Genomic DNA, 72,089 nt, shown 5'->3' on the forward strand with positions numbered 1-72,089 from the left:
TTAAAGAAACTTACACAACTACAATTTCAAACCCAGGTATAGTGTCCAGTATGTATTTTGCCAGAATTGCTCGACCCCCCCCCCACCACCCACCGATACACAACAACTGTGTGTGTTCAATTGTGTTGCAAGCAGACACATGCATAAATATACACACACACACGCAATCTCAGGCAGACAATGACACAGAGAGGCTGCGAGACAAGGACAGATCCGGTAGTTAAAGCGTAATGAACACGTCCCCGAGGCGCGCGCCTGGCATTCCCCTGAATGATGGACTGACAGTAATACCGGGGCAGATGGGTGCCCTCCACGCCCCGCTCAACACCACACACACATGTACACACCCTCCCCCTGGTCTATCCTGTCCCTCTCTCCTGCAGAGATATACCCCCTGTAGGTCTGATGTGGTGGTGGTGGGGGGGTGGGGGGGGTGCAGGGAGGGGACCAGGGGTGCTGTGTATGTGTGTGTGTGTGTGTGTGTGTGTGTGTGTGTGTGTGCACCTAGAGGTGGGGGGCATGAGTATGAGGCCCCCTTCATGATTTAGGCTCCCATGCAAATTTAATCAATTCGAGTACCTCTCGCAAGCCAGGGCTCATTAGCGGCAATTTAAAAAAAGGGGGCTCTGTGATCCCCACCTCACTGCATGAGCCAGACATTCAACTCAGGCACACACACACACACACACACAGACACACACAAACATGCTAAGATACACACATATATCCAAATACTCACGCACAAACACACAAAAGCACACACACGTCAGGGGTACTGTCAAGGCTGTAAAGATTTTCCTTCAGACGTCTTCCCCCTGGCATGGAGAAAGACCCTGCCTGCACGCCAGCCGAACCCCCCCCCCTTCCCCCGTTCTCTGTCCCTCCTCTCTATCCACTACTTCAAAAGCCCCATGACACCCAGCTTCAAGTTAAAGGAGAGAGGGATCCGAAGATAAAGACTACCTCTCATCCCCCAACCCCTTGCATTCTGAGACACCCTCCTAACGCTCAAACCCCAGGCTACCTCTCTCTTCTCCCCACCCCTCGCTCTCCAGCGCTCCGTAATTGGGGGATCGATTAGTATTGTCCTTAACCATCCTTAACCTTGGCTCTGTATGGCTGGCTTTGGAGCAGGGCAGAACTGTGTTGGTGAATAAGGAAGGTGGAGGCGCGGCACTTGTGGTTTGCAAGGATCAAGTGGCAAGTTAAAACCATGTGGGAAGGTGGAAGTGGTTTGTATTCTGCATCATATAGTGAGAAAGAAAATGTGGCCTCAAAACGACCTGCAGTTTCTTAAAGAAATGAGGTTAAAAGTGTGGTTGACCAGTATTGCAAAAAATATTTTTTTGTTTTTTATTTGCCCAGATTTTATTTGTCTCTTAGATTTCTGCTGCCACCCATTTTAAAAATTTAACAGAGGCATCACTTTCTGGAAACAGTGTCCCTGTCACTCTGAATAATGCACATAAACAAAGTATCAGCAGTTTTCATAAAGATATTTCTTCAGTAGAAGCCTTGTTTCCACCAAGTACTGCGGTTTACTTTAGTTCATTACACATTGGAATGTTTTTGTGTTTTCATTTTTTAAGTTGTGGATGGCACTAACAGAACTGTACCATTACGTCCTGTTTTTCATAACCCCTCTGTTGAGGTACCAAGCACGTGATCCTATACTAAAAGGTGGAGCTAGATACACTGCAGTCTGTTGATTGGTCACTAGAGAATTGTCACTCTTGCTCTACAAAGACTCAGTGCACGTACGCACTATTTTTAAATATCCAAACGATTGCAACAGAGACTCTCAACACTGCAGCCTGTTCTTTTTTGGTCTGAAAATGTCACTTTGCAGTCCCGTTCTGTGGATGATCAGCAAGGTGCAGACATTCCTCTGCTTCATCGGTGAAGAGGAAATACAGTGAGAGCTAGACGGACCAGTGACATGGCTAGTAATGTGTTGTAACAACCTTGCCTACTTTAAGAGTACTGTTTGCAAGGGAAACGCAAAACAGATCTAGAGTTTAGGTACATGTCCATACTGCTTATCATCTGGTTCTAAGGGTACCCGACCCAAAGTGTTGTGTAAAGCAGCTAATGAGGTCTGGAGTGCTCATTGTCTTAGAAAAGAAGAGTTATTTTTTGTTTTTTAAACACTGCAAGCAGCAAAAAATACGTTTTGTTCACTGTAATGAGCCTAAATCTCAAGGATGCATATCTGTAAACCTGGGCAAATAAAATCAAATCTATGTGAAGGTCGATAACAAGTGAGAAGTGCGGCAAGTGAGAAAAAGTGTTTTTTGTAAACTCGGTGAAATTTAAATTAAACAAAATATCAGTGTCAAATAGAAAACTCCTAAACTGGTGTCTGAAGGTGCGGCATGAAAAACACATTAAGATCAAGAAGGAAAAAAAGATCAGAAATATACCTCTTAATTAAAAAAGTGTTTTTTCTGTAATGTGTGTTATAACTAAACTTGTAAAACAAAGATTCATTGTATTGCACCCCTTCTTAACCAGGCTACACTTTTACTCTCAAACAGTTGCTATATATTGGGGTCAATGTCATACCCTGCAGCTGTGTGACCACAAAACACTCAATCTCCCCCCATTCCCAAAATGACTATGTGTTAGCAAACCTCCAGGGTCATTAACTTAAGAGATGGCGTTGTGGGGGACAGGATGGCCTGTGCGAGTCGTCAAATGAATTACGAGGCTTTTGACAATAGAGAAATGCCTGTCTATATCTTTAAAATCAGAAGGTCGCCCACTGCCCACCCCTGAGCCCTGCCACTGCATCCCAGTGTAAGAGTCCCGTTGCTGGGGGGAATGAAAGGAGAGGTTGAGGAGGAACAGTGGCTCGTCTGTGCTTGGGTCGCACACTCAGATAGGGGTCCCGGAACTGCGCACACAGTGTTTTGACCCCTGGGCTCTCCTCAACGACCTCCACCCCCTCCGCTTATGGACGCTGGGCCCTGAGGGTCCCAATACAGGCACGCTCTCTCAGCGGTTTGACGCAGTAGCAGAGGGCAGGGAGGGTGGGAGGAAGGCGTGAGGAAGGAGGGAAGGAGAGTTGGCCAAGGACGTCAATCACTCTTTGACTTGGTACAACACAATTCTGACATGAATGGAAACACTGAAATGCCACTGAAAGACATCAAGCATGCTTTTGTGGTGCACAGTGAAGTCCACGCAGCCATGAACATACAATATATATATGTTTATGGCACGTACATATATTTGTACATTTAAAAACACCTTCATTGATATTTATACTGAAATGAGGGAACTACTGTTGGCTCTGTATTGAGTTTTAAATGAGAACACCCAGAACAAGCAGACACCCACCATCACTCTTCCCCTGTATTGGCCCATCATGGTGTTGGCTAACCTTTGCTCTGGTCAGCAGTGTTTGGGCCAAGGCCTCTGTTCCCTCTCCTGCAGCCCATCCACCTCTCACTGTGCCTGATGACATTTCTTCCTAGCTCCCTCTCTTCCCTCTTCCCCTCCAGTGGCTCCCAGGAGAGGCTGATGGATGGGCCCTGTTTATGAAGCTGCTGCCACCACAGTGATCAATCAAACCTGGGTCACTGTGAACTGCTGCTGGGCGCCAGGTCTTCAGTCTACTTCACACTGTCGGCTGGAGGAACCACACATACAGTTTATTAGTACGTGCACATACATGAGCACGTAGAGCCTGATGGAGAGAGACAGCAGTGGAAAGAACTAGAAGAGGTTGAATTTTGTGAGGAAAATTTTAGTGCCTCACCTGGTGCTTCAGCACATGGAGTGCTTGACTCAACCAACTTCAATTGTCAGGACAGGGACTTGGCAAGGACTGATGGCAGGAGGATCAACACAGTTGGCCTTAGTGGCAGTGAAACCACGGATCTTTTCACAATGAGACATCTGAACTAATCCGCACCCCACATATCAGCACACACTTCACAGAAAAGTCTAATTAGGTGAAGATGATGTGCCTCTATGAGGTGGATAGTCTCGTGAGAGCAGAAGGATGTGAGGAAGACATAGAAAATGACAGCGCTCATTGGCTTTTATTGTGGAAGACATTTTGACATGGCACAGCAGGAAATGCACAGGTGTAATTAATTAAATTAGCGAAGGCTGGATTCCATCTAACTGCTGAGTCCTGGTATTTGTGTACGCTGGCTCACCGTCACAGTTGCTCTTTTTTTACACAGAGATCGCACTATAGGGCTGCTGCTAATTCCCTCTTTTGTGCCTTCTTTGCATTTTTACATGTGCCGCTCCAGTGTGTGATTTTTAAATAACATGCTGGCATCATGACATCAAAAGAGGTATGACAGGTGTGACGTTTAAAGGCTGTGTCACACCGTGCAGACGGTTGGAAGGAAGGAGGTCAAAACAATCTTGAGGTAACATTGTTTATCTTTCACCTTTGAACTCTTAACAGAAAAGTTTCCTGATGGATTGTGTTGTTGTTCACTGGCACACAGTAAATAGTCTTTGTTTTATCAATATTGGGTTGTGTTGTTAATGAGCATCATGGTGGTCTTCCAGTTTCCCGTTTTTAATTACTATTACAGACGACTGCTGTGTGCTGGTATGGAGGGGTATTTCCTCTCACGCAGGTGCAGAACATGCATGCATATTGGCCATCAGTTTGGTGTGTTTCTGTGCAACTTTTTGGCCAAAACATAGCGATGTGAAGGCAATGCAGCTGGGGGCTTTCGCTGCCATTAGTTCCCTGATGTTGGTTTGGTGTATCATTGCTTTAACACAACAATGTCAACCTATGGTGTGACATATAACATACCAACAGCAGCATTTTAGAAACAATAAAAATGGCATAAACATGTCAATAACAATATTTCTTTGTTATATGGCAGCTGATCTCAACCTCTGCTCTGCTCAGAGGGTAAGAAGGTCAGTGCTTTCCTTTTTGCAGACATTTATGGCCGCTGTTCCTCTTTTTCACTTTAACCACTAACTGCTATCAGCTGTTTTTAAATCACCTGTGGTGGGTCACACACATAACACATCCTCAAAACGTCACAGCCATCCTGGCAATAGTGCAGTTCTGCCAGCTGTCCTGTTATACAAACATTGTTTTTGCACTGTAAGTACCTCCTGTGGTGGATTAAAGGGAAGACAACTCTGTCATTCCATGACTGTACCTTATAAACAGAGCGATGCGGCAGAACAGCACGATATTTGTGCCTTGAATAGGCAGTGTAAGAGGGGCTACTGTCACAGCCTGCTGGGACAACTGATTGTAAAAGAGCCACCTTAAGTGTTACTAGGAACACTTTTGCTTTTCCTATCATGACAAGTAAAAATATCTGATGTAAAAATCCAATATAAAAAAGACGCAGAAATATTGGCATTAATTTGGTTAATAAATATTGAGATATCTGATGACCAGCTGCGACAGATTCAAGGCACATCAAGATAACCCTGTGAATGGGAATCTGCACTGTATGAACAGGTGTAGCTGTAACAATAGTTGCATTTGTCTCTCAAGGGAGCCTTTTAACTGAGGTATTTTTGCATAAGCACAGCTGCAGCTAATAAAATTAATAATGGGTAATTTTGATTAAAGTGAGCTAATGAGCAAGCATTGGCAATAGTATTATTATTATCAATGCATGTTAACTGACACCTAAATCATACTTAATTTTATTAGCTGCAGCTGTGTCTCGCCTGCTGTGACATGCCAAAAGGATCTGAAGGTGGTGCAGCATCATAAGTCAAGGGCTGCAACAAAGGTGTGTCCTTCAGAAGCCTTGAAGACTTCAGTTCCAGCCTTACCAATGCCAAAACTTATAGTGTAATTAGGGGCCTCTTGTCAAATACTTTAAAAGTTTATTACCAGGAAGTTATCCTCAAATGACCATAGGTGGTTAGCACATGCCCCTGTGCTAAAAACAGTGGAGTTCAATTATTTACATTTTTGAATGGCCCTTTATTGGTTCACATCATGTCCTTTTCTAGTGACTGATAACTGCATGAATGCAAATGCCTAAAAAAGTAGCAAGGACATGTGACTTTCGGACTCTCTGAGTTGATGAGGACAACCTGAATGCAACTGACTTGCTTGAAATGAGCTGTAGGATGCTGAACGATGAAGTTCTGTCCTTCAAATTTTATAGAAAATGTGGTTTTTTTAGCTATTTTTGCAGAAGCCTTTGAAAGTGAACATCATTGTCTTTTATGGCAGGTTTGAAATGTGAATGAGAGTCCAGCTCCCCTCTTCACAACCTATTTGATTGTTTGTGACACACACAGTCAAAACACATCTTACAGAAAACATCACAGCCACAATTAAACTCTGAAGTCTTAAATGTCAAAATGTTGTGTCAGTGAGAGTCTGCTCAGTCTACTCTCTATAGATGTTCCAGTGTATTCAGTACCAACAGTTTTTGTCCTCCAAATAGTGTGATAAAGAGCACTAATGCCACCTACTGGTACACGATCAATTAACAATCTACTGCCACAAATGAGCAGATTCAACTTCTTCAGTTTATACTTAGCACAAGACCTTTATTTCACAAATCATGTCGTATTTTAATCATATTTCTTAAGTATCTCCATTTGCAATACATAAATAAAAAGTAAACCTTTAAAAATGGATCAACTACATTGTCCCAAAACAAGATCAACCACAAGTGTCTAATGAAAAAAATCACCAAAAAAGTGTGTGTTCTTCTGATTTTTATTTGAAAGAAACTAAAAATTGTGTATAAATATGTACAAAATTGCACAGCTGCAGCAACATTTGAGGAAAAGAAAATCGGCCCATGTCTGTGTGTCTATGGCGTGCTCTAGAAGTCCATTATTTCACTGGAATGATGATTCACTCTCAGCGTTTCCTCTTGGCCTCAAACTTGTAGATAGCTGCAGAACTGGTTGTCTCCTTTTTCACCTTTACTTTCTTGTTCTTATCCTGGTGTACAGTGTAAAAAAAGATCTTAATGTTAAACGTCATTTGCAAATAAAACCAAATTTTGAATTTCTGTATTTTGAGTTGTGATTAAGAACGTCTTCTTCTCACCTGCAGGTCCTTGCGTGTCTGAATCTTCTGGGCGATCACAAACATTTTCTTCTCCCTGTCAATCCTCTGGGAAAGGATCTTGTACTGGTGGTTCCTCTGCTTGGCCAACATCTGCAGTTTAAGTGAGTAGACAACAACCATCAGTGGGTCACAACTGCACCTTCAAGTCAGCACAATATCAATGAAGCATTCTGGTTACTTGAGATGCTTACACAGCAAATGAGGCTGATTTACACACATTACAAACACAGACCTCTATTCTGTCAGGCTCCACACCTCCCTGGATGCTCTTAGTCTCCAGACTCGTGAGAGTTGGTCTGTTGTACACTCGGTCCACCAGCTCAGGAGCTGTGCTCAGGTGGGTTGCCAGGTCAAATGACTCCACTGAGCAGACACAGGAAAACTTCCATTAAAACTGTTCAACTTCTTAGGTGACCTAGTAACCATTTAAACCCAGAAAGACAAGTATGTCACATCATAATTGACTACTGTACATTTATATTTACCTTCATTCTTGGAATCCACAAAAAACGTGTGCTTGTTTTTCTGTTTGCTGCCTGCGTCCAGGAGATGGAGCTCTCCCTTAAGCCTTTCAATTTTCTGAAAGCAAATGACGAACACACTTAGTTTTACAGGGGGTTATGTGATGGCTTTAACACATCTTTAATTTTGTTTTGAGTGCATAATAGATCTGCAAGGATTGACATAATTAATTGCCAACTATTTAATTAATCACAAAATAATTTGAATTTTTAAAAACTGAGTCAAAATCCTCAGATTCCATTGTCTTTAATGTGAATATTTTCTCGTTTCTTGACTCCTTTATGACAGTAAACATAATATATTTGAGTTGTGGACAAAAGTGGGGATGTCCTCTTGTGCTTTGGGAGACACTAATAGACTCTTTTTTAAAAACATTTTCTGAAATTGTATGAATTTAACAACTAATCAAAAAAAAAATTGACAGATTATTCAACCATGAAAATAATTGTTAGTTGCCAGCCTAATAATTAACTAGTTTTGTTGTTGTTGTTGTGTTCTTTTATTTCAGATTTAAAAGATGTCCTAAATCAAGTCAGTAGGACACAAAATATATCAATACATGATATATAACTTACTTTAGCCTCTGCAACCCTTTTCATCTCCACGTATTTGATATCCTGTGTTCTCATCACTTTCTTCTGCTCCTCTGTCATCTCCACCTCCTCATTTGCTTTCTTTGCTACGTGAACTCCATCCTGTCAGCATGCCGGGAAATGAGCCATACACATTAAATAGTACAGCCATAGAGATTAGATGAATTAATTTAACAAGAAGGTATCTCATTTTCTCTGTTGTTGCTCTGATGATGTAGACATCCTACCTGCAGCTGGGAGTTGATCATGTTGTAGTAAAACTCATCTGGGTTCTTATCCAGAGCTTTCTTTCGCAGAGCAGCAAGAGTGTTTTGTTTCTTGTGATAGTCACTATAAAGCAAGTGACAAAGTAAGACTTTAGGTGACTTGTTAGTCATCAATGTTTGACATTTAAAGGTTTACAATTTTGGATCCAAATCCTGGACATATACAACATTTCTCTTAAGCTTGACTCAACTCACTCTGCACGGAGTTTGTAGTCTTTCTTCTTCTCCAGCAATCCCAAATGTTTCCTGAAACCAGGCTAGTCAAACAAAACGACACCGTTATGACATATACATAACATATACAGATTCAATATTGGTATTTATTACTGTGTGTGTGTGTGTGTGTATCACAGTAGCATATAGTTTTGATAACCACATGTAAACTTCTCAGAGGTTTCACTCTACTAAGGCACTTAATAACATAGCAGCAGGCTAGTATGCTAACAAGCTAGCCAGCAAAATACTGAAATGCTCACCTGAGATCTCTCGTGGTGGTTTCTCTGTCGGGATTTCAACGCTTTCCTGAACGACGACATCGTGACAAATGTCTTCGGGCGTAATAGAGCAAAATAGTTTTGTAAAAGTAGGTATTTGTAGGGCCTTTCTACGCTGTACAGTAGAAAATGCCTGCTGCTCCAGGACTACTGCTTCCCTGGTGGCTGAACACGTGGGTTCCTGCCGTGTTTTTTTTCATTTCCGTGCCGCAGATTCGCAACTCAAACCACATTGAAAACATCACACAAGTTATGCATCATGGCGAGCTAACATGAAAATAACAATTAATTATTCTTTGTCTTTTTTTCAAAAGAAACCGAGATAATATTACGTGTCTTCTCGAGTAACGAAGTGCTATGAATTTAATGCCACATATTGTAGAAGCGCACAACAAACAGTAGGTGGTGCTGTTGCACACAATTAAAAATGTTACATGACGATGTGACGACCGTGTTGCACATTGCCATTGATGCTACTTTATACACACACACACACACTACACATTTCACAAGGAAAATGTGTAATTGCAAGTGGCATAGTGCTAGGCAGATAATGATAAGAATGAGCCCATGGATTGCATTAAATCAAAATCTTATCCTGGCAGACTTTGTGATATCAGCAAATATCGTATTGTCGTCCAAAAAAAATCAATATAATATCGTATCATGAAGAAACCCTAGTTTCAATATTATTTTTGCTGTTGTTAAACTTGGTCTGAATCAATAAGTCAGAACATTTTCTGTCTTTTGTGAAAACAAGCTAGAAAATCAAAGTTTATTCTTTGAATTCAAGGCAGCGCAGTATGACTTTAATTAACAAATGGTCATTTTGTGGGTGAAGTATTCCCTAAAGTAAGGTTTTCAAGCAGGGTTTTTTCTTGTTTTATGATACTTTTATTTTACTTAGAGGATCTGGATACTTCTTCCGCCACTGGCATTATGTGAATGGATAATTTAGAAATGAATAGATGAATGGAAACACAATAACATTTGAACAACCATCCAGTTTCCTTAATAATGTTATCGAATAACCTCATGTCGTTAAAATTCAAAGTCCTGTTTAATTTGGATTCAAATATTTAGGACCACAAGGTTGCATTAAAGGGCTTACTGGCGAAGGAAACATGAGTTAATCATATTTATCAAAGTAAAAGACCAATGTAATTGGTATATGCCATTAAGAAGTTGTATGAACGCCAGACTTGGCACAGGATGCACTCAGAACAAGCAAGGGTCATCATCGGGCTGATGACTTAATGTGTTTTGGCTGCACTGTTGAAACACCAAATTATTTTGGTCATAATAATGAGGGCCTGCATTTGCCAGAGCGCACAGTTAACACTAATTGGTAACAAGTTTATGTTTTTCCAACATGGACATTTATTGCATGTTTCCGTTGGGGTTCCAGACCCCTGTTTTGATTTACGTCCAGACCAATAGACCTAACAGAGATTACATATAACCTCTGTAATATTAAAACATTCTAACACACTTATTCTCTCCATTTTGAGGGAAAAAAGTGCTTCAGGGACTTGGACAATGAGGGGGTCATCACTCTACTCTGGAGGAAAAGACTTCCCACTTCCTGACATGATATTTTGGGTAATGGATAGACAAAGACAAAGCCTTAATGGCACCAGCTCCTTAATCTCACACAGACTCCCAACTCTTTGTGGATGTGAGAAGAAGCCATAGGACAGAGAGCGATATTCCACTAAACATCCATTTTCCCCCATGGCAGCTCACTATCCCCTCACCAACCGCGAGGAATTTGTTTTATATGTGTGAGATTTGCCCGGCATGCAGAATGTTTTGCGGGTTATTAGACCCATGAATGGGATCAGTGTTTCCACATTATGTCACTGGCTTGTTTATCAGTCTGATGGCTAATGACCCCGATTCCTGTGAAGGTTTCAGCCCAAGGCCCGAGTGGTCCGCTTACGTGTTTAACTAAGCAAACACAGGCAGCAGCCGGGATTTACGGGTAAAATGTCTGCATTCTGACTTCCTTGGCTCCTTGCTGTTTAATTCATGGCAGTATTTATCATTACAAGTGAAATGCCTGGTGAGCCACGACAGGGGTAAATACTACTTTGGAAATCAGGGTCTTGTAACGAGCTGATGCAAGAGCAGGAGGACAAGAGGTTGTGGGTTTCTTCAGGGTCAGCAATGAAGGAATGCCCTTGTGGGGCAGATGCAGATCCATTTGGTTTTCTAATATGACCCTGTAAAAATAACACTGCTGACATATTGTAAGACTGCTGCACTCGGGCTGAGCTCAGGGCTTTGGTATGTCTCCCCTGACCATGGTTGGTCCTCATCTGCAGTGAGCCGCCAGGCCAGCCCAGTTAAAAAATGCATGAGCCACAAGTTCCTACCTCCCGTGTGATTATTTAGATGCATCTCCTCAAATTAACACCACACAGCAAAACAACATGAGACAGATTCAAAAGTCAGCCTGTTCATTAAGTCGTTGGTAGTGGAGGAACTTTACTAAGTACAATTACTTAAGCACAATCATGAGGTACTTTAGTCATCTCCATTTTCTGCTCCTTTATACTTTTACTCCAATAAAGTTCAGAACTTTTTACTCCACTATTATTTGACAGCTACAGTTACTAATTACATTTATGATTTAGGATTTGGTATCATATTTAAGCTTACATATAAGCTTACAAAAATACAATGGATTTTCATTTCAAATACTACACCAGGGATTCCCAATCTTTTTGGCTTGTTACCCCACAAACAGCATCCTGGGCCCCTTATCACATTTGAAATGTGTGCATGTTGTTGTATTCAACAAAAAAGCAAAGATTAGAGAAGAGTTAAAAACAAAAAAAACTCAATACAAATATGTGTATCATAACTTTGTTTATTCTTCTCTGCAAACCGATTAATCCTTTTATGGAGGAGTCAAGACCCCAGGATTGGGAACCATTGCACTAAACTAAATTGTATGTAAAGTAGTTAAAACTCGCTCCACCTTGACCAACTACAACTTTTAAGTCCTACTTGTGTCTTGATGCATCAGTATTAATAGTTTGTAAAAGGAGTACTTTTACTTTTGATACTTAATTTGTAACAGAGGTGTGCATTTGAGTCACAGGACTTGGATTTGAGTCAGACTTGAGTCACAAATTTGATGACTTTGGTTAGAATTGACACATTCAAAAAGGCCTGCAGCTTGACCTGGACGTTAATACCAATAACTTATAACTTTACTTGGACTTGAAACGTTTAACTTTAAAATACTTGATACGTCCCCCAAACCCAAAGATTAAAAAGTGGGCCACAAATCAATTCATGTCCTTTCACATCCTGAATCAACTTACATTGATGCCAATCATTTCCAGCAAGACCATTAATTGACCAGATCTGCTTTTTTTTGTCAACAACAACATCCAGCTTGTTTAAATAAATAAGTAAAAAAAAATTTTAAAAAAAAAAGAACTAGTTATTTTATGAAGCAAAACATAACATGAATTGGCATAACATTTGTTTAGGACTAGAAAGCCCAAAGTTTAGGGCTTAGGACTTAAATCTTGACTCAGGACTTGACTCGGGCAGTTGAGTGCAAAGACTTGACACTTATTTGTGACTTTCAAAATGCTACCTTGTCCCACCTCTGCTTTGTAAGTAAATCTGAACTTCTTCCACCACTGGTAATTGTACATACCAACCTTACCTCCAAATATACCCCTCCACTTCTCAATGCCTGAGCCATACAGTAGGTGCTCTCCTGGGTGGGATTCTCACCATAACCACAAACTCTTGTAAAACAAAACTGGTCTACAATTAAGTGCCAATACGGTGCTTATTTTCCCTGCTTGAGTTTTGAAGTGTATATTGAAGAATGACCTGTTTTATATTCTAGACAATCACAGCAGTGAAGTGGCGAGAAGTGGATGGGTTTCAGATGAGGCAAAGTGTACTTCAAGTGTTCTGTTAAAAAGCTATTATTGCCAGTATTATTGAAAGGATCCTTCATTTGATGGTCTTTTGATAGTTTGTTTTGGGCTTTTCTTTAAAAGGCAGTGCATGATGTCTCTCTGTATCATCCTCATATGCTGAAGCTAGACACATTATGAATCACTGTCTGTATACTCCCTATGATTATGTGACATTTTGTGCAGCATGCCAAAATTTCCCCTCTCCATCATATATATATATATATATATATATATATATATATATATATATATACAGACAAACACTGTTACAAGTCATATCTACTCATTATTTAAACAGGACTTTCAACAATTGAATTGCCTCATTAGTCTGCTGCTCAGAGTCTCGATGCTCATCAGAGGAAATTTCACTCAGGTGTTCCAAAACCACACACCCCATGGAAAGAGCTAGAGATTTACAATATAATTTGAATTTCATTTATTAACGTGAGAGTAACCTGAGACATCATTATCACTGTGCTGCTTCAAAAAGGTAAAGTTTGTTTTAAATTTAAATTGTATTGCATTCTTCATCTGTTGAAAATATCTTCAGCTACCCTTAACCTTTTTATAAAGAAATAAGTGGTGAGGGATTCATCAGGCAATTTGTCCTATGAGAAATTGACAGACGTCTGTCCTCTAATTTGTTGCATGCAGTCGCAGGACCACGCCTCAGAGTGTAAAATAAGAATTTATAATTAAGGGGTTGTGAGGGAAACAGGGGTCACACCACTCTTTCACTTGTCACAAGACCTTGGAAAACAAGAGTCACATGTTGACACAGTTGTGTAGAAAGGTCCTCTGTTTTTAATGAGATTTTTCATGCATGAAACTTTGCAGCTGTGTTTGCATTTCCAAAAACATACACATAACAAAAAATAAGTATCTTATTGCATTTAACTTAGTGTGCTTGTGAATGCTTTACATAGTTTAAACAGACATTTATGTTAATCTTCAAGAATAAAAAGGTAGAGTCCAATAATAGATTATACAACATGAAGTCAGTATTATATTTGTTCATTACTCTTAGGCTTTATACTAACCCTATCTAACATGGCTGCGTGCTTCAGTGATAAGCACGCTCCCCTCGTTGTGCACAGTTTCATAAAAGAACTACTTTCTTTCTAGTGAATTAATTACATCCGCCAACTGTAATGTTTTGTCTCCAACTCAACTATACAATTGCAAGACAGTGATGGCAGAATTTTTATTTTTCAATGATTTATTGCCTTTTTATAGATTTTGCATGCAAGTGTGTATTGAAAAGTCTGAAATGGATGAGGACTCCTCCAGCTTCTTCTTTATCGTTCTCGAACCAATATGGTGTCTGAATTTTTTCTAGGTGGAGGGTTTCTTTTCCTTCTTCTCAGGTTTTTCCTCAGTGTGATCAATCTCTTCCAACAGCTCAACATCTGGTTCATCATGAAGGTAGTCCTCCTGCTCCTTGGTTTCATCTTTCGGCTCTTCTTTGAGCTTGGCCAATTCAGCTCAGAGGCCCTGACTGACCTCCTCCTCAGTCTGGAACTTAATGACCAGCTCCTCGTTGGTTGAGGCCCTTCACTCTTTGAAAAACTGCTTCTCTTTCTCAGAGGCATTTTTCTTTAGGGTCTGGATCTCTTCCTCCAATTGTTGAACCAGGGCATCCTTCACTTTCAGCTGCTCAAGTTCTTGCTGAAGAGCTTTGTTTTTTTTCCTTTTCAATCTCGACCTATGATGAGAAAGTTTCTTGGCTGATTATGTGAGCCACTTTGAGCTCCCTCCCTTCATCCTGCAGGGTGCTGTTTTTCACTTAAAGGAGCTGATTTTTCTCAACTTGTTTCTGGAGAGACTCTGTTGGGATTGTCTGTCTGTCTAGTTCTGCGGTAAGCAGCTACATCAGTTCCTCCACCAGCTTTTCAAGAGCCTCCTTCTCCTTCTGCTGCCCTCTCGTCATGTACTTCTGCTCTTCTTTGAGCTTGGTGAGTTCAGCACGGAGGCCCAGACAAACCTCCTCCTCTGTCTGTAGCTTATGACCAGCTCATGGTTGGTTGAAGCCTGATTTTCTCTCAGGACCTCCAACTCTTTGAAAAACCAGTTCTCTTTCTCAGAGGTACTTTTTTTCTAGGTCCTCAGACCGCTATTCAGCTTGGGACTGAATCTCCTTACCCAACTGTTTCTGAAGGCCGTCTCTCTTTTCTTTTTCAGCTTTGAGCTCAGCTTCATACCTCAGGTTGATCTGTAAAACTTACAGCTGTTCGAATTCTTGTGAAGAGCTTCATTTTTGTCTTTTTCTGCCTGTAGCTCTGCTGAGAACTTGTAAGCCTCATGTAAGCCACTCTGAGGTCTTTGAATTCTTTTTGAAGCACTTTCCTCTGGTTTGTTTTGATGATGTTTCGAACCTCAGTGGCAAGTCTCATGGTGTTCATGGTCTCTGTGTCACTGAGCCTCTCCAGCCTCTCCAGGTCATTGCCGGCGTCCTTTTCTTTGTTGATGAAGACTTCTTTGAGGTTCTTCTGACGGGCTAGCTGTTGTTTAGTGTTTTCCAGTTCTTTGCTAAGCTGCAGCCTCAAGTTATACTCCCAGCAGTGTTTGGCATGTTCTTGCTCTAAGAAACCACTCAGCTTCCTTTCTTGGTCCTGTAGGGTCGGGCCCCAAGGCCCTCTGTTGTTTCTTGCCTGCTCCATTTTTAGCTAGTAGATTCTCAGAGTATCTTGTACTGATGCAGTCTGTCACTAATGAACAGTTCTGTCTCTGGTTGGTTTGCCTCAGTTGGATATCTACTCTCTCTCTCACAATGGTGTGTTTCTATTGAAGGGTAGTTTGGTCTCAGGATTCCCTCTGTGTGTGAAGGGGGGTAGAGCTTCTCTGTACCTTGTTTTGGTAGTCGTGCCAGCCGAGTGTGTGTGTGTTCTCCCTTCATGTCCTACTGGTTATCTAATCACTGCCACTCTGCACTGCACTCATACAGTGGTTACCACCAGTGGTGTAGACCAGGTATATGGGGCATACCCACCTCTTTTTCTGGTCCTGTACACTATACCCCCCTATCAGCGTAAAAGTCAATGGAACATATCAGAAAGTATACCTGTGTTTCTTGGTCAACCTACCCATTTAATAGTCCACCCACCTAATCAACTACCACCACACCTATGGTTACCACTGGTAACACTGTCCCAATCCACATTGCGTAGGGACTGCAGTGACCATAACCCCATCCTCTGGTTTCCCCCAGACTAACAGTGTAATTGCTCTTTCAACACTGTTAATGTTTTTTAGCGCTAGTGGCACTGTTAGTGTCACCGTTTTGGCTCAGCCACCTCCATGTATGTTTTTGACATCAGTGGTGACTCTGAATATCATATATAGCACCTTTAAATTTAATTGCAATTTTTTAGTTATTCACAGTTCTGAGGTACTTTATTCGAGTATTTTGATTTTCTGCTAGTTTATACTCCACTACACTCCATAGGCAAATACTGGACCTTTTACACTACTACATTTATCTGAGCACTTACCTTGCAGATTCAGATTAATATTACAAAATATATTTCACAAATAAATCTATAAATCTAAATGATCTATTATTATGAGTTAAGATAAGATTTTATTGAGCTTCTGGGATAAATCTACAAGCTACCTCAGCCTATTTTCATTCCAAACTTGTAAAATAGCGCTTCTTAGACAATGCTTTTAGTGTAAGTTCACAACGCCAAAAGGCACCTTTTGCGTGTGCATGAAACGCTGCTGGACGGTATCAGATAAGAACATGGCCGGACAGAGCTGGTTGGGGGGTTGTTATATGCAGGCGGACAGCCAGAGGGCACCTGTTGCGTCCACACGATATATGCACGGGCTGCATCACTTGAGAATAAAGCAGATAGAACCTGCTGTGTGCCCATGAAATGCAGCAGGTCAGTGTTACGTTAAAATGCTGCCAGTAATGACAATATAACGAGCGCAATGGCGCTTATAGGGCCGGTAGGAGGGACGGGGGATGGTACAACAAACGATCACTCCGGTGTTCACTGCCTGTCTGAATGTGATGGGTTTTTTTCTACACCTTACCATGTGCCTCCTTCCCCTAATCCTAACCATCTGTGCCCTTCTTGCCTAAACCCAACCATCTGTGCCAGCGTGTGCTTTTGTTGATGTTCCAGCATTGGTTGCCATGTGCTTGTGTCGTCTAAACATAACCACAAGCAGAATCATTCCACCATGTGCATTTGTTGACATTACGGTAGTGGCATCCTGGAAAATAAACAGCAGACACAGAAGGATACCTAAAATGTAATACGTATGTAGACACAGAAGTTCACTACACAGCGGCAATGTGAGGAGTTGGGATGAGAACATATTGTCCATCCAGCAGCATGTTGACTAATGAAGGAAGCTCCACCTTTACAAGCTGCAACATTAAAATTATGAAAACATTAATGTATCAATGATTATAATCCAATAATATAATATATATCATTGTAAAATGGGCCTTTTTTAATAATTTTATCTGCTTAAAGTTTGCAATTTAAGTGTGTTTTGATGCTAATACTTTTGTACTTTTACTTAGAAAAAATAGCCTGATGATTGCAGAATCTTAACTTGTAACAATGTATTTCTACACGGTAGTATTACTAAAACAACAGAAACATCAGAAACCTTTACAGTAATGCAGCCAAACAACAGTGCTTTCAAACAGTCCTACCGATTTTTGTTACAGGTGAATCTATGATTACGTTTTAGAATTTTTTTTAGCTTCATAGGTCATTATTAAGCATATGATAACCATTTGCTACTTGTGCTAACAATATATTAACATTCAAAGTCTTAGAGACTGAAGGAAGCTCTTAATCCCAAAATTTAAGACATTAGCATTAATTTGAAGTTGCTTCTCTGGCTTCCTGGAAAATGGAAGTACTTAGCCCTTTTAGCTTTGTTTTGGTCCCTACCTACTCTTGAGGGAAATAACCTGGCTCTGTAGTTCTTAAATGCTTGACTAGATTTACCAACTAGTTGAAGTGTTTTTTTGTTTTGTTTTGTTTTGTGTCGCTGTTGAGGCTGGAAATGGAGTTGACAGTAGCAATGAGACTGGGTAAGGAAGCAGTGAAGTTGTAGGCTGGCAAAACAGTGAGTAGAAAAAATGGGTAATAATTCTCTGGGGTTTTGTCACTAACCCATTTAACATTGCACATAATTATTGTTATGATAAAAATAACGATTAAACCTTTATTCAGCTTTAAGGTACATAAATTCAAGCAGGTTTGATTTTGAATGAAGGACTGAATCAAACATTTCTGATGTAAAAGCAGGAGAACAATGCCATCCATCATGCAGGGTGGTGCGTCTGTCAACACCACTGTAGGCACAGACTGATTAACTGCAGTGACTCAATGATACCAACAAGGCTCCTTCCATATCTGACAAAACAGCTGCCAGCTGTAGTCAGAATAAATGTCACTCCCACTTGTTGAGTCATGACAAAAATGACACATCAGGACTCAGGATACGACCAAACTGTAAAATAGGGAAGTGAAACAGCTGGATTGGTCTTATACCCTGTTTGTTAATGTAAGCAACTAAAATGGAGAGTCAACAATGGTCACTTAAAAGTAAAGTACACCCAGAATAATGACACAGAGATGGGTCAATATCACTAAATTAAGGCTCAAATATTTACATGTATTCAACATTCCACTATAATATGTATCTTGTCTGAAATAGCAATTAGACTAAAGGATATTTAAACTCCATTAGAAGGCAGGCATCATTGTAATATATATATATATATATATATATATATATAAAATTTTGCCCTAATGTTCATTACTAAAACATGACTTTTTCGTCCAGTCAGATGTTGGAAAATAACCCTTTTTGGAGTGGAATACATGGAAGACAAAGAACATATTCTATTATCATTAAAGTATCTATTGCTTTTACCAACAGAAATGGGAGACATCTGGCATTTTTAGATGGTTTTCTTGGCAATTTTGAGTCTCTCACTCTGCGTGTGAGATTCCACTGCTTGGATTTCCGTCATGATGAGTTGAAAAAGAATTTGTTAATTTTTTCACAAAAAATAGACGTTACAGTTCGTATTGGATTTTACAGTTCAACATCAGATAAAAAAAAAAAAAAAACAATCAATACAATCCTTTTTAATCAATCTTTTGAAAGATTAATTTAAGTCATTTTAATAAAAATGTATTTTAGATTACTGAATTCAGTGCCTTTTGAGACTTTTTAAGGATCTGAGGGAACCCTGATTAATAGAGTTACAAAATTATTTTAGAGAAAAAACTATATTCATAATTATCAAAATTACATATTTAAAGTTAATTATCAAATTCTTATAAGAGCACATTCTCTAGGTAATTTCTATGTTTGTTTTTGACTTTTTTTTTCATTCATTGCTCATTGTGTTCCTGTGTTTTTACAGAAATCAAACCAATTTGCCCAGGTTTCAAAGGGTTAAAAGTACCCAGTGGTCAACACTCCCTCATTTAGAAACTTTAGAAAAAGCAAGCTCGGCCTTTCCACCCAATGCTGGCCAATTGAACATAATTCTATTAGAACAGACTGAAAATAAACGGCAGCACAGACACGGAGGGCCTCGCTGAGCTCCCATCACACCCTCCACTGCCTGGACTCCTCTCTGGTCTCGTTTGAAGTCGCAGGAGGGAGGGAGGAATGGTTTTTTGGGGGGGCGGGATCTTGTGACTCACCAGTAACTTCCTCAGTAGTAGAACAAATGTAGCCGGCAAGCTGCATCACCCTTCGCTGTAGAGATTTGACTACTGTCAGAAGAAACACAAAAAGTTTCACAGCTGACGCGCGACGCTTCTGAGCCGCCGGAGTAGCGACCTGCAGACTGATCCCGGTCCTGATCTGAGCGAGAGTTTGTGGACAGCCAGCGGGAGGAGGGTTACCACTGTCAGAAGGTGCTTCCAGACTTCAGACATTACTCCTGGTAGGACTCCAATCTCTGTTTATACCTGTTTAGACTTCTCTTACGCTTTTTACCCTTTGGACCTCAGTGGGGCTTCACGAAACGCTTTACTCGCCGTCAAATATTCGGAAATGAATTAGAAAAGTGTTTTATTTGATGGGAAAGTATCCCAAAGTTCAGTGAAACCATCATAATGATTGTGGCAGAGGTTTTTCAATGAAAATTCATGAAAACGTTCAAACGTTGTGATAGCAGGACTACAACTCTTTTAATCTGTAATTAATGTAAACTGTCTTTCATTCATTATTTTTTGTCTTTTACTATTATTATTATTATTGTTTGTAGTAGTAGTAGTAGTAGTAGTAGTAGTAATAGTAGTAGTAGTTGTAGTAATAGTAGGCACAGTAATGGTAGTTCAGGGATGTCCAAACTTTTTGTAATGGGGGCCAGATTAGATAATGTGAAAATACCTGGGGGCCAGGTGCTTCTTGCATCATATAGATCATTTAAAAATTTACATACTACTTTAAGTGAAAGAATATTCACCTTTTCACCTCTTCTGACCTACAGTTCTTTGCTGTGGCCCTTTCATTTTTCCCTAACTGAAAATATCTGGTGCAAGGTAATTGTTTGTTTGCGTGTTTACAGTCTGTCTTTGAAAAACACAATCGTTTAAGTGTTGTTGTCCCTACTTGGTACAAGTCTACAAACAGTTGTGAGCTGAATGAAAAAAATGCAAAATGATCATGCTTTATTAACCAGTATTGTGCTATTGTATATTCTGAAAAGATGAGGGCTGTTTTTGGACATGCCTGTGGTAGTTGCACAGTAATTATGGCTTGTTAACAATTACCTTAAGGTCATACTTTCTACTTTTCATTTTTAGGGTTTTTGCTGTTCAGTAAAAATCTGTGTTTAGAGATTAAAGCAGGCGTGGGCTTGACATTATGACAAGCCTTGATACTTCACACCTTAGTCAAACATGCTGCCTGGGGAGCAGCCTGCAAAGTAAAACCCTGACAAACAAGGAACCGCTTCCTGTGACAAGTGAGGGGGTCTGGACATTTTCTGTCTGCCTGTGTGTTTTTCTGCATTCCTTGTTTATGCCTTTTTGTCTTTTTTTTTTCTTCTAATCACAGTCTCACACGTGCACTCATGTCCCTCTGTAATTCAATGCAAACACACACAAATAAGGTGAAAAGGAGAAATAAATAACATCCAGTGAGTGGAGGAAGAGACTGTATTGGACCGTGTGACCCACTGAACTGTGTTGAGGAAGGATTAAGGAGCAACTGTTGTGTCACGGAAGCTCCCAGCTGAGCAGTGTGTGTGTGTGTGTGTGTGTGTGTGTGTGTGTGTGTGTGTGTGTGTGTGTGTGTGTGTGTGTGTGTGTCTGTCTGTCTGTCTGTCTGTGTGTGTGTGTGTGTGTGTGTGTGTGTATGTGGAGGCCTCAGAGAGCAAAGTCCCTCAGGCTAAACTTGTCTTTTTTTCAGCAGCAGCAGGAAGTGGGATATGGCAGTGTGCATCTGGGAAGGGTGTGTCTGTGCTGAAGCTTCTAGTTTTGTTTTGGGCGTGCATCATCACATCGCAGCACATAGTAGTACTGTCATCCTTATGACGATTGTTTGGTGTTTCACCTGTTGCATCATCTGGGTGCAGTGGGCACGGTGGGAACGCACAGTGTTGGGGCCTGCCAAAAGAGAGAATTGAAACAAGAGCTTACATGTTTTCTTGGGAATGTACCACCTATTCTTCCATACTTCTGCGAAGAATAGAGAAGACGATGTTGCTCCTTACCACCTTCTCCATTTCAGTAAAAGACTGTAATGTATTATCTTGGTTCCAGTCGTACGAACATTTGATGTGTGATTCCTGACATGGCTCTCAGACATGTAACTATATTGTTTTTTAAAGATTTTATTAGGCTTCACAGGTTATTCTTAAGCATGCATTTGGTAACCTTTTGCTACTTGTGCTGACAATATATTCAGAAACCTCTTAATCCTACAGTTTGAGCTAATGTTATCACTCATGTGGAGTTGTGTTTTAGGCCAGCTGAAAATGGAAGTCCAATAGTCTCAAGGGCTAGGTAATATAGAGAAAATCAAATATCCCCATATTTTTGAATAAATACTTTGATACTGACATTGTGACAATATTGGGGGGTTGATTATCAGTGCTTTTACAATATTTACAAAGTGACATTTTAGTAATCATTAGTAATGTGGATATAATGACTAAGTGGGAAAAGGCAAAAATTAAAACAGCTAGAACAGTTAGAAAATGAAATGACTTTACTATAATGCAGCCAAAAACCAGGAAAAAACACTTACAATATTGAAATATCAAAAATCTATTTCTAATCTCATATCATGATATTGATAATACTAAGACATAAAATCGTAATATAGTCTCAGCCCCAAAAACAATTTCATTTAGCTTGGTCTTGGTCTCCACAAACTCCTGAGGGAAATATTTGGCTCTGAGGGTCAGGACCCATGCCAGGTTGCATCTGAAGTTGCTCGGCATCAATAACCAGCACCATAGCATACTTACAAGAAATCCTGAGTTTGGAGCTGACCTTTCACCAGGCATTGATTTTAAGTGTATGAAGGCCTAAAATGTGCGTGGAACCGACATAAAGCTCTTGGTAGCCTTGCAATAAAATGATTAACTCCATATTTAGGCTGTCAGACTGATATTTACAGAAGAAAGGGAATATATCTACCAGCTGTGATTGGCTTTTCCTTGTTATATGACGTGGTACGTGTCGCTGCATTCCAAAAGTTGAACTGTGTTGATCTCTGGATGCAGCTTTTGCGTCTTGACTAACAGGCGGTTGGGAACTCTTGCCAGCTGTGGCAGTGAAGCTCTCGCTTTAGAGCACCTCTTCCACATGTCTACATTAAAAACGATGGATTTGAGTGCAAAAAACGCAGCATGTGTACGGACTTGTATAAGCTTATAAATGCTTCACTGTGTCCACAAACTAGTCGCTAAGTGTGTTTGCTCGCTAGACAGCAAGTAGTATACAGTGGATTTATCTAAGCTTTTTTTTTTCTCGAAAAAAAGAGTTGGGTTGCGAGGAACTGAAGTGCTGGGTGATAATTCTCCTTCACAATGAGACATTTTTTCAGCCATTACTAACATTATTGCTTAAATAATGAAGATCTCTTTTCATTCTGTTACTACAGAAATTACTGACCACCACCGACAGGTTATTTTTACACAAACTGTTTGTCCCAGTAAGAAGCAGAAATAATCCCCTTGCAGCCAAAAGCCAGTCATTCTGTCCCATTTAGCATCTGGGAAGTTTGCCTCGACAGAGCCCACGGGCTGTATAATGTATTTGTTTGCTTTCTTCCTCTTCCTCTCTGCCTCTCCATTTCATTGACCATGGTCACATTCTTTGGAGGTCTCAGTGTTTTCCAAAGGTTAGCCCCGCGTGGTGGTTGGATGCTGGCCAGCTCTAAACTGCAGTGGGACTGCAACTAAATGACTCGGACTGGCTGTGGCTGGTTTTATGGGTTGGCATCGTTTGAAACCAGGCCAATGATAATGATGGAGAATGGGCGGTCAAGTGGTTGCAGGTGGTTAGGGAGCAGAATTTAGATTTGTGTTGTAGCAGTTCTCTTTTGACGTTCTGCAGCTGTCTGTCCCCCCGTTGTGTATTAGAGGACGCTGGACACAGTTTAACTTTCTGTCACATTCTGTGCTACGTTCAATCGGGAGCTTTTCCTATGTTGAGTTCCAAATTTGTTGGTTATATCTGATAATTTTACTTTATACTATAAAGCCTCTTCTGCTTGTTTCACACTCATCTGGTCGAGGCATGTTTGTCTTTCTTATTATCAAGTGTCTTGGTGTTGTAATTTTTGCACAGATTTTGACAATTTGTACATTCCAACACAGCGATTAGGGTGCATACTTCATTTTCAACCTCTTATATTGTGTGGTCCCAACCAGAATAAACAATGAAACCCAACCAAGCTTTTAGCTTTTCAGATGATTAAAAAAAAAACATCACATCTGTGCTACATGTGAGACAGAAAAAGGGAAATAAGAACTCTTCTGCTTTGGTGTTAACAGACCTGGCACACATCTCTCTTACATTTCTGTGAACTGTGTCAGTGAAAACTTGTGAAATTATATGGTTTTAGATATATATTACTCATAAATCAGATGTCCTCCAAAATGTCTTGTACATGTGCCTCTGTGCCTTTCCCCCCTGGTAGTCAGCGCCCTCTTCAATAGGCTGTGGGGGCGCGTGGCTGGCAGCAGGAGTGTGTCTGAAGTCTCTGAAAGGGAGGAAGTGACCTCAGGTTTCCTGTGTGGGGATGGCCAGGTGCTGGGGTGTTATTGTGAGGGGCGCAAGACTTCCTCCATGGATGCTTTGTTGGTAAACGTCTGAAACTTGATCCTTTGAGCCAGGGCCCCTGTGGGAGGTAATATGCCCCCCTCACAATCCAGTCATCCTACCTCGCTCTCATTGCCTCTCTTCTTTCTCACTCTCCTCTCCCTGTCTTTCACTGCCACAGCGTTCACTCTATGTGAGATTTTATGTAAAGAGAACATAAACTTTATATAGGCAGCCATGGAGTGTAAAAGGTAACGGGCTCTGCTAATGGGATAATTACATTCCTTTAGGGTTACAATTACAGGTCTATACCTAGCACTTACCTGCTACTCTCAAAGGAAGCGCTGTTTTCGAAGGAACTACCAAATTGTGAGCACACAATTGCAGATGCCTCATGACTTACTAGTTTAATATGAACTAATAATATGTTATTTAAGAGTGAGGCTATGCTTTGCCTTTCACTTGACTTTATTTTGCCTCACCTGTCTGTTATATTTATTACACATTGAATTAATGGTACCTTCTTCCTTATCAGTGTTTCTTTAACACTGTCTCACATTGAACAGATGTCGTTAAGGTGCAAGAATCCTGTTGATTCACTGCTGCATCACCACATTCAGTCATGTTATGAACTTGTGCCGAGGAAAGGTGTGAGTCAGGCATGACTGTTTCCCTGCACCCTCGCCTAAAGGGAGGAGGGCAGGGTCATGCTCCAATAGAAGTGTATGGCATGTACAGATTCCCAGGATTTAATGAATGGAATGCTATGATGCAAAACGTACAGTGGTTGCAAACTGCTCCATCACGCACCTAACCTGACTTGATTTGTTCTTGGGAATGGGATATCAGACAAATCTATCGTTATTTCCTTTAAACTCTCTCACCTCTACTGTGTGTTGAAAGATTCATTGCCAAAAAAGGGTGCGAGCCTATCCAGGATTGCTTAATGTTACTGCTTGCCCAATACATTGGCAATGATAAAAGATGTTATTCTGAGGAAATGGTACATTTCTTCAAAGGGAATAAATGTCGCAAAAGTCCGTAAAAAAAACATGACAGCTAAATTTTGTCAGCAAACTGGACTTCAAAGCCAACTAAGCAAGTCCCATCACAGCAGTAAGAAGGGAGGAGGATTGAGAGGGAAGGGCACATTTGAAGTCTGTGGACAAATTGCAGTGGTTTTTATACAACTGGTAATGTGATGGGTATTATGAATTCATATAAGTGATGGTTATGTCGGGCTGTGGCTAATGGCTAAATCATAGGATAACCTATGGTTAATGGAGGCACTAGAGGAGGAGAATGTTGGGAAGAGGAGAATTTCTCAAGTACACGAGGTAATAAGATGTTATTTCACCCTGATAGATCTCTTCAAAGACAGATGACAAGGTGAAGAGCCAAAGCTTACTGTAACACCACATCTTTCTCTCTGGGATAAGAGAGAGAACTTCCACTGGATATATTGCAATCGAGGGAATCACTGGTCCACTAACCTGCAATTTTCATGGCTTTTGTCAGAAGTGGATCACTTTAAAATGATGTTTGCTTTATTTACTAATTTAGACTCGGTAAATAATGTTCTAATCTTTGTGGCTGACTAACACTCCTACCAATCGTGGTATCTAGGACTGATGAGACATACATCATCGACTTATCGTACGATATACAGACATGACCGCAATCACTTTGCTGACCTCGACATTGCCTGTTGTGTTTCTACGCGTGTTTGATTACATAAGAATGACTAACATTTTAACCAACATGATGCCTGAATAAACAGCAGGGTTTTCCCCCAGCCATCATAAAACGTTGAAGCAGCGATTCTCCCTTTTTTTTCTCCACCTTCACCTACTTGTGCGATTCAGACGAAAAATAAAACAGCACTACAACCCGCATCTTGTAGCTTAGCGGTAGCCTGCAGTGGCTTTTTGAAAGTCGAAGAGGCCCAGTGCTGACAGTAGCTAGCTTACTAACCCCTGGCAACGAGCCAAATAGTCAGTTGTTTGTAGTTTTATCCTCCAACCACTTCATCCTCCAACTCATAAATCCACCAGCAAACTGCCCAGCGCCCAGGACATCCATCCCTGGTTACCGACTGCAGCACGTTGGCCCGATTATGGAGCTAGTTGTGGTGGTCCTTGAGCTTCACTGAGCTTAGTTGCTATAAACATTACTGTGATTTGTTTTTGTCGGCCAAATTTTATATTAATTATATTAATTAATTGGTTTTGGGCTACTCCTGTGAAGGTACTTTCATTTATATGTACTTTGTTCTAAATATTAAATATTTTCTCATATGTCAATGTCTGAATATTCTTAAGAACTAAAGGTATACTCTTTTAATGGGTGCCCTTGGATTGCTACTCTGTTATATTATCATTATATCAGTGGCATAAAATAGTCAATAATATTGTTCATCATAATTATTGTTGTCCAACAAAATTACTTCTCGTTACAGGCCTAGTGGTATCTTTGAATAGGAGTGTGTAATAGAAATTAGCTATAGTATGAGTAAGTCTGCAATAATTTAACAGCAACCATCCGCCTACACAGAACTGTCAGAGTGGTTTTATTTCTGTGTGAGCAGCAATGTCGTCATCCTTCCCATTGGATGTTCTTGTACACTGGCTTAATTGGGCAATAACTTGAGACCATGTGGCATGCAGTCCTTAACCACGCAGTGATACACAGCAGGCCTTAAACAAGCCAACAATGCCCGGGGCTCAAAATGTCACCTTTCAAAACACTGTAAACCCCAGAGAGACGGGGCTGTTAACAGAGTATTTCTCCACAACAACATGCTAGCAGGACTCTGTTCTCATAACAGATGTCTTAGAGAGGTAATTAAGCCCTGGCACTGCATACGTGCTTTGTTTGTTCCACTGTGCCACTGCTGTATCCCCACGCTCACCCCCTGCTGCTGTGCTAGTTGTGTCTTTATATGGCTAGTAACTTCAGTTTGCCACAATGCCAACTGCATTAGTGTTGATTGCTTCCTAGACACTTAATAGGGTAGGCTCCCACAGCTGCAAAGAATGAACCCAGACTCTGACATCATGGCAGAGGAAGTGCAGTCATGAGAGTGTGGGTGTTTGGCAAAGTGTGGTGTTTACCATGTGCACATTTTTATTCAAATGTGCACTAATGTTCTCTGTGTTGCACAACTGCCTTCCAGGGATGAACCAGAAGGACCAGACTTGTTTGACTGCATGAAAAGCAGTTACTTGTTCTGATTAGATGTGTATTATCTTGTCTCTGATAAATTCAAGACTGTTTATTTGGAGTGCAGCTGTGAGCGAGAGCATTCCCCTCGCTGAAAGTAAACACTGTTAAAATGCCTGCTCTGCATGATGAAACTAGTGAGCGATCAAGAATGTGACTTCTTATCTAGAATGTCTTACACCATACCTATCTCATTGTCCTTCTTTCACACTATGTCTTTTACTCACTTATATTTATAGGCAGGGACACACACACACACACACACACACACACTGTCTCACCCTCTTATTTTCGTCTCTATGTCTCTGTTGGAGAGACAATAGTCTCTGCAGAGGAGACAGGCTTAGACAAGCCAGATGTGCTGCATACACGATGGTGTGGATTTATGTCAGTCACTAGTCCATAAATTGAACTGTATATGACAGTTGCACCTTTTACAAAATACAGAGAAGAGTGCACTTGGCACTGCTCGGGCACACTTTGGCACTAATTTGTAAAGCTGTCAAAGTTGGAGTAAATGTAAGTAGGAAGCGGGCAGGATGTGTCGTAGCCTCCTTTGGTTCCCTGTGTTCCTTCACCTTCATGGGATACGAACCGGCCCTCGGACGGTGCCTCGGAGGAGCCATAAATGGCAGAAAGTGTCCTTGGTGTGGCTATAAAAGGATGTCAGCTTCTCGATGAGAAGATGACGGTAATTTACGACAGAGACAAGTAACAGAGAGCTAAGGAGAGATTTTTGGCTTCTTCAGGTGAAGTTAAGAGGGAGAATGAAAGGATGAGATGGAGAGAGGAGTGGCCCGAGTACACCATTATTGCCTGTGGGCGCATCCGTCAATGGGCTGTCACAGAAAGGTGTAATCGAAGACAAATCTAAGTCCCTACTGTGTATAGTTTACTCTGCACCACCTCTCCATCTTGGAAAAGTTTTTATTAGTGTGCAGCAACTATTTACCCTTATCACAACAAATGTGCACAAGAGAGAGAACATGTTGTGACGGCCCTGAAGCATCCGGCGTCAGCGCTCACTCACCTTGTGTGACGAACGTCCTTGAAAGTGGTGCAGCGAGAACATTACAGTGAAGTACTGCTTTGTTTGACATTGTATTTACAATCAGCAGATCATATTGAGCACAGGATGTTTGTAGTAGTCGGACATAACTCAGTCCAGAGGGAGATCAGAGCATTTACATTCAACACAATTTCCAAATGATTTACAGACCTCCAGTTTCAAGGGACATTGTTGTTGTTGTTCTTGTTGTTGTTTTGACTGTTATTTTGTTTAATCAACTGGTGTTGAAAGACTGACTAGATAAAAAAGCCATTGGAGCTGTAGTCAGACCATTTTTTTTAATTTAACCAAGTTCCAAGGTCCTCACATGCTGCACTGAGCGTGGAGGTCATCCATCAAAAAAACTTTGCATTTTGAAATTCATCCTTTGCATTTTGTCTTGTATATTGCTACTATATGTATGCATAGATATTTTCTTAGGATATATATAGTAGCTAAAACTCCCCCCTGAAATTTAAAGTTTCACATCATCATCTGGACTGATATTCTTCAAGTTGATCAGTTTTTTTTGTTTTGTTTTTATTTGGCCCTTCAATGTGCAATGTGCTATTGGGTACGTTTCGTTAATCTCACAGCAACTTAATATGATACAGTCTCTGCGTTTTACTCTATATCAGCAAAAAATGTTGCCAATTTTCAATCTGTCGTAGATGAAGTCAGCGGGCATTAGCTTACAGGGCTAACTTGACTTGTTTATTATATCACATGAACGTTGCCGTAACCTGAACTTCGTGACCAACCCCGTTTAAACTGTCAAACTCTACATGATAAAAAGAACAAATAGTCAAATATTTGTAGTAAACACCCAAATTGGATTCAGCTGACATAATTCTGATTCAGGTACAGCCCTAATGTAAACCTGTACTCTATGGAATTAACTAAAGCTGTAAGTTAGCAAAACAAATTCAGAAACCAAAATAGATTTTTAAATATGCTCTAAAAATATATCCATTTTTGGGCTGTATATTTACAAAATGCACTTCTGTGATGCTGCCAAAGTCCACAGAGATTACAAAAACACATATGCATGATCATGAATATACTTTATTACATATAAGAAAAAAAACAAACCAAAAAAAAAGCTAAACCATAGTCTCCTGTCTCGCAGCTGGAAAAGCATAGATGGTTACAGCCAAGCGCACTCACTGCAGTCCATGTGGTACAACATCACATATACAGATGGTACAGTGAAGTAGAAGAACAGTGACTTGATTTACTTTTGAAGCAATTTAATTTCATTTGATGGGCAAAAATTACAGATGTCTGGACCTCATTGTCGTTAATGTAATATTCAGCCTGAAAATAAATATATTTATAGGTCTATGGAAAAGTCTCTTTCTGTCATTCAAAACCTTTTATCTGCCGGAACATCGCTAAAGAAACAACAGACACTCTACACTTAATCAAGTCTTGCAGTATTGCAGTGTATTTTGTCTTATCTGAGCATTAAAAGTTATTTGCAGTCATGCCTGGAAATGAAGCCATCTCTGTGATGTCGGAGAAATTATGTGGCAGATACAGACCCCCATTACAAGTGGCAGCTTGATGTAGTGTACATGTCTCGGGCATTCAGCCAAACCACCTACAGAGCTGACGCTTGACCGCATTAGCAGCAGCGAAGAGCAAATGTAACATGTCTCTGCTACCCGTTTACATAAATGTGCTATATAAATGCACATAACTGTTAACATGCTGACCCAGAAAGATGTGCAAGCAGTTCCAAAAGGCAGCAGGCTGTTTAGACATTAAGATACAATCAAAAATGACTTTCAGATTGACCAGATGAATTGCCCATTTTTAAATATATTTGATATTTGCCTTCTCATGAGGGAAATATGATTAAGATTCTGTTACATTTTATTTCCAATGATTAAAACAAGCTCAGACCTAGGATGCAAGAGTCTCATCAAAACCAGGTGTAAATAGGGCGGGGGGTTTTTCCACCTCGCTGTACGCTGCTTAAATCTGTACATTCTGTTTACTCCAATCTTCTCAAAAGTCTGGCAAACATCACTAAGTTGTTTTCTTCTGTACTTTTCCTAAGGTCCACCATACGTTTGCAATTCTATCAGTGCTTTAATGGGCCTGAACATTCAGCTTCAAACAGAACCACATCCAATGTTGGCAATGGAAATTAGATCAATGGGTAAAATGGGGGCCAGACGGTGAGCAAAGCTCAGCAGAGGGCCAATGACACAAGCACCATGACTTCATTGTGGAAGTATTCAACCCCCCTCCTAAAACCCCCATCCCTCATCCCATCGCACGCTTTCTCAACACTGCTGAGTGGAAACTGTTTAAGGTTTGGTGATTGCTGAAGAAAAACTGTCCCATAGTATGAGAAGTCATGCGTGATGACGGTCATTGGTCACACCGTGTCATGCTTGTGGTGATCTGTCAGGGGAGTATTACTGTCCATCTGTGCATGGCTGTGTGCAAGTTAGTGCCATGCAGCTTTTAACCTACACCTACCAGCGCCACTGGATTCTGCTAGTCTGATAATCAAAGAAGAGCCATATATCCCGTTAATTTACACAGTCCACGACATACATTTACACTTCACTTGATGGATGAAGACTCCATGGAGCCTGTGTTAGAGTGCCTTGTGCCTTCAACCAGCTTCTCACTTTGTTTGTGTCTGTTTTGTGTTCAGCGCTGTTCCCGCATCCCTTGCAGCCAAGAATACTAGAGAAGAAAAGCAGGGTAAAAGCAGAATGAGGTCGGACAAGAGTCGAGCGAGAGTTGTGGTTAATAGATTGAAAGAGATAGACAGGTCTGCTTGGGAAGCAACATAATTCAGCCACGCTATCAGTGTTTACCAAAGCACCTGTTTTCACGTCGTCCCTCCATTTAACAACTGCAGCTGGGACTTTGCATTTTATCACTGATAATGAATTAGGTTGGGAAGATGAATGGTGTTTTGCATGGCTGCATGATAAAGAGATCCCAGTGTGTGACACCGGGAGATAAGGACCTGACGGATTGCAGCTCTGTTCTGGCAAAGTCGAGAAACTAGCTATAGGATTTCTGAACTTGCGGCTCTTCTTGAGACTTAAATGAACCTCAGATAAATCCTCTCAAGATCTATTGTCTACCAATGGGGGTATTGCTTTTTGATAAAAAGGCTAATTGGTTTTAAGTGACTACATGTTTACACCTACCACTACCACTCCACCGCTCCCCTTTTCCTCTGCTTTGATTGATTTCTCCATGACCTGCTCACTGCCAGGTTAGACAATCAAATCCAGCTATCCCTGGCGATGTGGGATGCAAAAGCTCGAAACGCAAATAACAAGTGGGAACTAGTAGCACACAAAGGTGCAAGGTCTAGGTGAACCTAGACTGGTAAGACAGCGGAGAAAAAGAGAAAAGGGCGGTTGGGTGAGCGACTGGAGGACGTGGAGGGTGGAGGCAGTCCTGGGATGCATGGCAGCATGATTTATGGACACCTTTGAAGTGAGCTCATTCCAGCCACACGGCCCGCCTGCTGCATTTCAGAGCAGGGACCTTCTCCTGGCGGTACAACGAGGGGGATAAATGACCCATAGGTCACCAACCTCCACTAGTGTACCATTCACATATGCACTTCCTGATTATGTGGCAATTCATCAGTATGTGTTTGGTTTCCAGCAAGCAGAAAAGAGCTGCCAGGGCATCCAATGGACTCCCTCCTCAGTCAGTATTTAGAGGTCAAAGCAAACAGTGAGAGTGACAAAGAAGAGAAGGAGGTGGGCCCACTATGGGATCATAAAAAATGGGTCAAGAGAGATATGTTGCTACGGAGTCCAGCTAGTTTCCTTTTTTTGCTGCAGTATGCAGAATTATCAGGGGAAATTTCTAGTATCTCCATCAGAGTCTGAATGGAAACTGATTTTATCATTCTCTCTCACCAGTAGTCTCACCAATGATGCCATCATTGTTTAATTAAGTAAAGCTTCCATCTTCTGCTCTGCCGAGGATTGAGGACTAGGGCTTGGCAGAAGTCGGTCCTAGTGCTTCAGTCTGGTTTAAAATTCATCATCTCTTTGATGTGTTTGGATTGTTATAACCAAGATCTTCCCACTTTGTTTGAATCTCATTTCCTAAATACATCAAATTGTTTGATCTTATCAGCTTCATTTATGCGAGCAGAAAAGCCCGGGGATTGTGAATATGAGCAGTAATTACACTCGAGGGGAAGTCCCCACAAAGGGACTTAAACAAACTGCGGGTGTGTGTATGCAGCTGCTCACTGCGTCTGCTCTTCCTGCACAAGTCGCCCATTGTCCCCCCAGTTTGGCTGCTGTGTTTATTTTTTGTATTGGATCCCTCTATCTACCCTCAGCTTTGTGTATTCATGTGTACATGCATGCGCACCACTGTAGGTGTGTGACTACTTGTGCGCGTGGCTGCAGGTGTGACTGTGTCTGTGTTTTTAGATATGATACGCCTGATTTTTCATTGTGACTGTGTTTGCAAATGTTTGTGACCTTCTTTTTGAGAAGTCCCAGAGACTTCTCTGTTTGGGGTAACGGGAGGAAGCACAGTGTGTGTAGATACTGACTTGGACATCCTCATCGTTATCAACCCCACACTGGTGAAAGGGGTCGTTGCCCAGAAGGAAATGAACCCACTTTTGGTTCACACAGCACATACCAGAGTAAAGGAAGAGCACATTATATTTTTATATTTTTATGACAGGAAACTAGTGTGCAGGGATGTTTCAGAGGTCATCTCATATTATCACATCTATTTTTAGATCGTTGGTTGTATGCTGTGGGATTTTACAATGTGGTGATTTAAATACATACATAATGGAATGCGTTTAACTGTATGCACTGGTGAAGTGTCAGATTTATTTTAGGCAAGTTTGACCTGATTTTCTACATCTGAATTACAGGCTCCACAAATAGCTAGGAAGTCTAAAAACTCGCAGAATGATGTATTAATGTAATATCTGAGTTCCCTGGTGGGTTTAATATTTTTTATGGCACAACACATCAATTTTCACATTGCCACAGCATCCCTAATAAAATGCTGGGTTGTACCCTCAGTCAGGATGAAACGAGAGCTACACGTCACTGCCAGGAGGTTTATGGTCCATGGGAATGAGGGCACTGTTTACATGTTGCCAGGGAGATGTGTCTATGAAAGGAAAAAATGGCTGTATATACTGGAAATGACTTCTCAGAGATTCATCCCAGTCGTTTCACATTTGGCAGCCCCCCTTCGGTTTTCTAAGCAAACGTAATGCTTTTTTTTTTTTTTTTCTTCATATGAGCCCATCTTCTCAGTGTTACACACTCGGACAGGGAGAGAGGTGAGTATTTTTGTGGGAGGAACTCCATGCAGCTGTTGTCAAGAATGTAGATTGTTACAGCTTATAATATACTATAAAGCCCATGCACACAGTGATTGGAAGTACCCGCCTGCTTTTAGCAACATGCTGAATATTCATGTCTGGGGATGTTGATATGTATGCTTTAAAAAAACAAGCCATCTTGTCTGGGCATTAACCTCAGGGTCAGGTGCCATCACTGCAGCCACGAGCCGCAAGTCTGAATGAGTTATAAATAATTGCTAGCAGTTGTGGGTGTGTACTGCACAGTTGTGGGTGTGTACTGCACAGTTGTGTGTGTGGCATGCTTAGATTGCTGAGTGTGCGGCCTGTGAAACCTTATCCCAGCTCCTTGATGTCCTGGCTGGTCTCGCTGACTCAGCAACATTAGGAGACCACCTGGGAATGACCAGTCCGCGGGAGCCATTTTGTGTCTTTTGGTTCACAGTTAGCCTTGGTGTTGAGTCCCTGTGGGTTACTAATAGCCACAAAGCTAGCGAGTAAAGAGCAGTGGTAACTTTTGTGTCATAAACGATGATGCAGTCATTATCATCATGCTTACTGGGCTTTCATAACTTTATAGTTATGTTTGAAGGAGCAGTTTGTAGTATTTAGTGGCGTCTAGCAGGGATAATGGCACATTGCAACCAGCTGAAAAGTGTGCAATGCCTCTGTGCTGAACTCTGGTTTAGGATTCCTTCATTGCTTATTGTTCAGGAGGTTTTTACCAGGAGTTGAATTATCCTCAGACATCTCTTACCCACAAAACAAATGGCCTAGGTGATTATAAGCGGTAAAACCCCTGAAGGAATGAAAAAAGAGGGGTTAGTTTTGGTTGAAAAAAATGTTACCACTATCACTACTAAATCACTATAATTAAGACTTGAAATATTTTTTTTAAATGGAAGCATGTGTAAAAAGTCTTTCTTTTGAAAATAACAGAAATAAGGTGAGATTCTCCATCCAGCTGCATTTTTTCAAAATCCCAGATAAACAAATGTACATAATTGTCAACTTTAATATCATGGTATTCCTTAAAAATAGTATGTGGCTGCAATCCTATAATATTTCATTTCTGACAATATATCTCCCTAAATCCCATACAGAGTGGAACTTTAACTAGTTGATTTCAAATTATACAGACTTACTGTACAACTACGTGATTAGCTTAGTATAAACAGTGAAACAATGTTGGATTTCTGCACCCAGAATGAAATGAATTTGCAGTCATATAGTAGCCAAAAGAGCTTAAAAATCATAATGAGTTTTTTTTTCTTCCCCTACCAATACACTTTGCTCACGCAAATATATAATGGCAGAATCTGCTGTGGCACTGGCTTGAGATCCATATTACAACTGAGAGTGAAATTCCCCATTTCCTTCCGACAAAGCACAGGAACAAGTGATAAAAACAACTGACATTATTTTGGCTTCAAGGCCATTGAGCTTTACAACACAACTCTTAGAAAGTTCAACAATAAAGACATAGCCATAGCAGAAAAGGCCTTGAGTGGTTTTCCATCATATCAAGAGCAGAAAGGACAAAATCAAAGCATCCACAATCCTCTATGATCAGATTTTATGGTCCGAAACTCCACAGCAACATCTCAAAGGCACGTGCCTCAAATCCATATTAGGACCTGTGTAAATCAAAGGGGGCCTAATTGGCCTTAACGTCTCTTGGCTCTGACGGTTTGCGGCAGTTTGTTTTATTTATAGGAGCAGTCCAGAGGTAATTTTCCATTGTGGTTGCTTGTGAGACATTTGCTTTGTCTCCTAGTCCTGCAGTAAAGACAGACAAAAGTTGATTTTTCTGTACTGCCACTGAATATATTGCATCAGAAGGGCTCTCTCTGGTCCTCTCTGGAGGTTGGTCTTATGAAAACAACATCCTCTCAAGGGGCTTGCAAACCAGTAACCGAATCACCCAGCTTGCAAGTGAAAGTACCCTGACCTCACAGTGCATACTTCTCATCCCACTCAGATATGAATGGGCTGGGTTACACGTGTTAAGTGCAGTATGTGTGTAATACAGTGGGCTTTTAAATTGAATGCGCTTACTTGTGAAGGCCTACAGTCCTCAGCAAAACAAAGCAGGTGTCAAAACTGAGACGGACCTGCACTGAACAGTGAAGGCTTCAGATTTCAAAGGGATGCCCTATCCCTTGGATCACAGGGTAGAGGATGACAGGGAGGATGTGAAGATATCAGGATAATGACTAAGATATCCATTTTTGGGCACAAACTGCTCTGGGAAACTTTGGAGTGAAGGGGTCTCTGGGATTAATGACCATGTTTGTTCTAAGACAAATAATATACTCTTCCTCCTTAAAACAATCCTGTACAACCCATTTATCCTAAAACCAGCAGCCAAACCAAAGCACAGAGTGAGACCCCCAGAAAATGCAACTGTTACTCCAAGATCTTTCAGCACCTTCCTCAGTTTTCTTTTTACTATATACAGTATGCTTATCTGTGTGATGGCATAGTTTCATTCAGCAGGCATTTTATCTTTTTGTTGGCTGTTTATCACACACTTTCTTTAACTCTATTGTTTCTGCATTCCTTGCCTTCCTCTCCTCTCACCACAATGTTTACCACCTCAAAGTGTATCCAAAGATCAGCGAGGAGACTGTCAGGATTTTTTTTGCGTGCTTGTTTTCTCTTTTCTCACTCTCGCTCTAGTTTTCCTGCCATCTAAACATTTACCGGCAAATACCATCACAGAGAGAGAGAGAAAAAAAGACAACCTTTCTTGCATTCTCCAGGCGGTGACTCTCCAAAACCTCCACTGGCACACAGGAGTTGACTGCATAGTTTCCCCAATGCAAACCAGATGTGAAGCACTAATGTATGGCAGCATTTTTTTTCTTCAAAGAAAGACAAATGTAGGCCAAAAATGTCGTCTTTTGGTCATCCAGACTCACAGTGATATAAAAATAAATTCAGATTCATTCCAAACTTTCCCTCGTGGTGGTTGGGACAGTACTGTATGATTTAAAGTAATTGCAATGTTATTGTTTGGTGTTGGTGGAGTATTGTGGAACGTTGGGATTGAGACGGGTTTGCGGAAGGGGACAGATGAGCTGTGACAATTGCATTTTCAGCTGCGCTCTTGATCTGAAAGTTTTGCCATCCATATGCACATGGAGTCCTCCTTACTAGCACGTCTTTATGTCTCCTTTTGCCAACTAACTGTCAGATTATGACAAATGTATGTTTTAAGTATAACTAAACATACATCAGTGTGGGCTTGTGCTGTGCTTTTGTTTATCTTTTGTACACATTTAAATTGCCATATCAAATCCTTTTAATAATTGAGTCCAGAATGTTTTGACGTACAGTTCTTTCAGGCCAGCTGCTATTCACTTGTAGCTTTCCTCTAATGCTGCAGTGTGTACCACATAACAGAATCAAGGCTAATATTAAAAGACATCAAGTCATATCCCCACACTTGCATGGTCATTAAAAGTTGCCAAGAGGGGACAAATTACAAAGACCGTGGTGACATTTTCTCCTGCAGGTAGTCATTTTCCTCCTTTATGTTTATGATGTTGGCTTTCATTTGAGCCCTCTGTTGCCTCCCACTCCACACCAGGCGGTGTTTAAACGCTCAGGGACAATAACAGGTTAGCGTTCCAGTGTCTGGTCCTGCAGCCTGTACTGTATCGTCAAGTCTGACCCAGGCTCCCACAGAGAAGCAGTTAGGTGCCCCTGGATCAACCCCCACTCCTATTCCCTCCACCCTGCCGCAACTCGTCCATTGATGTTGGTGAAAAAAAACCCTCTTCTCAGCAGCTTCCTGCTTATAGGCTCATGAAGCGTCCTGAGAATGTGGGTGGCCCAGGTTCTCCTCTATTGCAAGACAAAGAGATGACAACACTCATAGTTAAGCCACTGGTTGTTTACCAACTGCATCTGAACATTGCTGAGAGCTGACCCCATTGTATAAATGATGACCGCAGATTGCTCAAAGTTGTGAATGTCATGATGATAATTGCAGATTGGTTTTCTGGATTGGAATCAGCTCCACTAAACGGCAATATGCATTACCAAACTGCCATTTTTATGACCTTAAACAGAGATACTTCTTCAACCCGCTGTTTTTATCACAACAATTGTCCAAGCTTGCATTGCACCAATTTCAAAAGTATTTGCATCTTTCCACTACATACAGCCTAGCCCTAAGAAAAGACAATATGTCCAGCAGTGAAATAATTCTTTAACTAAGCAAAATTCTTTCTTAACATCATAATTAAAATGTTTTCAGTATTTCCACAACCAGTACTTGTAAGCTTGTTTTAAATAAGCACATCTGTTTATGAATTGGGCTGCAGCATTATCTTTCCTTCATGAGCAATTTCCTCCTCTTCCTGTGATAAGATTCATTGCCTTAGCGTGTCCTTTCGATTGCTGGACTTCATTTATCTGATCCAGCGAAAGCCAGCAGGAACTGCACACCAAATGTACTGACTAATGTATAACAAATACATTTCAACGTCCAACTTTTGTGTTGTTTTATTGTGACCTGAGTGGTTCTGACCAGTTGTCCATGTGCACAATTAGTCATGTTGATGTGATTTAGCTTGTGGAGTGACTACTCTCACAGAATATGTGGATCTGGAAGCCTCTCCCAAAGGACCTGACTTTGGTTTCCAGTCCCTTGAAGAGAAACATGAATGTAATCCCTCTGACATTGTGTCATAAACATAAGTTCTGGACCATTACAGAAAGTCTTGTGCAATTCATGCCTTCGTCTTTTCGCATTAGTCACCAAATGGAAAAGTCTTCCACAGTCATGAGGCGCTGGAATAAATAGGATCAGACGACTTCTCCATCAGGCTCCTTTCAAGTGGCCACTGGACTGAGACACAAATGAACTTTGCTGAAGTGTGTTTTTGACATTGCACTTTATTTTTGATATGCTCAACCAGGCCATCAAATGATATACTTAAGTGTCCAGTGCTGTGCTTTTTCCCCATCTTGAACCCAGCCAAAGAGCTTTACTGTGTCTGGAAGATGTCCAATCACCAGACAGAAGGCAAAGTGATGGTATGTGTTTATACAAACGCAGCCATTTCACTTTCCTCTAATTTGATTTAAGACTTGTCATAGGTTTAAGATCCTGCTCCAGCATTCATTTACCTCTAAATGTCACCTTCTTAAAATGCTTTCTTCTTTCTTTCTTTCTCTTTTCTTGTCCTTTTTTTTCTTGTCCTGCTCTTGTGTTTGATTTCTCCTCCATTCCTTTATATCTCCCCCTGAGAGCTGTATGAAAGGAAACAGAATCATGTGTACTTTAAGGAGACCTGCTCAACAACACACTCCTTACTCTAGTGTGTGAGTCTATTTGCTGCCAGAAGATCAAACAGTTAAAGGTGACTGAGTGGCTTTTGTAGCTGCTACTTTCCTAAAGTAAATCAGACCTTACTGTGCACAGTAAAATCCACACTTGTTAAAGTATCCACTCGGACATAAAAGCACACTAGTCACAATGGACCAATAAACACAGACCTTACAAATAGAACAGCTGTATTGAAATGGTTTCTTTCTAACTCTATTGCTTGCAGACCTCTTACTGCAGCACAGCCACAACTTTTGTGCTGTTTCCCACTTGGCAATAAACCAAACAGTTTTAAAATTGTCTGCCAAGGCATCATTGGCAGACTGTGATGCTATTTCCACAATCACTCATGTTGTCTTATCAAGTAGGAGACAGTTGCACCACTTCCGCTCTGTGACTCTTTTTTATCTTGGGGATATGGCATTCCACATTGACCCTGCAAGATTAAGCCGCAAAATGTGTTATTTTGTTGTGAAGGAGGAAAAGAAACAGACTTAGCAGTTGTTCCTTTTTGACATAATGTCAACAAGCGACAAAAACAGCAGCTGCCCCACTGACATTAACTTTATTGACTCAGTTTAGATTAAAATAAAGCTTCACTTAATTCCCTTTGTGTAACTCTGCGTCCCTTCTATAAATTCACAAGGTTTTTGCAGGTCGGTGGAGTGTGAGTTCATCTTTCCTCTTAAAAACGTTGGTAATTGGTTAGTATATCTGTTTAGAGTCGATTGGATGGGTGAGAGGAGCAGCAGCTGCAGAGGTGAGTGAAAGCAATTTTTTAGAAGAAAGGCTTAATGCTTTGATTTAACTCTCACTGCAACTGGCGCTGTACTGCTCCATCTGTGCCCAGAGTACTCTCTGCACCCCGAGAGTGTGATGCAGTGAATAACCAGATGGTATATATTCAAAAGGCACACCTAATGAACATTACAGCTCCAAAAATAGAAAACCGTTATGTGGCACTAGATGTTGATACTGTTGCAGAACGCCACAAATAAATGACTGTGTGGGAAACCCTGCTGAAAATGTGCATAAAGCATTGAAAAAACACATTGTGTCCTCGAAATAGTTTGTGCTTACTTGTGAACTTTGGGTTTGTTAACTGTAAATGGAGCTGTAGCTGAATGCAGTATCATATGTCTGCAATAAAACACAAACTGATTAACAATATCTTTCTATAGACTTTTATCTAGACAGAGATAATACAACTTCCAAATCCAGTCTGTTTTTCATGATTTTTTGTGACATGCCGACCCTTGCAAACATTTTCAGTACAATTCATACATTTCTCAATACAGTTGCTTCAATTAGTCTATACACACTTTTGTGGTCTTTTTTTTCTTTGGTAAAAGATAGTATTTAATAGCAGTGAGAGAAATAAAAGAAGAAGGTGTTTTGTATTTCTGCTGTCACTTTGCTTGTGCAGTACACAGTCATCTGCCTTGTGCGGTCAAGATGATCTTTCTCCTCTGTTGATGTAACACAATGTCAAGTGCTTTGTCTAGCCTCAGTAACATTTTACAAGCAGATTCTTCAAATAGAGGGCAGAAAAAGGGGAGAAGAACTGGCAGGCTTGTTCCCAGCGGGCTGTGTGGACTGTTCATTTGGAATCAACCGGAGCGTAAGCAAAGTTTGGGCAGGGGATTAACAGGCCTGCCTGTGGGACTGGACTGGACAGGGTATCTGCTAGCCCTTCAGTAACCAACCATGACTATGTTGCCTGGCAACAGCATGCAGTCTGCTTGCCTGCATTGGTCTGTTGCACTGTGGTATCTCACAATTTGAACTTCACCCCCTTATGCCAGTCAGGGAGGGTTGTGATGACTAGTAGAACGTAGCCTCGGCATTCCTCGGCTATCTAACAGCCGGATGTGTGAAAACAAATAAAAAGTCTAAATGTCTGTTTGCAGTCCTGGAAAGACACACAGTTCATCACATCCTACGATATTAAATGGGGTAGTGCCCAATAAGTTGTAAGCTCTTTGACTGTAAGGAATGACGCAGAGGCTAAGAATCCTTAAGTCAAGTGAAGATAAAGTTAAGTATACCTGCTTATACCTTGGCCAATTGCCAAAAAAATTCCATGTGTAATCCAGGGCTGTGACAGTATGGATTTTTTCTTATCACAGTGAAAAAGCATTAATATGGTTTTGCAGTTAACTGCCAATACCCGCCAAAATTAGTCTCTCTCTACAGTGTCCCCACTGGCACTTGGTGCCCTGTGCTCAGAGCATTATGCATGTGTACATCTTGAATGTTACTGCATAATTTTCTGGTTTATCATTGAACGCAGGTTGATTGTGCATTGACAGGTCTTAGTTATATACATCTGTTTTATAAAATATCTGTATTGTCACTGTGCTGCATTTTTACAAACTGTGAAAATCTGGTAACATCTCACCCATGATCTCACTCATGTCTAGACACAGTCTTACACCGTCTGACTCTCCTAGCAGTTCTTGCCCTCTCATACAACTGAGGTTACATCCCTTAACTACTGCTACTAATGACAGAACGGTACCAGCAGAAACACTGGTCAGTTTTTGCAATTTCAATGTAAGAGATTGTGATGTTTATTACAACTTAAGTACATCTGCTGTCCTACATTTAACACACAGTTACGCTAGCTGACCAATTCAGCTAAAGGATTTGTCTTCTGTGGCACAGCAGCCCTCAGTGTGGAGAGCAAATAGTGGGGCTGCATCAGAGCCAAAGTAGCACATTTTTCAATGAATTTATCACATCAGCCCCCCCCCCTAAAAGAAAAAAATGCAGTGATGACCTAGTCACCACAGTAGTGTCATGATGGTGGTATTAGTGGTGTGGTTATTATCACAGCCATAGTGTAATCTCAACATATTACTCTTTACTTCAAACATGCAACTAATGTTGATCTTTATCTTCAGTTTTCAAAATCATAAAATATAGTCCCTGAGCCTCAGAATTTCTCTGAACAAGCACACTGAAGGATTGGACTGAAGGATTTTGGCTTTCATTAAACCTCTGTGGTGGGTTATAAAATTGCAATGTTTGTCCTTAGGGAAAGGAATAACAACAGCAAATTCATCCATCTATTTTGGAAATACCTTGCTTTTGACAGACTGATCAACTGACCAGTCAGAAGATCATAGTTTGTCCTTTTATCCAACAGCCTCACAAGGGTTAAGAAAAACAGAGACATTTTAGCAGAGTCATTCATGCTGACCCATATAGCTGTATTTAATATGCGTTTTAGACTCTTGCTCAGATGAACTCCTTCTGGATCATTATAGGGCGCAGAATACACTGTTGCCTATTTTAAACCGAGATCCCCACTCAGTGCTGCAATACTATAATTAAACTCAGTACAATATTTCTGGACCATTGTCCTGTGTGGGGGCTGCGGTGATTTCCTTGAAGCCCACATTTTTCCCAGGGGGCTGTATGCAGTCAGCGCTCTGGTATTTGGGAACATTATTAACCCAGAGTGGTGTTCTTAGTCACTGAGTCCTGGACGTGAAGGAGATGGACCTCTGCTGGGAAGTTGGCATATACAGTAGCAGATACAAAGCCCTGTGAGAACTGGGAGTTCATTGTGACCCAGATCCTGCTCCTCTCTTCTCAATTTGGGATTGTGGGTTTTAGGTCAGCAGTTGCTGCATGCAGTCATGTCTTAGTCCATCACCCCAGGGGTCAGTGCGTTGACGTCAGGCCCCTCTCTGTGAGAGCCTGTGCCATCAAGAGTTCATTCCAGGTGCTGCATTGGCCACTCATACACTGATAATTAAAGCTTAACCTCTCTGAAATGAAACACTACAAGACCTGGCAGTCAAAACAAGCCCTACATCTGATTTTTAAAATAATACATATTTATGTATCAAGTTTTGAAATCTTTGCAACATCTTTGTAATGTTCCCATTTGTGCTTTAGTGAGGTCTCTGTTACTTAGTTTTAATCTAATTGCTGGCAAACTGGTTATTCTAGCTCAAACCACAATATCCCCGGAGATCATAAAAACAGTTGTAGTGAGGAAATAATGCAACCAGCAACAACCTGTGTGATCCGTCTCAGGTACTTGGACATTGGGTAGTTAAACATCTGCATTTGAGTTGTTTCATGACCTACTTTCTGCAGCCTTTTGGTAGTGGAAATGCGGATGATCCATATGAATTCGGGGAGGGCAATAAACAGCTGTCTGATTTGCTTTGGAAATTAAAGCTGACATCAGACGTCATAGTGCTGGCCTCCCAGCTTTGTGAGTCATGCCTCGTCTCGTTCTCTCACCTGGCAAGCAAAGGCAGCACATACCTACCTAGCACTGCAGATAACATTAAGGTCATAGTGCTCATTTTCAGCTCTGTGCTTTGTTGATCTAATCTTGAGGTTGTGGTTATGTGTGCTGATGGCAACGGATGGTGTGTCAAATGTACAGAAACTGCTGTTAGAAAGCAGACTCACGAGTTCAGCACCTTGCTGTACGTTACACTACACAGGCCAACCACAGCTGCTTATTCTGATAGTTTGCCATAACCTCCAGATGGTTACTATAATATGAGACATAAGATACTAGAGATGTATCCATTCATCTTTAGATAGCGAGATAAGGCAGTCCAGCGATGTGAGCCAGTGTATGCACATGGCTGCAGGGCTGTCGAGCATTTATACTTTGGAATTTACATTTAAGGTCGTTAAAGGGTGCTGAGAGTGTCTCTGCAGTTTTGGTGAAGTGGTGTTGTATTAGAAAGCCTGTCATTGGGTTAAATATGAAGACTGAGAGCAGGTGAAGGATCTTGACTTTCTCACCCCGACTCATTAAGAGCTTTTGTCTCGCAAACGGCTGAGACAGATGAAACATGAGAGTCTGGGACCAATGTTCTCTTTGATGACGGATCCTGTGTGATTTGGCTTTCCGTCTTTGTTACGTTTTCGGTGTCACCCTGTGTTTTAGTGTGTGCACTTGCATAGGTGGACGTTTTTGTGTATATGTGTGTGCGGGGGAGTGTAAGACAGGCAGCACAGGGCCAGTTTTCAGTTTGATTGATTATTATATCAGAGGTGATTATTATTACTGGGTGGTGGGAATGAATAGCCAGCAGTGCACCCTGCCAGAGGGCTGTATCACTTATCACTGGGCTCTACTCCAGCCATGCTGTAATGTTTTGGCAACCTGATATTGTTGCCATAATGCTCTCACAATATTATTCTGTCACTTTGTTGTGTGCTCAGTCATGATCAAGAGGCCTATCGCGCAGAGAAAACCGTGCACTTAGAGTGTATACCTCCTGTATCTGTATGTGCATGTTACTGTAGTTGCATCTTTATGCTGACAAAAAGGACTTTTTAGGGAGTCTAGTTCAAACAGCTTCAAGTGTCTGTGCTTTTGACACACATAAACGTAAATGCGTCATGAGTTTTCTGTATCTGTTGGTGGTCCACGCTGTATTCGTGAATAGATTCTGGCTTTATAAATATTTATAGGTGTGTATCATGTGTGCACTTGATGTGTGTAAAATGGACTGCATTCCCGCTTAGTCATAAGAGAGGTTGCTCATTAATATTTAGGTGGCAGATTTTAAGTGGTTGACAGGAATATGAAGGAGTTTGGTAGTTACAGAGAGAAAGCAAAGTGACAGTTCACTTTCTTGTCCCCTCCCTTTGCATCCACCAGTTTTCATCACACAGTAATAAAAGTTAATAGGCATTTGGTACCTCCTCTCTTGTCTCTCTCTCTTTTTTTTTCTGTCTCTCTTTCTTTTTCCACTTGCTCCCACTTGCACAGCGTGTTTTGTTTGAGCTCAGCTCCATCACTGGTACAAGCCGAAGTATTTACAGCGTAAATATTGGCAGTGAAAGTCTATACTACAGTCCAACTGCTGTGTCGGGAAAGGTGACTGAATCATTCCTCAGGACTCTCGCTTCTTCTCCTCTCCTCCCCTTTTGTCCCTTTCTTTTTGTCCTCATCTCTTTTGGATTTGTTGTTTTTTGTTTTTTTTAAATGTTGCTCACCCAAATGTCTCCTTTCTGTGTTTCAGGTTTAACAGAAACTTACGATGGCTGACAGTTTTGACTGTGACAACTGCAAGGAGTCCTTGTACGGCCGCAAATACATCCAGTCAGATGACAGTCCTTACTGCATCCCCTGTTACGACAGCCTGTTCTCAAACACATGTGATGAGTGCAAAGAGCTGATCGGCCATGACGCAAGGGTAAGGCATCCATTTTGACATGATCAGACATGCAATCATCTATCCACTGCACAACAGTAACCAGTGGAGTACGTGCAGAATTTCAACCGAAACGTCATCATTTTCAGATTTGATTAAAGGAAAGAACAATAAATATTTTGAGGTGGGGTTGTATGCGGTGCATCAAGGTTCCCATGGTCATGGAAAACCTGGGAAAGTTATTGAATTTAACATTCCCATTTTCTAAGTCTGGATAAGTCATGAAATTAATAAAAATCATTGAAAGGTTTTGAAAAGTCATGGAATTTTTGTTTTGTGTATTGAATTCACTAATACACTAATCTTTCTTGGATAAACTTCCACGTAATGTAACGTAACAGCATATTTATTTTCTCCACATTAGTAAGTAAGACATGATGGAGCTCTAATATGTGTCGACTTTGGGCTGCATGACAAATTGTTTCAACATCAACATTGCAATGTGTGGGGCGTCTGATGGCTCAGTGGATAGAGCGCCGCCCCATGTACAGAGGCTGTGTCCTCGCTGCAGCAGCCACGAATTCGAAACTGGCCCCGGCCCTTTGCTGCATGCCCCTTTTTTTGTTATGATTTGATTTTGGTGTTTAAAAGGGTACATTTCAATTTACCAAAGTCACAATACAAACTAACTTTACTGATTGAAGCAGCAGTAGACCAGCAGCTCCTGTGTTCAGGGAGCTAAAATTACTGTTTTTATGCTTCTGTGCCAGCGATTTTCCTGATTTTCTGAACATACATGCACAGAAACGACTTACATATATGACCTTAGTCTTTCCACACTGTGATAAAGCACATCAAAAGATCTGCTCTAATTAGGTTTAAGCAGTGTTTTTTTAAACCATGTTTTGACATGGCCTTGGATGGCTAAAATTGAAGTTATGTCATGTTAATGATGCATAATACATGGTAAATGAGGCGTTTCCTATGTATTTTTCATGGCAAGACACAGTAAAGGCTAATTTAACATGCAGTTATACAGGCAATTTAAGTCCACATAAGCCAAAAGGCTAATTTGGCCTCAGATTGTAAAAATGCAGCATGAGGGAACGTCTCCCTCTTCCCCACAATCAAGTTAAAATTTTATCTTCCCTTAATGGGAAACACTAACATGACGTGGATCATTTAAGACCGACATATGCAACTTGGTGGAGTTTACAGAACAGAGCATGTAACAGTGCTTAGAAGTTTGCTTAGCTAAGGAGTCCAATGAGTTATCAACACCCTCATGGGCAGCGGGTGATAAATAAAGCTGGCATTTTCTTGGCTCAGCGCCCTTTAGACAATCATTTCAACATCCTTGTGAGACTTTTAAACAGAAGCATGTTCACAAGTTCAGTACAGTATGTGCAGGTACACCACATACGTTTTGCTGCATATGTAGAGCTCACATGTGTCAGTTTGACCCAGTCCAATCCAACACTCCTTTTTTGCTCCTTTTGTAACCAGTACCTAAATCTTGCAGTCATTTCCTTTTTTGCCTCTACTAGATTGTTTAACTTATCCCCATTTAACAGTTCATATGATATCCTACAAACTGACATCTCACAAATAACGTTATGTCCTTAAGATAAATGTAAAGTTATGGAAGTTAAGTTCAGGCAAGTAAAGGTACTGTGGTTAGGTTTAGGAAAAGCAAACAGGGTGATGACGTACCTTAAAATGGCTTAAAATTCACTTCACATGGTTCTGAGCATGTCTCCAGAAGAAAGTCCTGTGTTTTGTGACCAATCCAATGCCCCAACCTGTCTCCTAACTGGACAGATTGGGACAACTTGTGTCACTCCCATTAGTGCATTGGTCAAGTAATGGCAGCCTGTCAAATTATATGAGTTACTGGCTCAACATCACGTGGGAAATTTGGTGCATTACTTTTCTTCGGAAAACATACAAACGATGCATGAAAAAAGCCTTGATTGCTGCAATTCTAAAACTAGTAGTATTCGAGATTGGTTTTGGTCTCAGGACCACTTTTTGAAGGATTCTCGTCTTGGACTTGACCGCATTTCTACTCAGCCTCATTTTGGTTTTGGACAAGGTCCAGCTGCAGTAATATCACAAATTTACCTTTGCAAAAAGGAGCATTGAATAAACATGAAAAAGTTTGTTTAATCTCCTTCTTGTTTTTTTGTTTTCTCTGCTAGAAAACAAAAGTAAATTAATAAAATTCACCTCTGCAATGGCTTTTGGTTAATTTATTTTATATTATTTAATTTAATTTATCAAGCCATTTCCCATAATACATAAACACATATATACAGTAAGGTGACCTGTGGTGAATGAGGATGTTTTCTGTGGGTGTATTCATGGGCATGTGGATCTATCAGATGAATTTGAGGAGTGCCTATGGAATGTATCATGTAGTGTGGGACTGGCACTGGTCTGGTCTTGTTCTTGTCTCGGTCTTGATACATTGCGGTCTTGGTCGTGACTTGGCCTCAGTTTAGGTTGCCTTTGCTGAAACACTTTCTGAAACTGTAAAACATGCATTTGTCAAGTATTTATGAAATGACCTCCACCTCCTTGTTGTCTACTCTTCTGTTACTAGGAGCTCTTCTACGAGGACCGGCACTATCATGAGCACTGCTTCCGCTGTTTCCGCTGTGATCGCTCGTTGGCAGATGAGCCTTTCACCAGCCAGGATGAAGCGCTGCTCTGCAATGACTGCTACTGTAACGAGTTCTCCTCCAAGTGTGTAGCCTGCGACAAAGTCGTCATGCCAGGTAGAGGTGCAACACATTTTTGCTTTGTGAGATTTGGGCATTGACATTCAAGGCTCATTCCACTGGCGATCTCTGAATGAGTCTTTTCCAACTATTTAATGCTTTTTGAACATGAACTAGTTTATCTTAAAATCCAGGGAAAGAGAGTCAATTAAAATGAAATAAAATGATAGAGGGAGTGACATGTGATATACCTTGCACATAATGCATTTGACAGCGCAACATATCATGGTACTCCACTCACCCACTAAGCATAAGTCTTGTTGTCCCACATTTTATTTTCCATGAAGTGTACAAATTCAAATTTCAAGATAGATAGGCAAATGACTTTGGAAAATGATGACACAGCAAACTCCAGAAAGCAGGGACAAAGTATAAAGTAACAGATCAAGCGGATACAGAAGGGAAAGAGGTTTTAGAAAAAAGACGCAGAGGAGAAAGAGACGAAGGCGAGGGTCTACGATTGAGCAGCAGCCAGGGCTGAATGTGACAGAGTAATTGCCAGTCTGCTTGACTTGTTGTCTGTAAGCCAGATCCCCAGGGCTGGTGGGTTGCCAGCAGACTGATGATAACAAGAGATAAGCACGTCAGTTATTCCAGCTTACGCAGCCCTCATAAAGCGGTAAATGATTCCAGGAAAGGTGCAACATTCCCCTTTATTTCCACTGTAGTTATTCTTGTGTTTTCTGATGAAGATCACACATTTGCATTACAAGGTTTCGTGTAAGTTATGCTGAAGTGAGTCACCTTGAGAATGAAAACTTGTTTTTAAGAGTGATCACATCTAAGATATCTTAACTAGGAAAGCTCCAGTACACAATATTATAATACTACAATATTACGCACCTCTGACCACAGATGTATCATTGAAGATTCATATGCAGTTTGGCTGTAATTCTGGATAGTGTTACCTCTCCTCTAACAAAAGAACTAACAGACATATCTTTTTGCCATCATACAAAAATATGTAAACCCTTAAAAAACAGACACACACACACTTATGTTTGTTTAACAGTTGGATGCTAGGCTGAAGTGGTTTGTGTCGGGACAAAAGAAGAGAAGAAACTTAATACCAACATGTAAATGGATTTTTCATAAGATGATCTCTCCGATAAAACTGCAGCAAAGCTACCATTGCCAGAAATGGTCACATGGGATGTTGTATGTCTCTCAGACAATGGTCCTCTTCTTTTCCCACTCTGTTGGAAAATCCTCTGAGAGACAGTATGTCTGTTGTTGTGACTGTCCACTGTGACAAAGCATCTTATTTGAGCTTTACTTTGAAGTTCGAAATAATTTATTTGCCAAGAATAAATACACATAGAAATTCCACTGATGAAAACATACACTGAAACCTACTCTACATAAAAGAGTAGTAACATGTAGTGCACGTATAAGAGGCCTTGCAGGGCAAAGAGACATGATGAAACTTTGAATTTGACTATATTCAGAGAGCATACTGTAGGATTTGCTTCTGGACGTAGTCAAAGCATTTGCAATTTAAGGATTGACAACCTTAAATTGAATATATGCATTTTAATTAAGTAAAATACTTTTTGAGCATAATAAAACTTGTTTTAAAGGAACAGTGTTCAAGATTTAGTAGTTAGAATTCATTGCATGGTCATTGTTTAGGAGCGTTTTACCAGGAGCCGGATTTCCACGGAGGTCTCTTCTTTTCCGAAACAAACAGACCAAGTGATAAAAACCAGTAAAAATAAAAACCAAAAAAACCAAAAAGAAACACAGAATAAAGTAGTTTCATGTTAAAAATCAGTTTTCCTCTGATGCTCTTTGGAATGTCAGTGACGGGCCGCTAGCCTAGAACTGGCTGATGTGTGCTCACATCTGATCCAAACATTCAGGAGGTTTTGAGCAGGATCCAAATTATCCGCAGAGGTCTCTTCTTCTCCAAAATAAACAAACTCTGTCATTGAGACCGACAAAAACACTGAATAAAGCAGTTCACATTCAGAGATCAGTGTTTTTCCGATGCGCCTGTTGCCGAGGAGCTGCTAACTTCAGTGGCCGACGCAAAAACGTGAACTGTCCAATCTAGAGCGTTTGGTTTGTCCATTCTGGCCTGCTGTAGAAACATGGCGATGCAACATGGCAACCTCCATACACAAGGACCCTCCCTACGCAGATAAAAATGGCTCATTCTAAGGTAACGAAAACACAGCCATTCTCTCATTCTCACAAATAAAAACAGTTTTTATGTTATATTCCATTTCTGCCAATTTATCACCCAAATTCTAAACAATGAACTTTTTAAAAAGGCAGGTTTTATTAATCTTGTCAGCATCCTTCTATATGTTACATCCATCTTATCATTTTAATTTTTTTAAAGCTCTTAAGACCAGTTGCTTTGCTTTTGAAATTGCCCCCTAAAATTTTTATGTACTGTACGTAGCATTTCAGCTGCTAAAATTGTCCTCTGTGAGCCACTGTAATTGCTGTAAGCTTATAACCTGGAATGTTTTTGTAGGGGATTTTCGCAGTTGTCGACTAGAGAACACCACAGCACACAGCCTGAAGCAGTGAAACATTAGTGCAAAATGTCAGCCCCACACAAACCACTGCATCACCATAGGATAAACCAACCAGTGTAATAAAAAACTCAACAGCCAAGGGATAGAAGACGGATTGGTTGGGGACACGGAGGGGAAAATGGCATTATCCCTCTCAGTACGGCCTGATGCCAGTTTCCAGCAGTAGGAAAGAAATGTGGGGCCTGTGGTGTTATGATTTTAAATAAAATAAATCATTTATTAAATCAAAATGTGTTTTATGTACTGTCAAGCCATCAAAGTGTATTATTTCATAGTTCAATAAAATGACCACCAAAAACATCAAAATGAACAGTCAAAGATGAGTCTCATTCTTTCTCTGTTGTTCTTTCCATCCCCCTTTCTCTTTTACTCTCTCTGCCTCCTGTCACCTCTCTCTCTCTGTGCTAGGCACAAGGAAGTTGGAGTATGCAGGCTCTACATGGCACGAGGGCTGCTTCATCTGTCACAGCTGCCAACAGCCAATCGGCTCCAAGTCCTTCATCCCTGACAAGGATGAACACTACTGCGTGCCTTGCTATGAGGACAAGTTCGCCCCACGCTGCACACGCTGTAAAAAGGTTAGTCAAGTTATTCCTACGGACCCTCGCATGGCAGCCAAAGAAACGATGCAAATGCAGAGGAGCCATGAGTAGGATTAATCCTGGTTATAGAAGAACATGCATGGGAACAGTTTGAAGGTGAATTTAAAGGATCTTGATATGACCAATGACCTCTTTCATTTTCAGACCTTGGCTAAAGGTGGAGTGACCTATAGGGACGAGCCGTGGCATAAGGAGTGTTTTGTGTGCACCAGCTGCAAGACACAGCTGGCGGGTCAACACTTCACCTCCCGAGACGACAACCCTTACTGCCTCAAGTGCTTTGGCAGTCTGTACGCCAAGAAGTGCGAGGCCTGCACCAAACCAATCACAGGCAAGTTTACATCACTATGTTCTGACTTGTGCTACTATAGATGCTACTTTTGATTTGGGATCCGGGTTAAAAGCTAAAACTGCTATTAATATTCTTAATAAGACTGACTCAAGATGGAATTTTCTTTTCTTCTGTCATTGTATATATTTTAAACAGTTAGTTTGGGTTTCATGTTGCAATTATGCTGTTGAAGTGACCTTTACATGACATACCTACGTTCTGGCCTCATAATGTATGTTTGACCTCTGAATCAAAGCCCAGCATAGCGACTAGTGAGAATGCACACAACGCCTAGGCCTGTTAAGATCCTATTGACTAAGGTGTATAGGCTACATGAAAGAGTTAATTCCTAACTGCATTATCTAGGTGTGTTAGTCTGACTTCGAGAAATTTGACTTAGTACAATTACAGTTGGACTAACATGTTGACATGTATTTTTAAAGTCCAGTTTTAGTCAGACTATTACAGTAATTCAAATTTTTGTTGATTGATGAGTCTCCAACTTTCAAGGGGTAGCCCTAATTTGTAGACATTTTTTGCAATGTGCAGTGTGTGCACCTGGTTGAATTCTCTCAAACTCTTCAGCCTAAAGAGAGATAAACATCAGTTTTATTCCAGGAGGGTAACAATGTATGAGAAATGTCATAAATGCCCTTCAAACGTCCCTTCTCTATCACTCTCTTTGTGTATGTGATGGAAAAAACTTTTTCCCCATTTGCTGTTTTGAAGCATGCATCACTTACAGCGTCCATCGTGCTGAATTCAAAGCCAGCCTTCTGAAGCCTAACATGTAGTTTAATAAATAGAAATAGATTAAGAGTAGAGAGGACATTGAACTGTTTCCTGTGCTCATTTGACTAGTTCAGCATTTCCCAAAGCTCTTCTCGAACACCACTTGTCCTGCATGTTTCAGATTTCTCCCTGCTGCAACGCAGCTGATTCAAATGATCAACTCGCTATGAACTCCTGAAGCTGCTTAATAACAAGGAGAGATCTAAAACACGCAGGACAAGTGGTACTCGAGGAGTGGTAACTCTGGACTAGTTAAAAACAAAATGTCAAGGAATATGTTTGATAACTAACCAATAGAGATATGAAGTGATTTAATCCAGCAAGTCCTCTCTGGGAGATAAAGCACAAAAGACACCTGTCCATGCTTCATGTGACTTAACTGCTCATTTTGTAACATTGCAAAATGTCACCTCAGTGAGTTTGATACCTTCTGCAAGTCAAATATTGAGTACATTCAATATGCACAAAATAAAATTTTTATAATAATAATAATAATACTCCTGTTTACATGCACCCCTGCATATTCTGTTTATCAAATACAATATGGAGAAGTAGAACAGCTGGAGCTTGTTATTTTACTTCTTTCCATCAAAGTAGGATTTTTATCACAGTTTCCTACAGGTGGCGAACTTGTTAAACTCTCTCTTTCCTTCTTTCACCTTTTTGAAACGGTCGGCGTTCTGATATTTGTGCATATTCAAAAATCTGTTGATATCCAAGTCTTTCAGAAAATTGAAAGTAGGTGTGTTTCTCCTTCCAACCATTAATCTGGGATTTGCTTTTGCATGCATCTCTACCCCATAGTTTAACTGTTGGTGAGTGAGTTGGTTTGTGTACAGTGTATCCATGACAATGCACAGAGCTGCCCATAAGCAGAAGGGAGGCCATGTGTCACAAACAGCGGTAAAAAAAAAACAAAAACAGTTGAGACTCATATTCCGAATTGGCTGTATACATGCTTAGATAATGTTTCTAAAACCTGAATGATACCGGCATATTCCACGCCTTGATTGGAAATTGCAAAATTCAGAAAATGGCCTAATTTGGAACATTTGCACAGAGTATACTATTTATATGACCCGCATCAAATTCCGAATATTGACATATTCAGAATAATAGGGGAATACTGGTGTGCATGTAGTTATTGATTTGAATGGTAATGTACTCTCACTCTACTTCCATGGTATGATCTCTGTCTCTCTTCTTGTGCTAGGTTTTGGAGGAGGAAAGTACATCTCATTTGAGGATCGCCAATGGCATCAGCCGTGCTTCACCTGCTCCCAGTGCTCTGCTTCGCTGGTGGGCGCCGGCTTTTTCCCAGACGGTGACAGGATCTTGTGCCGCGACTGCAACAGCAACCTATAGATCAGTTCTTTACCATATTCCCACCCTTCCTTTTGAATTACTTTTCACCCTTTGTCACAGCATTTTAAGAACCCCAAGTCATTACCGAGGAAGGTAACGCAGGCTGACAAATGCTGCCTCTCAGGTGTTTTTATATAAAGAGATAAGTTCCTCATGGTACCTGTCTGGGTCCGATTTTCATCTAGGAGCTAGTGCTGCATTGTTTAAATGAACCACAAAGATTTAACCAAAAAGTTTATGGAGTGCCTTAAGAATAACATTACTTTTATGTTATGTACTATTGAACCAAAGAAGCGCAAAATGCTAGTCACTTTGCATAAAAAAATTCTTCATATTTTATATAAAAAGTTGCCATTTCAGGTAGAGGTCAGGGTCTGAAGAGAAGACACACAACACTGATACAGTTTAGTATGTAAACCTTCCAGTTTGTATTTCAAAGTATTGGTGGAGGTACTGTTTTAATGCTCTTATAACTGCAGTTTTAAGCATTTTAATGAAAATATGGCAGAAAGTACAAGCAAGAAGAAAATCTAGAAAAACAATCTGCTGATTATGCTTTCAGTGAGGTAGTCACTTTATGGTAGTTCTGATCAATAAAGTCATTTGCACTTTTGATACGATATCCTCTTGCTACCATATTATGTGCACATAAAAAACACAACTTAAAAAAAACATGGCACACACCACTTTTTTTTCGTCATGTATCTGCTTTGTTGAACTTTGCAATGACACTTATTTTTAAAGTTTCATCTTATTTCTGTCTTTTTCATTTGTTATAATGATTTTTTTTAATCACAGTTGCTCAAAGAGCCAGCATTTATAACCTGAAAGAAGCTGAAATGAAATAATACCGTTGTGTATTGCAGGAGTGTGCATGTCTGCCATGATTCCTGTTGACAATTATTTTGTTGCCGTTAAAACTGTTACTGTTTTGTTTTTTTATTGTTAGTTCGTATGTGAAAAATTATTAAAAAAAAAATACCTTTATTTCATTATTTCAGCTTTGATGCTGGTGAGTCAGAGTTGGCAAAAATACATTTTAAGATGGAACATTGAGGTGATAACAGTAAAAACTTACTGTAAAAAAAATAGAATTAATTAATGGCTAAATGCTACATGGTTAGTTTCATTTGTGAAGTCTTATTAAAAATAAATTTACACTGACTGATCTTTGCTTGGCAGTTTTTATATTCTGTGTGTATTAGTGGTCAGTGGAATATCCATTACCAGTTTATGAGGTCGTAGCTTTCTGCGGACTTGTGTTTACTGTCAAAAACCCTTCTCGTGTGTTTAAAAAAGTCTTTCTAGGAAAGACTGGTGTGTGTGAGAGAGAGTGAGTGCACCGGGGAAGAAGGGCATAAAAGTGTGAGTGTGAGAAAGTGTAAGAGAGAGAAACCATGTGTGTGTAATAAAAGAGTAAAATGTGTTTTTTTTGTGTGTGTCTATGGTTAAAAAAAACGCGTGTGTGCGTGTTTGGGAGACAGAGCAGAGTAAAAGGTGAGTGAATGCACATCTGTGTATACGTGTGCTTGTGTGTGTGTGCGCGTGCACGCGTGTGTATATATACACTGTTGTTTACGCTGACTCGACTGTTTCGTCGCCTTGATGAAGCACACATACACAGACTGCCAGATACACTCTCCTGTCGGCATTGGTGAAATGTCCTCCTCCCTGCCTGCGTTTCAGATTTTTTCACCAAAAAAGGAAATGGAAAACTCATAGCTGCATGGGGGAGGGAGGGAGGGAGGGAGGGGGTTGGCTGGTGGTGGAAGTGGGAGAGAAAAGAGTGTGGGAGAGAGAGAAAAAGAGAGAGAGGGAGGATGTTCACATCTGGAGTTGCTCCATGGCACTTTCACTGGGGGGGTCAGCTCCACACACGGCCCCCTCTGGATTTATTGGAAGGAGGCGGCGGGCGGGGAGGTGGCAGCTAGCAGGAAGGGTCAGAGGAAGAGCTGTGGTATCATATGGTACATGCACTCTACGAATAAGTTCAACTTTTATAGCCATTATGAATTTTAAAGCTGTCTCATGGCCTTTTTGTTTTTTTAGTGACAGTTTTCTCACACTCTCTCGTTTTTCTTTAAGCACTGTCATCCCAAGTTTACTCGACAGAAGTTCCTGAAAAACAGGACATGTCTGAGAAGGTACGGCCTTTCATTTGGCTCGAAGTGTGCAAACAGAAGCAAAACTGGCTTCTCAGACTCTATTACAAGAGGTTAGCCTCTTTACACAAACAATATTAGGCTCACAATTTTGCTTCTAAGCCTAACATTTTACTAAAATATCAACCCTCGATGCAAAAATAAACAGTGTGACTTGTATTTAGGCTCTGAACATGACACAACCAACACACACAGCCTTAACCTGCCTCCTTCAGCCATCAGTAGTTGATATAACTTGCAAGGCTGCCAGTGATGTCATTTACATTTTCACTAAAAAGGGACCCAGGTGTAGTTCATACACTAAAAACTGCTCAGTTTATTTTAATCTGAGCTGCACATGTCAAAGTTTACACTCTGTGTGTGAAAATAAACTTGTGTTATCAGCCTAAATCCCAAAGTGGTACGGCTGAAGGATACTTTGCTTCCTAACTTAGACTCTACAAGTTTGCTTGCTGAACATATAAATCCCAGACTTGTAAAATTTAGTAATTTTACAAGTCTAGTTTAGTAAAGTTTAAAGTAACTGTAATTTAGCACAACATATGGCTGTTTGCATCCATTGTGCTTGCTTGTGTTTAGTAGATTGTCATGGCTCACATACACTGTACATAAAAGAAAAACAAAGAATATAAAAACAAAGAAAATCTTTAGAAACATGGCAGCACGGTGGTGAAGTGCCTCATGGCAAGATGAGCTCGAACCTGGCGGCAGCTTCCAGGGCTGAGAAATGAAGCCAATGTGGTAGTGCCAAAAACTGCAGCTCTTTAAACGTCCACTTGAGGCTGGTCAAAGAAGCGAGTCAATCTCCAATGACATCCATGTTAAAATGTCAAACTTTACAGCAGTTTACAGCGGTACGGTTTTGGTCTCTATAGCTAATTTCCATCACAGTCGGGTCCACCCGTCACTCCTCTACAGTCCCAGCTCTCGCCCAAATATGGACACTTTTAGCTCCAAAACAGCCAAGATGGCATCAGCAATGATGCTGAACTTGATGCATCAAAACTGGAGTTCACAAACCATTATTATTTTTTACAGTCTACAGTTTGCACCCAGGCTTCTGGCCTGTTTTTGTGGAGTTTGCATGTTCTCCCTATGTCAAAGTGGGTTTTTCCAGGCTCTCTTCAGGTTTTCTGGAAGAGTTCTTCTCAATGTAAGTGTGAATGGTTGTCTGTCTTTACATCAGTCCTGTGATACTCTGGCACCCTGTCCTACCTCACACCCAATGTCAGCTGGGATTGGCTCCAGTCCCTGTAAAAGGGAAAACAGTAACAGAGAATGGATGAATCTTTATAAACAGTCAATGGTTCATGCGTGGGTTGAGGGTCAAGTCTAACATGAAGTTACCCCTTGTGGTTATTTATACATCGCATCACTAGGCCTTTAAAACAGACAAATTACAGTTATAGAACACAAGGAAGCCCCAACCACGGTATCAAGAAGTATCAGAGGAGGAGTGAGGCTGATAGAATGATGTTAATACAGGCTCTGAGCCCAAAGGTTTACAGAAAGTTGGGTCCATAAAAACAGCAGTGAGAGATGATTAGCACAGACCCGTCCATATTGATGCCAGATGTCTGCGCTGCCCCGTTCTCACCCGGCTGGATCACTTTTCAGCATAAAATCAGATTCACTTATCACTTTCAGAGTGAAGTCAGTCCTCAGAATCCAAGGGAAAGACAATGGAATATTTATTTATATCTACAGAGTACATTCATTTTAATAATCCCAGCCCTCTATAAGATTTTTTATAAGATCTGGACTGTGAAAGTACTTACATTGTTTGCATCTTTCTATTTATAGGCATTTTGGGCTCCTGTTTTACATAAATAATCCGATTGATATTTAATTTTAAGGCTTTTATGTTTACATGTTTACATGTTACATGTTTAAATGAAATTTAATTTACTAAATTTTAGAGTATGCTAATATTTCTGACAACTTCATAAAGCTTAATTTAACTGTTTTCTAATGTGACATGACAAAATTGTTTTTTTAATATGTGTCATGCATTTTCTTGATTATTTGACTGGATTAATTTAAAACTGGATCTGTGTGTATCTGCACAGATTTACCAGATTCACTGCAAACAGGTGCTGTCTACTTCCTGCAGTTCTAATGAAGCAGATTACGTTTTTCCCTTTCAAAGTATTATCAGATCACACATGTATATTTGCAAATGACACTTAAGGGGTAGTAGGCAGCAGTAAAGTCATGTCTTTAAATTGGGAGGTAAACTGAAAATAATGTTTGGTGCTTTTGCAACACTTTCTCTCAGTTTTATTGCATCTCTTTGGACGGGACAACTTACTGTTCATCTTTGTGAGTCATATTAGTTTATGAAGTTTTGTAACTTCAGGTAATTTCATTATTTTGCCCAACAGCAAACTGTGCAGAGGATCGTATAGCCAGTGTAGCTCAGTCTAAGTGAGATACCACCGTAGGACACAATGAAAAAACTTCAGAATGGAAAAAAAAATCAGTCGTTTAGTGTAAATAATTCTCTGTCCACATGTAACGATGAATTTAGTTGTCTCCCAGATCACTTGCCATTACCAAGGCTTCCTCCTTTAAAAGGCACATTATTCCAGCCTCCTCTACTGTCACATTGTTTGTTTTTGGAAACTGGAGACTCTGCCCTCTAAAGCCATCTATTGGATATATTGGCTAATATAAAGGCAGTGGTGGTCACAATGATTATAAATAATGTATCTATGTTCAAACCTTAAGGGAGTGTAAATGAGCCTTGTCTTGATCATCTCAAAAGATATGCCATGAATTGTGAATTTAAGCCTTGAGTGTATTTTAGATTATTTGGTATATAGTGATGAGAAGATAAGTGAGCACTGCTAACATAAAACCTCTCTTCCCTGTTCATCTCAGTAAAATTTGTTTTTTAAAATAAAAATTGATTTTTGATTTTCCACTCGTAAAAATATGACTGTAAACCCCTCAGTGACCATGAACTGAGAGCAAATCCTGAATGAATGACCATTTTCCTGTTTTTATTTGCCCTACATCAAGGATGACATAATCAGAAAAACTTGATGATGCTCGGACCAGCGACGATGACTGTTGCAGCACGTTGAGGTCATGTCATTTATGACGTCTAGACAAGCACACAATTGTATGAGTCAGTTATACAATGTTACTGTTCACAGCCTGCTGTGTCCCATGATTTTCATGTACTGCAGGAAGTACACTTCATCAGAAATTAGTAATTTCCTACCCCTTGTGCAGTGTGAAACATTTAAAATAATGTTTGTTCACTTTAGAATCATTTATTCGTAGCATTGTTTTAAATCCCAGTGGCTCTCTTGGTAGCAGAGGACACACCTGGAAGGAAAAACTGTGTCAAGAGTGTGCTGATTACTGATTGGGAAACACACTTGTGGCAGTGATCTGGTGTGTGTATATATACTGAGGTGTGTCAGTTGCTCTTCTTGCTGCTTGAGGATGATCAGCACACTCAGAACTTTGCTGTGAAGAAATTATTTTCTGAACATACACTATTTTAAGTTGCTCCAATCCTTAGTGTGGTTTTGCCTGAGGAGTGTGAGTGGCTTTGGCAATTTTCTCAAACAATCAACACCTGAAGGTGTGGTGTGTTGTTAAAATTGTTGACATGTGGATTCCTTGTGCCAGATTAAAGCCTAGAGCGTGTTGACAAATTGCAGTTAACATTTAAACCTCAGTCACAGTTTGACAGCACAAAAAACATCCAAATATCTCATCTTCGTGTAGTTTCACTCAAACTATACATGTGGGATTAAGGTTTAACTGCGTCTTTCCTGGTCCCCACCAGAGTTTAAGAACACTATTGTGACTTTCCACCCCTGAGTGAATTCAGAGGAGCAAATAAGCACTCCTACCACCATGTTTAATCCCTGAAGATGACTCCAAGAAAAACCTGACTTGTCATTTTAACTCCCATAAATTAGCACTCCTGAGCTCACGTCAGATAAAGTTTCACATATTGTGTTTAATAATCCAACCACAAAGAGTGTAACTGGAAGTGTGTGAGTCTACAACCCAGTTATCAGCAGTGACGCAACAAAGGATGAGAGAAAAGTCTGTGACAGGGCAAAATCTCCCCTTTCACTTCAGACTGGGTGTCTGTTTAGTGTGTGAGTCACTTCACCAGTTTGGTGCGAGAAAAAAAAAAATCATGAACATTGTAACCAAGTTTGATTCATGTGGGAATTAAAACATGACTGTCATTCAGTGTTCTCTGTGCCTTTAAAGGGATTACCTTCATTCCCCTAATTAAATATTCTCAATGGGATTTGACCTATTTAAAAGCTCAGACATTTTGTAACTATCAGGGACAAGAGGGATTAATTTATTCAACAAGTAACAGAAGCAACCAAAAACTGGCCCAAAAGTGCAAAGTGCTCTAATATTATATCAATGTAATCCAGTGGAGACACAGTATATGTAGTTTTTACTGTATGCAGTTTCTGAGACAAAAAAGAGACATGAGTTTTGACAGAAAAATGACTCTTTGAATATTTTCCATAGTGGAACATGGAAGCTGCCACAGCTGTCAGAAGACAGAAAGTTAAACCCTCTGCCCTCTGGTTTCTTCCTGCTCTCCCCCGGCCCGTGTCATTACTCAGTTTAGCGTTAGGTGTCCACTTGACAAAGTGCACTGGTCCACCGCAGTCACGTCTGTAGTATGTAACCTCAGCAGACGTAGGTTAACCCCAAATGTCTGAGAGATTATACTCTCATTGGTAATTCAGCATACCTCGGTGACTACTTAACTGCATGTTTGCTACTGGAGTAGCTGGAGGACGGGGCGATGCAGAATCAGAATGAAATAAGTTACAGAGCATGTCAGTTTACTGTTCAGCTTAAATGCTCATATGTTTCCACTCAAAAAGCTAAGACGAAAAAATGAATTGCAAACACCAGTTCAAAGAAAAATATTGATGCATCTGTTCACCAATCAAAAAAGCTCATAGCTTCAAAAAAGCTATATCACGTGACATCTTTATAGGTACGCAATATATTTTTTGGATGAATGTCCTAAGGTCACTAGATTGTGGGGTTTTTTTTTAACAAAACCTGGTTGGGCCCTTTTTCATGCTCTGTTACACAGTTCATAGTCCCCAGAGGATGAATCCATGATAGTTGACATTTATGATTTTATATAAATATTCTCATTATATAACTATTAGACTTATTTCTATGAAATCTGCTGTAGACATTAATGTCCCACACAAGATGAACTCTAATGACTTTGATGATGATGATCCCCTGACTAGCACTATCATCAAGTAAAACTTCACTGTGTCTGATATTTTGGTTTATGACCCAAAACCTGCAAAAGTAATGACTCCAGTCGGCCCCAACTGTACTTTGTATTTGGTGCTAGTTTGCAAAGAATACTATCACACTAAACTAAGATGATGGACATGATAAACATTTCAGTTCATGGATGGAAGACTCTTAGTCTTGTTTATCTTTTCCAACTCCCAGAGCAGATGATGAACTACCAAGAGAGACTCTTTTCTTTGGCTGAATTACTGTACCACAACAGCACATGCGACTCCACAGCTGTAGCGGTTCACTGAAGGCCTATATACGTGCTGTGGATGGAGAACAGAAAAAAAAGCAAAACAACATACATCTGTGTCCCAAGCTGACACTCAATGGGGCCGGTGCTTGTTGGCGAGGTTTGGAGTCTGCCTCTGTGGCTTGGCCCGAGCTCTCATCCTCTCCATTCACTCCCATCTGAGGTCAAGGAGTTGTGCTTGCTTGTGGGAAGCTCTTATACTGTCTTGTAATGAGCGCTCTCAGCAGGAAAACAAGGCCTTGTTTTTCCAGAGTTCAGGGTCGGATGCGTCCACCGCTCTAATCCAACTTCTGTTACAATCTCTCCTTTTCGGAGGATGGCTCATGACAACTGCAACTCTGGATGGCTTCCTTGTTGGCGTGCTTAATATTTTCATAAGGCATACCTGACACCTAACCGACCACATACATAGTACATAGTCACCAGATTTTTTTTTTAGCATTGTACAATTCTGCAAACCATGAATACGTTCCAATATTGTTCTGGAGTGAATATGTTTAAGCACTGTGGCATCTGTATGGTTAGGCTTCTACATGTAAAACCACCTAGATATGGTTAGGAAAAGATTATGTTTCAGCTTTAAATATATGGTTTTGGGGACACAATTCCCTCTGGAACTGCAGCAATGTCTCAGCAAAAAAATTATCGCTTTTTGTGGCACTGTCCCTGCTTGAAAAACCTTTAATAACTAAAAATCAGCTGGAAACACAGGTGATGGATCGCAAAAAACACCCACATTTCTTGCCTAAAAATCAGCTGGAAACACAGTGACTGACTAGTTGCTACAAAACATCCACGTTTAGTTACAGGTTGCAAAAAAACTATCCATGTTTGGTGCCTGAAAAACCACTGGAAACACAGCGATGGGTTGGTACAAAATACACGTTTAGTGCTGAAAAAGCAGCTGTAAACACAGTGACTGGTTGCTACAAAATATGCATGTTTAGTGCCTAAAAAAACCATCTGGAAACAACAATAACTGCTAAATCACAACCAGTTTATCTGTTTATTGGTCAACAGTTGTCTGCAGCTTGATCCACCATCCACATCTCCTCTGATGACAAAGTCAGCATATATATTATGTCCCTTTAGAAATGTTGAAATATAATGTGTAAATATAATGTAGTTTTGGTTTGCAGAAACATACAATGCCAATATTTTCTTCTGGCTGGACTAATTGATAAATGCACAGTATGTACTCTATGGGCAATTATACAGTATATTCATTGTACTTCACACCCACACTGCATTTCACACATTCTACAAAGCAAAGTGTGTTCAGACACAATGTTTGTTTGTTCTGTTGGAATTTTTTCCCTCCCCACACACTTTTACACTTTTCAGGGTTTGATGTCATTTTGAAACTAAAGCAGTCTATTAATGTGGGAGTGTAGGAATGTGATAAATTCTTATAAAGCAATTCAGTCCTGAACGTCCTCTGGACACAAAAACATTAGTCACATCCATTGTCTGACTGCGGTTTTGAGCTCTGCCCATATTGGTAATTGCTCTGGCGAAAACCGTAAAGAATATAATGCCTGAAATGAACAGTATGCAGTAAAAGAGTCTTTGTGCCTGGAGAGGAAAGCAATTTGTGTCATCAGATTATGATCTTAGCTTACATCTTTTTCTTGCTCTTTCTGCTTAGTTTGAGAGCCAGAATGTGTGTTTGTTTACTTAGGATGGCCGAACAAATGTTTGGCAGCAGTGAAGACAATATTCAAGGAGTGAAACGAAAAAAGGATGCATGTCCTAGATAAAAACTCCTATTGTTTTTTCTTTGTGACTTATTTTTTGCCTTTCAGACAACTTTGAGGTCAATCGGTTCAGGTGTTCAAAGATTCAACTTGTCAGTAGGTGAAAAGAAGTTAAGGGTTTGAGTCAAAACAAATCTGAGTGTGGATCACAGTTCAGTGAGTCTCTGGTGATTGTTAGGAAAGAATACAGCAGTCACAATCAGGCGAGTGTGAGTGCGGTGAGGACGATGAAAGACAGATTAAATGAGCCAAAGCTGTTGACGGGAAATGAGAACCCTCTTGATTACTTTTCTGTTTCAACAGGACCCAAGGTTGTCAGTGAAAACATTTCTTCTGCAGGATGTTTGAATCTGTATGGGTTTATGAAACTGAGGTGAATGTGAGGGCAAAGTGCAATTTGCTGAGCATGCATGCTCTTTTAAAAAACAATCTCACGTTAATATTCCCGCAGTTGCTTTCCATCATGAAGCAGCCGAGTGTAACTGCTGTCCTCTGCTGCTGGCAGCTGGACAGCTCCACTAGAACAGTTGTTTGGAGATGAGATGTTTGGAATGCAGAAAGTTTGAGGAGTGGATTGACCATGATTGACTGTAATTCAAAACGTCAAGATGATTTAGCATTGAAAAAAAGCAGATGAGCTCTCCAGCTCTTTGTAAAGTAGTGATCTGAATCCTGTTGAAAAAAGAGAACCTGTACAAGAGTTTTGATGGAGTGAAAAGAGCGAGTACATATGATATACTTGAACAGGCAAATTATCTGCATCACGTTTGAGAGGACAGTTTATAGATGGCAATATCTTGCGGTGAATAGACTTCATACATTTCTACATCACCTTCATAACTCATTTTAATCAATATCATGAATTGAAAACACCTGCCGAACAGAAATTTGTGATTTTGTGATGATTTTTTATATATATTTATATATTTATTTTAGCATGTGACTACTTTTATTTTGATATTCTGTAAAAGAGAAAAAGTATTCCTTGGAAATTATAAACAGATATGAATCATAAACCACGGGTCACTTCTTCAGTACAGTGATGGAAGATTGTCATGATTGAATTAGTTTATTGTTTTTCTTTCCTCTTTTCTTTTGGCTTTATGGCTCTCTTTCCCAGTCCAAAAACTTTCAAAACTCTTTTGACAAGCCCTGGAAAAGAAATGAGAGATTTGGAGAGGTTTTCTGTTTAGTTTTTTTTTTTTTTTTTTTTTAATTACTTATTTGGATTGCAAAATTGTTCATGACCTTTACTATGATCTCATGAATCTCACAGCAAACCCAGCAAATCATTATCATCAGTTTCAAATGAAAATGTTAATGTCATATATTAGTTACTAATAGTTCCTTTGTGAAGTGTTTTATGTTTTCATGGCTCCCTCTTGTGGATATTTCTTTCATTGCAATAGTGTACCACCATAAATGCACCACAGAGGTAGTGCACAACAGCATCATGAGACCACAATCTAATGACATCAAATGTTGCTTTGTCCTTACGCCCAAATCTGTACATCCACATCGCGAAAAAACTGTCACGCCATGGATGCGCCACCCTCACTCCAATCTAATAGGGACATTGAGAATTTAAAGTCCTGATCTTTGGGCTTCACTCCCAAGACTTGAATGAGAAGAACGGAAGTTTTCAATAAATTCTTAAATAAATAATGTTAATGTTCTTTCTTATTGGTTGTTCATAAAATATAAATATATAATGGCATATCCAGATGCCATTTGCTATCAAGATCAGTGGCTCTTAACAGAGAGCAAGTTGTCTTTAAAAATCTAAATATAATGAATACATTTTTTAGGCTAGGCTAGGCTAGTTTCAAATGATACAGCCTAATTGTTATTATTTCTTTGTGTGCAACAAAGTGAGACCTATTTTCACAGATCAACGGTCATCCATAGGGTTGAACTTCATCACTGTGAAAATACAACCACAAAATACAAAAGTATACTTTTCTATGTTGAATGAACAGTCTTTGCAGCTCTGCTTAAATCAAAGAAGCACTGCATTTTACAAATGCAGTTACTGGTATTTAAAATAATCATCTCAAAAGACTGTGTGATTATTGTAAATTTAACTATGTTGAAAAATTGAAGATTTCACAGCACAGCCAGTTAGATACAGTCTCCTTTTCTCTTTTGCACGAGAAACTCAAATGTCCTCAAATGTCTTCCCCTGTAGTGACGATTACAACCAAAGGGGGGCAGTACACATCAACGATCAAATCTACCATTCTGCAACCATCTTCGAAACGTCTGATTCATCGCCTGAATCAGACGTTTATGACCTTTTCCTGAGCCTCAGACACATTTGGGTTACATTAAACTCTGTAAATAGCAACTAAACCTCACTAAGTGTGGTGTTTGTCCCATGCATGCTCTGGGTTTTCTGCTTACTTGTTATAAAAATAATTTCTTGTTTGTTTCTTCCGGGGAAACCCTACTGTTCCTTGCTTCTTTCTGCAGTAAGCATTAAGCAAAGACCCTGCAGATGATACTGCAGGAGTTTAATGAATATCCCAGGGGAGGCTTCAACATTTGGTGTTGACAGTGAACATTCAATCCAAGTTTGCAGAATTTGTACTCAAGCCTCAGGTATGATTTCCATTTCAAGTGACTTGTGTCTTTTAACTATCATCAGATGTAGGTTTGTCTCTCACAAAGAGTGTTGGCTTTCCCAAAACATGAAATAGTTTTGTTATTTTGATTTAGCGTTCCTATTTTTTTTTTTTTTTTTTTATAGATATCTGTTGCTGATCAAACATGCCAGGCTGTCAGTTCTGATGTACAATTCCTTGGAATACTTTCGAATAGAAAAGGACATTTTCTCTTTGTAGATTTCCAGATCCAGCCTCTCAGATCTTGAGCCATAAAGAGAGGACGTTTGTGGAGCTTCAGAGATGGAAATTATCATGGATCAGTGGGACTGCTGACAGGACATCTCCAAAGGCTAATCTTTAAAGAACTGCAATCCACTAAACTGAAAGGGCAGGGTCCAGTAGATGCTGCTGGCAGTACACTGGTGACTCAGCTGGAGACTCCAGTGGCCTCATGTACCCCAGACCTCTTATTCACCCGACTGATGACAGGACATCATCGGGAGACTTCTGCAAGAATTATGTCAGTGATGCTGTGCATGATAATGGAACAGAAAAACATGGCAAAGATGGAAAATGTTGCAATCTAAAGTTTTTTTTTTAAGTTTTTTTTTTGCAGCCAAGGCACTGCTGAAACAATGAATAGAAACCAGAGTAACAGTTTAAAGGGTAAAATCAAACAAAAAATAACCTTTTGGGGGCATTTGTGGAGATTTTGACACATCCACAGTGGTGTCCTAATACCCACTGGAGGTCAGTGGGTTCATTATTTATATTGTTTTTTTTATGGTTTTCACAGCATTGAACAGTTACCTTTGAAAATCTCAACAGCAACAAGTCCTTCCAGAAATGTGTCCCTTTTTATTTTAGATTATTCACAGACCTTCCTGTGGGCAGTCTCCAATATTTGCTAAATTATAAAGAAAATGCTTCCTTGTGAAAACTTTAGAGTGCGGTCTGGATTAACCTAAGAAGGCTACACATAATTGTTTGGAAATTATATTTAAGATAAAGATTTCAAATGTACTTTGCTGAGAAAAATCAGCATTTCATGTTTTTTTTAATAAACATAATTGAAAGTAAAGGATTATTATTTAAAAGCAATACTGGTAGAAAACAAAGTATAAGGGACATATCAATTGGGCAACGTGGACCAAAAAAAAAAAAAAAAAAATACAGACAATGCTGTCCAAAACCTAGATCATTCCCTATGTATTGGGTCTTATTTCCTACATAGGAGATATTTAGGAGATGATACCTTCTATGTAGGTAAAAACATCCCATAGAAGAGGCTTTGTCTTCTGTTTCAAGTATTTATTAGTTTTTTTTTGTTTGTTTGTTTGTTTTGTGACGTCACCTTCAATTCCTTTGGTTCTGGCCAGTGTTCTCTTTTGTTAAACAATAAAAGCAACCCTGAAATTTGATCTTCTGAAGGCCAACTGCATCTTTAAATCAATGTTCCACACTAAGGTTACATGAAAGCACCTGAGCCAGCTCCATTAGCTGATAAAGACCATGATAATCTAATGACAGCTCTAAAAAAGCTTGCATATTTGAATCTATTATTATTTTGTTAGATAAGAAAACATTCATAGATTTAGTTGTAGTCTAGTAATAGTCTTTGCACTTAGACACGTCAGTCCATCTGAAAGTGATATCCGGCTCCAATTTTGATTTGTGGTATATTGGTGGTACCCCTTTGTTTACATTTGGATCAGGGATTGTGCGTTTACGTCAGGCAGACATGGACTGGGTGTTCCCTATTGACGTGATGCACTCCCTGGGGTCTGGCTTAAAGGCCAAACTAAAGTAATGAAATCATTCAGTGTTAAGGATCTTGGCAAATCGAGGGCACCCATATACTCCAAAGATTTACCATTCATTTCTCTTGGAAAACATGGGAGTGGGGAACAACAGAGTGAAAAAAGAGAGAGTGGGAGGTGAGGGAAAGCTCCGTCCAATGGAGCCAGGGTAAGAATTTATGGTCAGGAAGAGCGATGAATGTGTAATTTACGGTGCATACTCTACCATTCCCCCTGCCCTCCCTTTTGGTAATGAGAAACGGCTGTTTTGTTGTAGGGCCAAGGCATGGTATACCCCCTCCCTTCTGGCTATGACACACCATTAGTTTTTATTTCTGTCTCTGCTTTTATGACTCCTGCCCAGGCGCCAGCATTTGGCCGGTGATCGGGACCATCACACCATCTAAGCTCTTCCACCTCCCAAGATGGCCTCTTGTAGGAAGACCATATTGTAAATCTGGACTGGAGATATCATTATACTTTGTCTTTGAGGTTTTGATTGAGTTCAGGTTAGAGAGTAAGAGATGGATATGTCGTATTCCAAACTTTCCCCATAAAATTACAACCACTTGAGCCCCTTGGGTGTTATTTTAATAGTTTTGGCCATTATTCCATTGATTATGTAATTGTGCTATTAATTAAATAATTGCTGACATCTGAGAACATGGTGAACTTGCGTCAATGAAATCTGACTGGGCAAAAGTACAAGTAGTAAGACAATCAGACAAATCAATCCAGATTATCTTAACAATTCAACTTGCAGGCAAAACAGCAGGTGAGTGCACCTGAAATGATGGTGTTAATCCTTCAGTGCACAATAAAGCCGTCCATATGCAGACACGTTAAAGCAGGTCAAAGTCTTAGCTTATGGTACTTTATTTTTATTTTTATAGATATTTTCTATTTGTAATGTCCCTGACATTTATCCTCATCAACTGTTTATAATTCTTTCAAAAAGTCTTCTTAACCTGGGGTTTGTTTAAAACGGTATGATTGCATAACTGCATGTTTCTTGCACCATCAACTCACTAAGTTTCCACATCTCAGTTTAGCCAGTGGTGCCCCAAGAAACTTTTAGGGATGGCTCGGTGGGGCATTAAAAAACCAACTGAATTTCAGGAATACTGTTATCTTGTTTTAGTTGGCCATTAAGTTATGGAATTGTATGTATAAGGGCGTGTGTCTACATATTTTTCTTTGTGTGAAAAACAGTAGCAGGGCGCTGGGGAATGCGCTATGTGTGTAGCGAGGATAGGTTTTGTTACTACAACACAAACAACAATATCTTGCCATTGAATAACAGGTAAAAAAAACATAATGCTACATAACCAGAGAGTTGACAACACAGTTAACAACAAGCTTAAAGTGTGTACAGTACTTACAGCACAACGCTCACCAGCAACATTCAGTGTCCAGCCAGTGATTGTATCAGGGTGGCTCTGTCCCCCCCGATCCCCTCCTTAGCAGCCGCTGAGCTCAGAGAGTGCACTGTTATTATAACCAATAGCAATAATGGGCAAGAATATTAAATTTAACTCTGTTGAAAATGAAATTATCTACAACATGGTGAATCTGTATAATGTATATGTGGCACTGCTATATATCATGGATGCTAAATAGAACTTTGGATAAAGAAATTGTGGATTAATTGCAGACAAAATCATGACATTCACTTCATCTGAAATCAAACAAATTGCAAAATCAGTGTAGGACTGAAATTTGATGGGCTTCATCTGAACTTTATTTAGGCTTTCACAGAATAAGCTATACATGATGATTCTAATACTTTGTATGTTTGATAATAAACACAGTATGACATATTCAGTATCATGATCCATAGTATGAATGAATAATGTAGTGTGTAACTTCTCCTGAAATTAATATCTTGTGTAAAGCAAACAGACCCATGGAAACATTCTAGGAAAAAAAAAAATCTCCGTATCTGCAATGTCATGAAGCTTTTGGAGTATAAATGTATAAAATGCTATGATTGTTCTGAAACTTGAGCAGTAGGAAACATTATAATTGTGCAAAATCTTCAGACCCTGTTGCAAACAGACGTGATTACTGAGCAGCTGATGATTTGATGGCTTAAATGATAATCAGTGGCTTGTAGTTACTGCATACTTGATATAAAACTGTGCATTTACATTTCCTTCCTCTTGTTTTCCAGAGCCTGTTCCGTCAATCTATGAGACCAATATGTACACATATGTGCAAACGTAAACACACATGTACAAACAACTAAGTTCCATTGACAAACCACTGGATTCCGTGCAGAAATGCATACAAAGTACACAAACACCCAGATTTTAGGTAGAGACAAACACACGCACACACACTCACATGTTTGCATGCACGAAGGCACACATGCAAATACTTGTGTTTCTATTCCTTGTTTTCTGTGCAGAGTTATTTTCTGATCCAAACACCAACATTTAATTCGGAACAAACAGCTAAGCTATCAAATGGCGAAAGTTTGTGTCAAGACACCGGAGAAGGATGTGAGCTTAGCTCCCACTTATCCTCCTACATCTTCTCTTAGGCTTGTTTTTGTAATAGATTCCCTCCTCGAAATAATATACTGTAACGTGGACCTTCTGTCCTCAACAACCACAAATGACTTCCAGTGCCTTTCTTTTTGTTTGATCTCACAATAGAAAATAAAGGTACACAGACTTGATACTCTTCATTGTCTTTACATCACGTTCAGCGGCCGTTGAGAAAATCCATCTGCCACCTCTCACAAACATAAGAACAAATGAAGAACAGATTGTGATTAAAATCAGACTGCAACAAAGTACATTATTAGACCAGAGAGACCCTTCATTCATTATCAGCCTTCCAGCTTGAATGCTGCATTTGAAACACAGGAATTTGCTCTCAGTTCAAGAAGTGACACTGATCGGGGTCATGACATGAACCACAATATTCGACGTGGCTTCACAGTCCAACAGTGATCCCTCACGGTGGAATGAAAATCAACACCAGTATCTTCCAGATATGTTCATCTTTTCAAAAAGCCAAGATTTGCCTTTTGTGTTGCAGCAATCCTCCAGTTCTCTTTGCATCTTCTACAATGCATAGCAGCACTAATCCTTCATCACTTCGATCTTTGTCTGGTGCCGCTGGGTGAGGCATTGTCTCTGTTTTTCTCTCAGCCTCATCCAGCAGGCGATGGAGTTTAGCTGACAGAGCTGGTTGTGATGCTGGGAGCAGCAGTGGTCCTGCTCTGGCCTTTTCGCCTCTTCCCCCCTCCTCCTCCTCCTCCTCCTCCCCCTCCGCCTCCCCCTCCTCCTCCTCCTCCTCCTCCTCCTCCTCCTCCTCCTCCTTTACTGCCATCTTTGCCTTCTCGTCCTCGCCCACGAGCATTCTCCCTCTCTTCCCTGTTTGTATCATCTGATTGGTCTCCCTTAGTCTTCCTCTCTGAAATTAGAATGCATTGAAAATATGATTAACAGGTTCATGCTGTTTCTCAAATAAACTCTTGTAAGATATCTGTCATCATCGGATGTTGTATGCAGAAGTGCCTCAACTTGCCTAAACAAAAGTATGAAAACACGGATTCCAGAGGGATGAGAGTGGATGATAAGGGATGTGTGTTGGATCAAGATTCGTGGCTGTGGTCGTGTGGTTTTTAATACAGGCAAAACAACAGCAAACCATTCACATTCGGTTCAGAATTATAGATCATAAATGACAACAAAATGCTATGTTAAGCCAAACTGACAAAGTTATGTAGAGCGGTGACCAGTGTGCCACAAGTGGTTGAGAAATTATAATCAAACCTAATAGGAAAAAAATAATACATCTAAACATTCGGTAGCCAACTGTCTTATAGACATGTTAGTTGGTTTATCGGTTGGTCTACCGTTTTTATGACCCATTTGACAATGGGCGCACAGCAATGACAGTTGCACTGCACTGTAAATTGCTTTGTACCAAGTGAAAGATAGGGCCCTTCGTCTAAATTCCTATTTCAACAGCTTCTCACTTCCTTGTCCCATTAAACACACACAGAGAACCCCTCCCATCTCCTCTCTGCTGGTACTCTGCATTAGGATTCACACCTGTCACACATTTAAGAGTATAATTGCTCTCTAAATACAAACATCCATCAGAGAGGGTAATGCCCACATGTAAACCATTCAGGAGAGGGAAGTGCCTCTGCTGCTGATTTTAAAATGCAGCACATGTAAAGACTGTAAGAGCACTCAGGACAGTCAAGTGACACAATTTTCTGTCACATAAATCACTTTAAAATCACTTCTGGCCTAATGAGTTAAACATTGTCAAGGGGCCAATAATGACCCATAAGGACGTGAAGAGCTGTCACAAAGTGGAAATGGACATTGTGTCGAGTGTCAGATGGCTATTGTTTAGGCAGCACTCAAAGTATTTGGTTTTGTATATCTGAGGGAGTGTAGTTACGCTGGAGGATGTTTGTTATGAACTTGTGCGTTGAGAGTCTCTGCACATCCTGGAAACTGAGTGAACGCGTGCCAAGGGCTG

At 40.3% G+C, this 72,089-nt stretch overlaps 3 protein-coding genes across 7 annotated transcripts in view; 1 reads left to right on the top strand and 2 right to left on the bottom strand.

Annotated features, from left to right (window-relative positions):
* Window positions 1–6,675: 6,675 nt before the first annotated feature.
* On the bottom strand, window positions 6,676–9,256 carry utp11 (UTP11 small subunit processome component). Its single transcript, XM_042490586.2, has 8 exons — window positions 8,909–9,256; window positions 8,628–8,689; window positions 8,394–8,496; window positions 8,149–8,268; window positions 7,537–7,630; window positions 7,284–7,414; window positions 7,031–7,141; window positions 6,676–6,922 (listed from the first exon to the last, which is right to left on the bottom strand). The coding sequence occupies exons 1-8, from the start codon at window positions 8,966–8,968 to the stop codon at window positions 6,839–6,841; spliced, it is 765 nt and encodes a 254-aa protein (XP_042346520.2). The 5' UTR covers window positions 8,969–9,256; the 3' UTR covers window positions 6,676–6,838.
* A 10,327-nt stretch (window positions 9,257–19,583) lies between these two features.
* Window positions 19,584–54,840, top strand: fhl3a (four and a half LIM domains 3a). 2 transcript variants are annotated; one of them, XM_042489919.2, is made up of 6 exons: window positions 19,584–19,819; window positions 45,119–45,292; window positions 47,856–48,030; window positions 50,991–51,160; window positions 51,329–51,515; window positions 53,521–54,840. In XM_042489919.2, exons 2-6 carry the CDS (start codon window positions 45,137–45,139, stop codon window positions 53,670–53,672), a joined length of 840 nt encoding a protein of 279 aa, XP_042345853.1. In that variant the 5' UTR covers window positions 19,584–19,819; window positions 45,119–45,136; the 3' UTR covers window positions 53,673–54,840. The 2 variants fall into 2 exon arrangements, with proteins under 2 accessions (XP_042345853.1, XP_087940395.1); XM_088084269.1 differs by lacking the exon at window positions 19,584–19,819 and adding an exon at window positions 44,952–44,973.
* A 14,455-nt stretch (window positions 54,841–69,295) lies between these two features.
* rspo1 (R-spondin 1) overlaps window positions 69,296–72,089 on the bottom strand; it is an 18,636-nt gene continuing 15,842 nt past the window's right edge. For all 4 annotated transcript variants that reach the window (XM_042490926.2, XM_042490928.2, XM_042490927.2 and 1 more), the window contains one exon: window positions 69,296–71,003. In XM_042490926.2, coding sequence (XP_042346860.2) covers window positions 70,762–71,003 — 242 coding nt within the window. In that variant the 3' untranslated portion in view covers window positions 69,296–70,761. The remainder of the gene's footprint in view (window positions 71,004–72,089) is intronic.

This window comes from Plectropomus leopardus, chromosome 11 (genome assembly GCF_026936395.1).
Source record: "Plectropomus leopardus strain MGB_pleo_1.0 chromosome 11, ASM2693639v1, whole genome shotgun sequence".
Lineage (NCBI taxonomy): Eukaryota > Metazoa > Chordata > Actinopteri > Perciformes > Serranidae > Plectropomus > Plectropomus leopardus.

Coding starts and splice junctions, on each gene's coding strand:
- utp11 (XM_042490586.2), bottom strand. CDS start 8,968: ATGTCGTCGTTCAGGAAAGCGTTGAAATCCCGACAGAGAAACCACCAC. Junction 8,269..8,393: donor TGATCAACTCCCAGCTGCAG/GTAGGATGTCTA, acceptor GCATGCTGACAG/GATGGAGTTCACGTAGCAAA. Junction 7,142..7,283: donor TGGAGCCTGACAGAATAGAG/GTCTGTGTTTGT, acceptor CTTAAACTGCAG/ATGTTGGCCAAGCAGAGGAA.
- fhl3a (XM_042489919.2), top strand. CDS start 45,137: ATGGCTGACAGTTTTGACTGTGACAACTGCAAGGAGTCCTTGTACGGC. Junction 45,293..47,855: donor TGATCGGCCATGACGCAAGG/GTAAGGCATCCA, acceptor TTCTGTTACTAG/GAGCTCTTCTACGAGGACCG. Junction 51,516..53,520: donor CTGCACCAAACCAATCACAG/GCAAGTTTACAT, acceptor TTCTTGTGCTAG/GTTTTGGAGGAGGAAAGTAC.